The 62088-nt window shown below is 46.2% G+C and overlaps 2 protein-coding genes across 8 annotated transcripts; one reads left to right on the top strand and one right to left on the bottom strand.

Annotated features, from left to right (window-relative positions):
• Positions 1-7893: 7893 nt before the first annotated feature.
• Plaat5 (phospholipase A and acyltransferase 5) lies at positions 7894-34872 on the bottom strand. Of its 3 annotated transcripts, XR_007590785.1 has the most exons (7): positions 34387-34868; positions 33790-33874; positions 32684-32792; positions 16181-16289; positions 12572-12834; positions 11348-11548; positions 7894-8949 (listed from the first exon to the last, which is right to left on the bottom strand). XR_007590785.1 is itself a non-coding variant. In XM_050136521.1 (6 exons), the coding sequence occupies exons 1-6, from the start codon at positions 34772-34774 to the stop codon at positions 11456-11458; spliced, it is 1047 nt and encodes a 348-aa protein (XP_049992478.1). In that variant the 5' UTR covers positions 34775-34868; the 3' UTR covers positions 10993-11455. The 3 variants fall into 3 exon arrangements, 2 of the variants coding, with proteins under 2 accessions (XP_049992478.1, XP_049992476.1); XM_050136521.1 differs by lacking the exon at positions 7894-8949 and having other exon boundaries at positions 10993-11548; XM_050136519.1 differs by lacking the exon at positions 7894-8949 and having other exon boundaries at positions 10993-12834; positions 34387-34872.
• A 7637-nt stretch (positions 34873-42509) lies between these two features.
• Positions 42510-55007, top strand: Lgals12 (galectin 12). 5 transcript variants are annotated; one of them, XM_050137848.1, is made up of 10 exons: positions 42511-42680; positions 42891-43064; positions 45674-45762; positions 45894-46107; positions 48324-48443; positions 49004-49042; positions 49774-49800; positions 50313-50401; positions 51923-52073; positions 52650-55007. In XM_050137848.1, exons 2-10 carry the CDS (start codon positions 42996-42998, stop codon positions 52794-52796), a joined length of 945 nt encoding a protein of 314 aa, XP_049993805.1. In that variant the 5' UTR covers positions 42511-42680; positions 42891-42995; the 3' UTR covers positions 52797-55007. The 5 variants fall into 5 exon arrangements, with proteins under 5 accessions (XP_049993808.1, XP_049993809.1, XP_049993805.1 ...); XM_050137850.1 differs by having other exon boundaries at positions 42544-42609; XM_050137853.1 differs by having other exon boundaries at positions 42512-43064; positions 43310-45762.
• Positions 55008-62088: the final 7081 nt, after the last annotated feature.

Below are 62088 nucleotides of genomic sequence, written 5' to 3'. Positions count from 1 at the left end.
CTCTTTCTCCCCCTCCCCTTCTGCCCTCTCCCATGGTCCCCCAAGCGTCCAATTTACTCAGGAGATCTTGTCTTTTTATATTTTCCATGTCGATTAGATCCATGCATGTCTCTCTTAGAGTCCATTTTGTTGTCTGGGTTCTCTGGGAATGTGAATTGTAGACTGGTTTTTCTTTACTTTATGTCTAAAAGTCACTTATGAATAAGCATATATTGTATTTGTCTTTCTGGGTCCGACACAATATGATGTTTTCTAGATCCATCCATTTTCCCGCAAATTTCAAAATGTTCATTTTTTTCCCACTGTGTAGGACTTCATTGTGTAAATGTAACACATCTTCCTTATCCATTCTTCAGTCAAGGGGCATTTAGGTTGTTTCAGGTTCTGGCTATAACAAATCATGCTGCTATAAACATAGTTGAGCACATGTGGTATGATTGAGCATCCTTTGGGTATATTCCCAAAAGTAGTGTTGCTGGGTCTTGAGGAAGGTTGTTGCCTAATTTTCTGAGAAATCGCCATACTGATTTCCAAAGCAGCTGTACCAGTCTGTACTCCCACCAGCAATGGAGGAGTGTTCCCTTTACCCCACAACCTCTCCAGCATAAATTGTTATCAGTGTTTTTTTTACTTGGCCATTTTTACAGGTGATAAGATGGAATCTCAGAGTTGTTTTGATTTGCATTTCTCTGATGACTAAGGATGTTGAACATTTCCTTAAGTGTCTTTCAGCCATTTTAGCTTCCTCTGTTGAGAGTTCTCTGTTTAGGCCTATGCTCCATTATTTTTATTGGATTATTTGTTCTTTTGATAATCAATTTTTTGAGTTCTTTGTATATTTTGGAGATCAACCTTCTGCTTGATGTGGGGCTGTGGGGTTAATGAAGATCTTTTCCTATCCTGTAGGCTGTCATTTTGTCTTGTTGACCTGTCCTTTGCTTTACAGAAGCTTCTCAATTTCAGGAGGTCCCATTTATCAATTGATTCTCTCAGTGTCTGTGCTACTGGGGTTATATTTAGGAAGTGGTCTCCTGTGTCAATGCATTCAAGTGTACTCCCTACTTTCTTTTCTATGAAGTTCAGTGTGGTTAGTTTTATGTTGAAGTCTTTGATCCATTTGGACTTGAGTTTTGTGCATTGTGATTAATATGGATCTATTTTCATTCTTCTGCATGTTGATATCCAGTTATGCCAGCACCATTTATTGAATATGTTCTTTTTTCCATTTTATATTTTTTGCTTCTTTGTCAAAAATCAGGTGTTTATAGGTGTGTGGATTGAAGTCCAGGTCCTCAATTCAGTTCCATTGGTCCTCCTGTCTGTTTTTATGCCAATACCAGGCTGTTCTCACTACTATAGCTCTGTAGTAAAGTTTGAAGTCAGAAATTGTGATTCCTTCGCAAGTTCCTTTATTGTACAGAATTGTTTTGGCTAACCTGGGTTTTTTGATTTTCCATGTGAAGTTGAGTATTGTTCTTTCGAGGTCTGTGAAGAATTTTGGGAGATTTTGATGGGCATTGCATTGAATCTGTGGATTGCTTTTGGTAAAATAGCCATTTTTACTATGTTAATTCTACCTACCCAAGAGCATGAGAGATCTTTCCATTTTCTGGTGTCTTCTTCACTGTATTTTTTCAAAGACTTAAAGTTCTTGTCATACAGGTCTTCCACTTGTTTGGTTAGAATTGCCCTGAGATATTTTATGTTATGTATGGCTATTGTGAAGGATGATGCTTCTTTGATTTCTTTCTCAGTCCATTTATCATCTGTGTAAAGGAGGGCAACTGATTTTTTTGAGTTAATCTTGTATCCCTGCTACATCACTAAAGATAATTACATTACTAAAGGTAGAACTTCCTTGGCAGAATTTTTGAGGTCACTTATGTAAACAATCATATGATCAGCAAATAGTGAGAGTTTGACTTCTTTTCTGATTTGTATTCTCTTGAACGCCTTTTGTTGTCTTATTATTCTAGCTAGAACTTCAAGCCCTATATTGAGTAGATATGGAGAGAGTGGAGAACCTTGTCTTGTTCCTGGTTGCAGTGGGATCACTTTGACTTTTTCTCCAGTTAGTTTGATGTTGGCTGTTGACTTGCTGTATGCTGCCTTTATTATGTTTAGGTATATTCCTTGTATCCCTACTCTTTCTAAGACCTTTATCATGAAAGAGTGTTGTATTTTGTCAAAGACTTTCTCAGCAGGTCATGTGTTTTTTTTCAGTTTGTTTATATGGTAGATTACAATGACAGATTTTAGTATGTTTAATTATCCCTGCATCTCTGGGATGAAGCCTACTTGATCAGAGTGGATAATTTTTCTGATGTGTTCTTGGATTCAGTTTGCCAGTATTTTATTTAGTATTTTTGCATCAATGTTCATGAGATTTGTCTGTAACTCTTTCTTAGTCATGTCTTTATGTGGTTTGAGTATCAGGGTAATGGTAGCCTCATAAAAAGAGTTTGGCAATGTTCCTTCTGTTTCTATTGTGTGGGACAATTTGAGGAGTATTAGTATTAGCTCTTTGAAAATCTTGTAGAACCTGCATTGAAACGATCTGGTCCTTGGCTTTTATGAGATGGGAGATTTTTGATGACTGTTTCTATTTCTTTAGCAATTATAGGTCAATTATAGGTTATCTGGTCTTGATTTAATTTTGGTAAGTGATATTAGTCCAGAAAATTGTTGATTTCCTTTAAGTTTTCCAATTTTGTGGGGTACAGGTTTTTGACACATGGCCTAACGATCCTCTGGATTTCCTCCATGTCTGTTGTTATATCTACCTTTTCATTTCTGATTTTGTTAATTTGGATTTTCCCTCTCTGCATTTTGATTAGTTTGAATAAAGGTTTGTCTATTTTGTTGATTTTCTCAAAGAACCAACTCTTGGTCTCATTGATTATTTGTATTATTTTCTTTATTTCTATTTTGTTGATTTCAGCTCTCAATTTGATTATTTCGTGTCTTCTACTCCTCCTGGGTGAGTTTGCTTCTTTTTCTTCTAGTTTTCAGGTGCTCTGTTAACTCATTAGGGTGGGATTTTTCCAGCTTCTTTATGTAGGCATTTAGTGCTATGAACTTTTCTCTTAACACTACTTTAATTGTGTCCCATAAATCTGGGTATGTTGTGTAGTCATTTTTGTTGAATTTTAGGAAGTCTTTAGTTTTTTTTCTTTAATTCTTTCTTGACACATTGGTGATTCAGGAGAACACTGTTTAATTTCCATGTGTTTGTGGGCTTTCTGAAAATAGTGTTGAATTCTAATTTTAAGCCATGGTGATCTGATAAGATACATGGAGTTATTCCAATTTTTTTGTATCTGTGGAGGTTTGCTTTGTTACCTAGTATGTGGTCACTTTTTGAGAAGATTCCATGGGGTGCCGAGAAGAACGTATATTCTTTTATGTTTGGATAGAATATTCTATAGCTGTCTGTTAAGTCCATTTGAGTCATAACATCTCTTAGTTCTCTTATTTTGATGTTAAGTTTCTGTCTGGCAGACCTGTCCAGTGCTGAGAGTGGAGTTTTAAAGTCTCCCGCTATTATTGTGTGGGATTTAATGTGTAATTTAAGCTTTAGTAGTGTTTCTTTTACATATGCGGGTGCCCTTGTATTTGGGGCACAGATGCTCAGTATTGAGATTTCCTCTTGATCAATTTTTTCCTGTGATTAATATGAAATGTCCTTCTTTGTCTCTTTTGATTTATCTTAGTTTGAAGTCTATTTTGTGAGATACTAGGATAGCTACACCAGCTTGTTTCGTAGGTCCATTTGATTGGAAAATTTTTCCCAACTCTTTACTCTGAGGCAATGTCTGTCTTTGAGGTTGAGGTGTGTTTCTTGTATGCAGCAGAAGAATGGATTCTGTTTTCATACTCAGTTTGTAAGCCTCTGTCTTTTTATAGGTGAGTTGAGTTTATTTATATTAAGGGATATTAATGGACAGTGATTGCTAGTTCCTGTTATTTTAGTTTTCATTGTTGGTGGTATTATTTTATGAGTTTTTCCTTTCTTTGGGATTTGCTGCTGTGAGATCATCTATTGTCTGTGTTTTTGTGAATGTAGCTAACTTCTGTGGGTTGGAGTTTTCCTTCTAATTAAAAATCAAATAATTTGCCGGGCGGTGGTGGCGCACGCCTTTAATCCCAGCACTCGGGAGGCAGAGGCAGACGGATCTCTGTGAGTTCAAGACCAGCCTGGTCTACAGAGCTAGTTCCAGGACAGGCTCCAAAGCCACAGAGAAACCCTGTCTCGAAAAATCAAAAAAAAAAATCAAATAATTTTTAAAAAGAGACACCTTATTTAAAAAATGATAATTCCTTTTTAAAGTGACAAGTATAACTATTGATTTGTCTCAGTCTTTGAGCACTTTTTAGGATAAATATATTTGTTATGTAAAATTAGGTATTTAGGTCAGTAGTGGAGTGCTTGTTCAGTACATCTGAGACTCTGGACTTTATTCTAGCACTATAAATAAATTAATTACATAAATGAGATATTTTAAATGTGACATCTTGAAATTTGTGGGTAAATGGATGTATCTAGAAAACATCATATTGAGTGAGGAAACCCGACCCAGAAAGACAAATATCATATGTACTCACTCATAAGTGTGTGGCAAGGAAAGAGGACCTGCTCATTTTGTCCTGGCCACCCGGCTAGCTTACACCCGAAATACCACACAGAAACTGTATTAATTAAAACACTGTTTGGCTATTAGCTCTAACTTCTTTTTTATTATTTTTTAAAGATTTATTCAATTATGTATACAGTGTTCTGTGTACATACAGTCAAAAGAGGGCACCAGATCTTATTACAGATGGTTGTGAGCTACCATGTGTTGCTGGGAATTGAACTTAGGTCCTCTGGAAGAACAGGCAGTGTTCTTAACCTCTAAACCATCTCTCCAGCCCCTGGCTCTAACTTCTTATTAGCTAACTCTTACATATTAGTTTAACCCATTTCCATCAATCTGTGTATCGCCACATGACTGTGTCTTGCTGGCATTTTAACCAGCGTTCGTCTGAGGCAGAAGATTCATGGGGTCTCTCTGACTCTGCCCTTCTTCCTCCCAGCATTCAGTTCTTTCTTCTCCACCTACCTAAGTTCTGCCCTATCAGGCCCAAAGCAGTTTCTTTATTCATTAACCAATGAAAGCAACACATGAACAGAAGAGCCTCCTACACCATAAATGGCTTTTAGAAATAAAGGGGAAAAAAGACTACAATTGATAATCCCAGAGAACCTAGACAATAATGAGGACCCTAAGAGAAAGATACATGGATCTAAACTACATGGAACGTAGAGAAAGACAAGATCTCTTTAGTAAATTGGGAGCATGGGGACCATGGGAGAGGGTAGAAGGGGAAGGGAGAGAAAGGGAGGGGAGTGGAGAAAAATATATAGCTCAATAAAAAACAATAAAAAAAATTAAAAATAGTGTAAAAATCAATAAATAATTAAAATTTAAGATAATTAAAGCTAATTAGAAGTTTTCTGAAAGAGAAAGCATAATTTAAAGTGAACCCAGGATGGAGGGATGGTTTAGTGGTTGAGAGTGCTGGCTGCTCTTCCAGAGGACCCAGGTTCAATTCCCAGCACCTACATAACAGCTCACAGCTATCTGTAACTCCAGTTCCAGGAGGTCCAATACCCTCACAGTGACATATATGCAGGCAAAACACCAATGCATAGAAAATAAAAATAAGTCATAATGTGATACCCAGAATGTTAAAACAGTATTTTTAAAACTACATTAAAACCCATGTCATTGACAAATAAAAGATCTGGGAAATTATGTAGTGTTGCTATATCTTAATTATATGGAGTAAGATGATTTTTTTAATATTAACTGATACATGTTATCTCTTTTCCATCCCCAAATTCTCTGTGTGTGTCTCTCTGTCTATCTCTGTCTCTCTCGTGTGCATGCACGTTCTCTCCCCTAATTCCTTTCACTTCTGCACTGCTATCGTTCATCCTGCTTTGCCCCAGTGGATCTGATGTGTTCCTGTGACCTGGGCTCAACTGTGCCAATTTCCTCTCTCACTTCTGAGCGTGCTTCCCTTCAGATTGTAACGATTATCCTGCCAAATTGTTCAGGCATTAACTTACTAAAATGTCTCATTTATAGTCATCCTTGCTAAGGAAGAAAGGATGGCGTAATAACGGACCTCGATCATGGAAGTACCCGGTCATCCAGAACAGACCCACTCACCCCACCAAAGACATGAAGATGTGCATTTACACACTGAACTTAGAACCAGCGTGTGAGTGTGGGTGTGGGAGAGAGAGAGAGAGAGAAAGAGAGAGAGAGAGAGAGAGAGAGAGAGAGAGAGAGAGAGAGAGAGAGAGAATGATCACATCATCACTAACATGGTGTGTTATTTTAAAGCTGATGCCATGATTCCCTAATCCAAGACATACTGTCTTCCAGGATTTGACAGTCACTTAAGCCAGTAAATTCCTCATGTTGATTAATTCCTCATGTTGAGTTTTCTGAGCAACTCCGAGAGTCCTAAGACTGATCCACTCTGACTTCTTCCTATATTTAAAGATTGACAGGTCAACAATGTCATGTATTTTTAGCCACACATTTTTCATGTTTAGTACATGAGTATACATGTGTGGAAGGGTTGTGCACACATATGTGTGCATGTGTGTATGAGGACCAGAGGACAGCCTCGGATGTCATCTTCAGGAGCCATCCACTTCCCTTGAAGCAGGGTCTCTCGTTGACTGGACGCTTACTAGCTAGCCTTGACTAGCTGGCAAGTGAGCTTCTGGGATTCCTGTTTCCACCGCCACAGCCCTGATTTAATTAATACAGTTTCTGTGTGAATATTTTGAGTCTGGGCAGCCATGAAACAAAGGAGCGGTCTCTGTCAACACCTTGAGTCTTTTCTCCATGACTACAACTTCCTTGGTGTCTATGAACTATGGATCTTGACTCTTTCCTTTATTCCCCAAGTCAGGCTGATAATAAAGCTTTACGATGCCAAAGAGTTGTTATGAGAGAAATAACTGAGTTGAGAACAGGAGACAGCTTGCCTCTATTCCTAGTTCATGAAAGGGTCCTCTCTGGCCCCTTCCCCTGAAGTCTCTGACATGTGCCCATAGCTATATCCATGGTGATAGATAGGGTCTGAGACTAAGGAGAGGGCTCATTGTGGAAGAGTGTTTGCCATCCTAGCATGAGGATCTGAGATCAAATCTCCAGCACCCATATAAAAAGTAGGGTGTGGGCTCAAGCACCTACAATCCCATCACTGGATGCTAACAGTGGAGACAGGAGACTTTCTGAGGCCAGCTGGCTGCCAGCCCAGCTCCAAGTTCAGCAAGACTCTTAAGACAAAGCGATAAAGTAGGACACTCAAAGTCCTCCTCTGGCCTCCATACACACACACACACACACACACACACACACACACGCATGCATGGCTGACATGTTCTTCACTACCATTCTCCCACATCTCCCCATGACTATATAGCTCTGTGACATCCTGAAGTCAGGCTATCAACAGGCAAAACATTCAGATTGCAGCATCTGCTGACTCATGCGTCACTGATACTGCTCCTCCCTAACCACGAGTGTGTATCCCACGTCTGTGACTTGTCAGGGGACATGCCAGGTGAACCAGCCCCTCCACTGGGCCCACCTCACCTTCCAATGTTGGATCTTAGAAACATTCCCATTCAGGTCACTTTCCCTCAGGCCTCCCCTTCTCTCTCCCCCTTCCCTTGCCCTCCTACCACCAACAGGGGACACATTCCCACTCAGAGCAGCGACGTAACAGGTCTCCTCAAAGCAGGGATTTCAATTTCTAGTCTACAATGCAAAAACTGCTACAAGTTTCTTTGTTTCTTACAAAAAGCTTTAATAAAGTCTCACCTCCTCGTCTTGAAGGTGTGAGGTGTGAATCCCAGAGCTCATGGCCTTACAGACAGCTTGGAAGTAGAAGGGACTGCTGTCCAGAAAGCGGTCTATGGCCCCTTGTGTCTTCATCCTCCCGACTCAGAATGTCAGTGGTCTGGCACCCCGGTGCCCTGAACCACTGCTTATAGGTTGACAAATACAAAAGTAGCTAGCACGTGGAATTTGGCACACTCTCAAAATGTGTTCATTTTAATAGATGAGGGAACATAATTGATGATGCGCTTTGCCTGTGGAGTTCACACAAGAGAGCCAGATCAGTGAGCAAGAGGTGGACGAGTTCACTTATTAGAGTCACTAAACACTTTATGGTAGGAGAGCTGTTTTTAAATTGACGAAATCCCTGTTTGCTTATCAGACATCAATGTGTTCCAAGAGTTCAGCATCGTTAAGGAGTCCACTAAAACGTGACCGTGTTTAAAGCTAAAGGCGGTGTGCTTGCAGAGGCCTGGTGCTTAGCTTCTGTTTCGAAGGAAGTCCCGACACAGACACAACCATGAGTAAGAGACTAACAGGAGAACTACTGGGAGCCCAGCTGGTCTTCCGGGTGTTAGGGAAGCGTGGGGACTGGCTTCTTGTTGGTCATGATGCGCAGAAGTGAGGGCTTGCCTCACCAGTGTCCACGGTGGCCATGTACAGTACACAGGCTGATGGGAAAGAAACAAGCCCGGGCTCCTGAGGTATCAAGTTTGGGTTGCTGAGAAAGGGATGGAGGACAAACACCAAAGTGTTCCATTGTGTCTGTTCCCTTCCGACAGGAGAAAGGCCCCTGAGCAAGCAGCCCAAAAGCTCTCTGGAACACACTGAGGGCTCTGTCTTGCGGATGCATGCTGTCCAAGTCCTCCATGTTTTCCAGGCACTTCCAGAGCCATGGGAGAAACCATCTCCAGCTTTTCTGGGCGACTTCAGCTCTCCACAGAGTAAAATCCACAGGAACAATTTCAGATCTTCCATCAAAATCACTATTTCATTCGCACAGTGGAGATCAGTGGACTTACATGTTTCGAATATTCATCTGAAATCAGTCAGAATGGAAATTTCAATTTTTCTGACAATTATTAATTATAAGCTTTTAATAGTATCATTGGTTATGCTTTAAACTGAAGATTTTTAAATTGTGAGGAACAAAGTTGACACATGTGATGGTCGGGGTCAACTGACAACTTGACAAAATTAGAATCACCTGGAGATGGGTCTCTGAGCATGGCTGGAAGGGATGCTGTTCACTGAGTTCAGGACGATCCACCCTGAATGAGGCCAGCACCATTCTACAGGCCAGCTCTGGACTGGACAAATGAAGGGGGACTGAGCGGCAGCCGTGCACCCATTCACTGTTCTTCTATTCTGACTGTAGACATAACGTGCCCGGCTCCCTCGAGTTCCTCACACGTGCTTCCTTGCCCTGGAGGATCGTGACCTGGGACTGTCAAATAATTAAGTTCACAATCGCTTTTGTTGAGTTGTTCTTGTCTGAGTATTTTAGCAAAGCAACAAGAACAGGCTCTAAGACAGAAATCGGTACCAAGAGTGGGCTCCCTGCTGTGATAAACCTCGCCATGTGGCTCTTCCCATCTTTTGAAGTGTTTTACAGCAAGAATGTGGGAGTTGGAATTTGGGGTTAGAAAATCCTTAGAGGCTGGAAGCAGAGCTTAGTGATCAGTTCTGATGGGATCATAGAAGACGAGAATGCTGAGAAAAAAATGCCCGGCTCCAGCAAAAGTTGGGAGCATGGGGGTGGGGTGGGAGGAGGGGGAGAGAGAAGGGAGAAGGGGAGGATTGGGGAGAGCTTGGGGGAGTGGGATGGTTGAGATGGAGGAAGGCGGATATGGGAGCCGGGAAGAAGATATCTTAATTAAGGGAGCCATTTTAGGATTGGCAAGAGACTTGGCTCTAGAGGGGTTCCCAAGTGTCCATGGGGATGTCCCCAGCTAGGTCCTTGGGCAGTAGAGGAGAGGGTTCCTGAACTGACCTTGTCCCATGGCCACACTGATGAATATCTTGAATATCACCATTGAAACTTCGTCTGGCGGTGGATGGAGATAGAGACAGAGACCCACATCAGAGCACTGGACTGAGTTCCAAGGTCCAGTTGAAGAGCAGAAGGAGGGAGAAGATGAGCAAGGAAGTCAGGACTGCAAGGGGTTCGTCCACCCACTAAGACAGTGTGACTGATCTAATGGGAGCTCACCAAGGCTGGCTGGACTGGGACTAAAAAAGCATGGGATCAAACCGGTCTCTCTGAACGTGACTAACAATGGGGGCTGACTGAGAAGCCAATGATAATGGCACTGGGATTTGATTCTACTGCATGTACTGGCTTTTTGGGATCCTAGTCTATTTGGATGCTCACCTTCCTAGGCCTGGATGGAGGCGGGAGGACCTTGGACTTCCCACAGGGCAGGGTACTCTGTCCTCTCTTAGGACTGGAGGGGGAGAAGGGAGGGTGAGTGGGGGAGCAGAAGAGAAATGGGAGGAGGGGAGGAAGTGGAAATTTTTAATGGTATTATTTATAATAAATAAATAAATAAATAAATAAATAAATAAATAAATAAATAAATAAATAAATTGCCGGCTCCAAGGACTCTGTCAGGAACTGAGCTGGGGACCATTTGTGTCATATTTGGGACAAGGATCTGGCTTCATCCTGCCCACATCCTGAGAACCTTAGTGAAGATGAACTGAAACATTACGGACTAGTTTGTTTGACAGAGGGCATGTTTGGACAGGAGAGTGTCTAGGATGGTGCTGAGAAGGTAGCTGAGGTTGTTAAAGAGATGATATATAATATGTAATTAATTCTTTTAATTTTTAAGCATGTGAATGAATTTGTGTCTGTGTGTGGGCATGTGCTGGTGCACACAGAGGCAGGAGGAAGAGTTAGAAGGTGTTGTGAGCCACCACCATGGTGCTGGGAACCAAACTGAGGACCTCTACAGGAGCAGCAAGTGCACTTAACCACTGAGCCACCTCCCCAGTCAGATTAAGGCACAATTGTCTCTAAATAGTGGGCAACAGCTTTCCTTGGTGTTCCCTTCCCTCCCCCAAACGGCACAATGGCTCTAACACTTATTCCAGGACTGGGATAAGCAGAAGACGGTAGAGACATCTGAGGACACTAGAAAGAACCCCTGGGGAGAGGTCTTTATTTCTGAAAATGTTCGAAAGGAGTTTCCAGAATGTTTCTGATGATTTCCCACTGCCACAGAATGAACTTGGCCTTAGAAACAAGGGCATAAGATTAAACAAATGCATGAAATTAGCCCCAACAGTGCCTGGCACATAGCAAGATTCACAACCCGTTACCAGTTCCTCCCCCGCTGAGCGTGTGCGGGTCTACACCACTGCTGCGTGTGCTGGAGTGGACAGATGTCGGAGGGGGTTACTGAGCCAACTCCAGTCTCCCAGACACTCACAGTCTTCTTAAACAGGGCCACTGAGCGAGGAAGGCGAACGGGAAGAAAGGCGCACGTTTGCTCTGCCACTGTCAGTGGCCCTTCCTGCGCTCGGAATCCGCAGCAGCTTCAAGCAGTTATAGACTTGGGTCTTATGCTATCCACCACTGCAGAGATGACAGCACCTGCAGCCTTCGCTCCCTCCACCAGGGCATGCTCCACCTGAAAAGCACAGTGGTTCATGGGACAGTGGGTACCAATCTCAGGCTGGCCCCCACCTCTGCTCCTACCCCTCCCATCTCCTTCAGGACCCAGCCGTCCTAGAGTCTTTTCCTCTAGGAGGGGACCACTTATGCTATCCTGCATCCTCAACATCCCTAAAGTTTCCAGAGACTCAGCAAAGGAGACATCCGAAGACAGGCACCCAAGGCAAGGCAGGCTCCCTTTCCCCTGGTCATGGACCCTCTGGCCTTTTTCTTCCCCAGGAGCCATTCGACATAGGATCGGCCTCCAGAGTAGTGCATGATGCAAGGGTCTCTCCATAGGAGAGGCTGAAGCCACTGAGGCCCTCATTCAAAAAGGGACTCTGAAAGCCAGGGAGGGAAACTCACCTGGGCACAACTGCACGTGAATCGGTATTCACACTTAGCTCAACCCCATGGCTCCTGGGCACACAGGACTTCAGAGGACCTCTTGGTGTGCCCTGTATTTGCAGGCAACTGCTCATGGGATGGGAGATCCTTCATACTACAGTCCGCCAAGCTCCTAGCACAAAGTCTCACAAGAACAGAGCCCAGGCAAGTCGAGGATACAGAGTGGAGAGGAGGATGCAGGAAAACAAAGTAGACAGAGGGAAGGGAGCATGCTCTAAGAGGCAAATAACAGGAAGATTTGACCCACTCTGTGCAGGGAAGATAAAAATCACAGGCGAAGCAAAAACCAGAAAATGATGTCCCCCCTTTAACCCTTGGGTTTTTTTTTAAATTATTTTACATATCTAAAAGGAGCTGCACATTCCCTCTGCTCATATCGTAAAGGTCAACTGTTAGTGAGAGCAGCTTAAATTGTTACAGATATTTGGGCTTCCGGGCTCTTTCACATGTGTTGTACGTCGTCTGTTACCACTGGCCTGTCTGAGCTAGGCAGGTGATGAGACAAGAGCTGGAAGACGGCACACCTATGCCTAGCTCCAAAGGTAGTCCAACAAAGCACAGTGAGGAGCCACTGGGGGCACTCGGAACGCACCTGTTGGCTCCTGGGCACACCGTATCTAAGGTTGTTGACAAAGTGCTCACAGTTCCCCTCAATCAGGCTATACTGCACTATCTTGTTGATCATGTTTTTTGTGCGCTGGATGATCTTGTCCACGGGGAGGGGCAGGTATGTCCCATCCAGCTTGTTGTTGATCTTCCAAGAGCAGCCATGCAGCACGTCCTCCAGTCGGCTGTACTTCACCACAGCACGGTTGCTGAAGATAGAAGTGATGCTGCCCACCGCAAACTCCTCACCTGGGGAGCAAGGACAAAAGGAAAGCCCCGAGGAGTAAGGGGTCAGGATACGCAAGACCTTTCGTAAGCCGCTTCCCATGAAGTTCTTAATCAAACCACCAATTTAAAGCATGGCAGAGGAGAAGAAATTGGATTAAATGTACCATAGAGGACCAAATTTCCTGAAAGATGCTTTTCTTGGGGATGACTGGAGGGGGTGCACATGTGGGTGGGAGGGTGTGCACACGTATGCTGGTGTGGATGCCTGTGTGGAGGCCAGAAGGCAGGGTCAATTATCTTCCTTAATCACTCTCCAGCTCTCCTAGAGCTCACTTGTTGGCTAGACAGGCTGGCCAATGGGCTCTGGGAATCACCTGTCTCTGCCATAAACAGATTTTTCATGAGCGCTGGGGATCTGTACTCAGAATCTCTTGCTTGTGCAGGAAGCACAATACCAACTGAGGCAGGCCCCACCCAAGAAATCTCACCTGAGTTACATGCTCTGTTCACCTACAGAAGAATCTCTCGTTAGTAACTCTGAAAATGCTTTATCACACAGCCCTGGACTAGACTGCACTGGCTTGACCCTGTCTTAGAAGCTGAGTCTTGTTTCCCAAGCAGATGTCAGTAATCTCCACCCTCTGTGTCACCCCTGGGTAAGGCTCTGTCGTGTGCATGATAACAGTGGTTCCATAACATGCCTTCCTCTGCAAGGGAATAGCGAAGTCACGTATGTGGGTCTCTGGTGCCTGCTCTACCACCATCCACTCAGAGCCATTGGTGTTTGTTACCACCAAGGAGGGACTTAGAAGCTTCGGGAAAAAAAACATTTAAAGGTGCTACATTCTCTCACACTCAGTGTTTAGAAGACATAGAAACTCCAAGAGCATCAGGAACCTGTCTGAGGCCACATGGGTAGACATTAAATACCACCTACAAGAGATGATTTTCAGTATTCTCATCAAAAAGAAATGATAGGGCTGGGAGCTGCTTAGTGGATAAAGCATTTGCCCACAAGCATGAAGAAAAAAGTTCATATCCTCAGAACACATGGGAAAGCCTGGCAAGAATGGAGGCCATCTGTAACCCCAATCCTTGGGAGGGAGAAATGAAGACCCCAAAATTGGTAAGCTGTAAGGTCCAGCTAGAGAGTGATCAAGAAAGACCCTGATATCAAAGTCTGTTGGCATGGTGTGCTGTAGGGTAATCCTTCTTATGCTGTGAATATGTATTACTCTCATTGGTTAATAATAAAGATGTTTGGCCTATAGCAAGGCAGGATAAAGTTATGTGGACAAACTGAGGACTGGGATGAGGAGGGCAGAGTTGAGAGAGATGCCAGTGAGCTGCCCAAGAAGCAAGATGTTAGAGTAATGTGGGTTCCCCTCTGTATGCTGTGATTATGTTTTATTGTCATTGATTAGTAAAGGAGTAGCTTTTGGCCAATGGCTTAACGGAGTAAAGCCAGGCAGAAAATCCAAACAGAGATGTAGAGAGAGAGTAGGTGGAGTCAACAAGATGCCATGTAGCCACCTCAGGAGACAGACGGAACATTACCGTTAGGCCACAACCACATGGCGATACACTAATTAATAGAAATGGGTTAATTTAAGATATAAGAGTTAGCTAGAAATATGCATAAGCTATTGGCCAAGCAGTGTTGCAATTAATACAGTTTCTGTGTAATTATTTTAGGCCTGGACAGCCAGGAAACAAACAAGCAACCTCTGCCTACACTAGAGGACAGGTAAAGCCATGAGCCACATGGAAATATATAGATTAATAGAAATGGGTTAATTTAAATATAAGAGCTAGTTTTTAATAAGACTGAGCTATTGGTCAAGCATTTTGTAATTAATATAAGCTTCTATGTGTTTATTTGGGATCAGACAATCAGGACAAAAGAAAAACTCTGCCTACATTTACAATGATGACATTTCAGGCCTCCACATGTGAGTGCAAGAAAACATGCATACACACAGAAACCATTATATGCACTTACACATACAAAGAAAAAAAACATTAGATGAAATGGATATGCTAACCACCTGTGTGAGGTCATTGCACATCGCAAAGCACTCTGAATCATACTGTATCTCACAAACATCTACGATTATTGTATCAATTAAGGACAGGACATTTTAAAAGGCTATTTCTCCACAGGAGCCACCTGGACAGTACATGTGTCTCTAAGATTTCCAAGAGCAAAAACAATAAAATAATTTAAAAAATTAAAAAGTCCCTTAGTCTATTCCTATGTGTCCCAAGAAAATCTACTAATTTTACAAAAATTATTTTACCTCCATTAACATCCCTACTTTGCCCCTGCAGTGACCACAGAGGAAAGAGCATTATGGGACCACTGTCAGCATGAACAGGCACAGAGATGACAGAATTGACCTTAGAGAAGGAGCTAGTCGGGGAGGGAGCCACTGCTAACCATCTCTTTAGCTATACAAGCAGGGTGTCTGGACACAGGCTGCAGGAAAAGGTGGAGATGGCTTTTTTTATACCATGCTTTAGTGTTTTTACTTATCCTTTGAAGATTTCATACAATGTATTTTGACCACCTTCTTTCTCCTCCCTCAGCTCCTCCCAGATCCTTCCCCTTGCCTCTTTGATCCGGCTCCTAGACAGAGAATGGAGACAGGAAGTGGATGGGGTTGAAAAGAGAAGAGGAAAAGGACCCTGCTCTGCAGGAAGGTCCTGCCAAGGTCAGGGTTGGAGCCCAAGGGAAAGCTCACAGGAATCAAAGCTGAAAATCAAAGACCTTGGCAGTGCCCTTCTGTGATTCCATTTTGAGCCAGCAAGAGCAAGGCGGCCACTGTGAACAATGGTTCCAGACCACGTTCAATTGTAAGTTATTTCATATTCCTCTGTAATTTCCCCCTGTTTTCACCATCTGGTCCCTCACCAAATCTCCACTTCGCTTTAATGAGCCCCACGCCCAGTCAAAATCGTAGGACATGAAATAAGGACCAGGTAAACATTTAGGTAAGGCAGCCTAGAGCACACTGGAACAGCAGGAAGACAAAGGCAGGAAGGCGACAAAAGATGGCAAGGAAGCAGGAAGCGGCAGTTAGGAAAAGTAGGAAACAAGCGACGTGAGCTTCTGCCCTCCGCGGTGTCTTTAGAAACATGAGGAAGGATGCTAAATGATTGTCATCAGAAACAGAGGTCGAAGGGACTTTAGTGACACTCTACACCCCTGTCATTCTTAATGCTGGACACGTGTGCTTACTAATAAATAAATGTCCAGGAATGTTTGGTGCTAAAAGGCAACGACTGAGTACCACAGTGATTGACTAGCCTTCTGTTGGTTTTGCTAACGTCCATAGCAGTATCTCAATAGCATGTCCACTCTTACTTGGGGGAGCCAGGTGAACCACACAGTCATCTTCTACGTAGATGGCCCAATGTTCATAGCCAATTCGAAAAATCTCAATGAGGTCTCCGGGTCTGGGTCTTGGTTTGTCCTATGATAGGAAGAAAGAGAGAGATAAACTGAATGTGTCCAGAGAACTCCAGAGCCACAGCTCAGCCTGTATGTAGGTCACCTCACTGTGGCCCATCGCTTGACAGAAATCCAACTTGAACCCTCTTCACCAGAAGACCAAGATGTCCCCTTCCCTGACATGATACCAGGTTGTCTGAGTCGGTGATCAGTGTGTGGACTCTCAGCTCTGAATGCACCAACGCATTCCCTGCAGTCCCTGTGGCACGTGCTGTAACTCCTAACACTTCTCCTTGGGAGCGAGCATATTAGGCTTTCAAAGTAGTGGGTGCTGGAGAATCACTGCAAGAGGAAGGAGCCTTGTGCCGCGTTAGGGGTGGACAGGCAGGATGCTGGTCACTACTGGGGTGCATAAAGTTCTGCCTTGGCTCAGAGTCCTCAGCACCATCCACCTTGCAGTCCTGGCCTGGGCCAGAGCTCTCTGCAGCATGCCTGATGTCATGACCAGTGACTAAAGGCCTGCCACCCTTACTGACAAGTCTGATTCCCTCTGCAAGTCACCCTAGGTGGCTCACTAGCAGAATCACCAGGGAACCTGTTATCAGATGACTTCAATCACATGGTGTGGGATTCCCCTCTGTATACTGTGAATACCGTTGGTTAATAAAGAAACTGGCTTGGCCTGATAGGGTAGAACAGAGCTAGGTGGGGAAAACTAAACTGAATGCTGAGAGAAGGAAGGCAGAGTCAGAGGAGAAGTCATGGAGCTGTTGCCAGAGACAGACATGCTGAAACCTTGCCAGTAGGCCACGAGCCTCGTGGTAAAGTATAAAATAATGAAGATGGGTAAATTAATAGGTAAGACTTAGCCAATAAGAAGCTAGAGCTAATGGGCCAAGCAGTGATTTAATTAGTACAGTTTCTGTGTGGTTATTTCGGGGCTGAGCGGCCAGGAACAAACAAGCAGCCTTACTACAGCAATCACAACTCTCCAACAAAGTCTGAACCTCCCCCAAAAGTGTGTCCTTCCCTGAGGACGTTCCCTCAGTCCTGAGAGGCCCTACAGTCCTCACAATTCACAGACAAAACTTTCATCAGTTTCATAATACTTAAAACTCCTCCAGTTCAACCTACAGTGTGGCTCCTGCCTGCTGATGCACTGTCTCTCAAAGAGGCCCAGAGGAGAAAGAATGCTCACCTGACAAGGTCTGTGTGTGTTTCTGTGTGTGTTTGTGTGCGGATGGGTATATGTGTGAGTGTGTCTGGGTGTCTATATGTGTGTGAGTAGGTGTGAGGGTAAATACGTGTGACCTGTGAGTGTGCAACTATAGGGGGTGGAGTGGTGTGTGTGTGAGTGTGTGTGTGTGAATTGTGAGTGTATATATGAGCATGTGAAAGCATTGGAGGCCAACAGGGATTGTGTGTGTGTATAAATATGGGTGCATGTGTGCGTGCGCGCTTCAGGAAGAGAATGAACATATCCATGAAGCGTAAGAACAACATTACAAATATAAGGGGCAGTGGTGGCACACGCCTTTCATCCCAGCATTCAGAAAGCAGAGGCAGGCGGATCTCTGTGAGTCTGGAGCCAGCCTGGTCTAGGTCTAGAGCTAGTTCTAGGACATCCAAGGCAATGCAAAGAAACCCTGTATCAAAAATAAAAAAAACATGAGGAGCATCCAGGTCATTAAAAATTATTTATTAGAGGCCAGTGAGGTGGCTCATCGAGTTAAGGCACTTGTCCCCAAGTCACATGACCTGCGCTCAATCCCCAGAACACATACAGTGAAAGGAGAGAACAAACTCCCACACGTTTGTCCTCTGATCTTCACATAAGCACTGTGGCATACAGACACACACACACACACACACACGCACACGCACATGCACATGAACATATACATACACATACACATGAACACCACCAAATAAACTTGTATTAAAAATAATACAAGTTGGGTGTGGTGATACATGTCTTTAATCCCAGCATTCAGGAGGCAAAGGCAGGTGGAACCCTGTGAGTTCAAGGCCAGCCTGGTGTACAGAGTTCAGTTGTTCTCAACCTGTGGATCGTGACCCTTTGGGGGTCAAATGATCCTTTCACAGGGGTTGCCTAAGACCCTCTGCATATCAGATATTTACACTGCAATTCATAACCATAGCAAAATTAAAGTTATGAGATACCAACAGAAATAATTTTATGGTTGGGGGTCACTCCAACATGAGGATCTACATTAAGGTTTGAAGCATGAGGAAAGTTGAGAAGTACTGGCATAGTGAATTCCAGGATAGCTGGGGTTACATAGAGAGACCATCTCAGAATATCAAAAAAATTAATAATAGAAGTAAAAATATGCATTGGTCACTTAATCCATGCCAACTATCGCTGTTCTGGGCATTAAGAATGCAGATCAGTCTGGAACAGTTCATAACAGTGGAGGCAGAGAAATTATTAAGAATGTTCACTGGTGTGTCTGGGGAAATGTGCAAAGGAAGGTGAAGGGCAATTGGGCAGATGAGCGAATACAAGTGTGTGTGCACGCGTGTGTGTATTGCATGTGTGCGTGCGTATATGCACACATGCGTGCAGCATATGTGTGCCTGCTGACATTACACAAATACCTGCGGTTCCATGTACACATAACACACATGTACCCCAGTGTGTGCCCAGTAATTGATTTCCTGCTGCAATCACCAAAATTCCTTTATCCTTTCTAGTCCAGTAACAAGCTCTTAAACATAAGATTTCTTTTAAAGAAACAATCTTTTTTATTTTACATATCAATCCCAGTTTCCTCTCTCTCCCCTCCTCCCGCTCCCTCCACCTTCTTCCTAGCCTGCTCCCATCCATTCCTCAGAGAGGGTAAGGCCTCCCACGGCAACAAAGTCACTTGAGGAAGGACCAAGGCCCTCCTCTCTGTATCTAGGCTGAGCAAGGTATCCCTCCATAGGGAATGGGCTCTAAAAAGCCAGTTTGAACACTAGGGATAAATGTTGGTTCCACGACCAGAGGCCCCACAAACTTCCCAAGTCACACAACTGTCACAAAACATTCAGAGGGCCTAATTCAATCCCAGACAGGCTCCCCAGCTGTCAGTCCAGAGTCAGTGAGCTCCCACTAGCTCGGGCCATCTGTTTCTGTGGGTTTCCCCATCATGATCTTGACACCTTTGCTCATAATATCGCTCCTCGCTCTCTGTGACTGAACTCTAGGAGCCTGGCCTGGTGCTTAGCTGTGGATCTCTGCATCTGCTTCCATGAGTTACTGGATGAAGGTTCTATGATGACAGGTAACCAGCCTACAGTCCACAACCCCAGAGAAGCCAGGAAACAGGGACCCTAAGAGATACATATATGGATCCCCCTAGAAAGGAGAAATAGACAAGATCCCCTGAGTAAACTGGGAACATGGGGGGAGAGGAAACAGAAGAAAGAAGGGGAGGGAGGAGAGGAGAAAACATGAGGGATCAGGAAGGTAGAGTTGGGGGAAAGACAGAGAGGGGGAGCAAGGAAAGAGATATCTTGATAAGGGAGCCATTATGGGGTTAGCAAGAAATTTGGCACCCGGGAAATCCCCAGGAATCCATCAGGATGAGCGCAGCTAAGAATCTAAGCAATAGTGGAGAGGGTGCCTGAACTGCCCTTCCTGTAAGCAGATTGATGGCTACTTCAACATAAGATTTCTAACCTAAGCTCTTTTTCCTGGACGGCCTCCCTATCCCCTAAGTGTATCAGGGAGTGGTCCTGGGAGAGAGGCTTGCTCGCTGCTGCCCAGATAGGAAGTCAGAGTCAAGAGAGGTGTGAGCTACCAGATGTTCCTGTCCACACAGCTCCTGTTGTAGGAGTCTGCCTGTTTGTTCCCAGCTGCTCAGCCCCGAAATATTTCTGAGAGAATGTTGAGCACTGAAGACACTCCACTTGGAATCTGTTTTCCTCTTGGCACAATTGGCCTTTGGGCAGGGAACTGCCCATGCATCAATCACTGACAAAGTACATGGTGTCCGGACTGGACAAGCAGGACAAAGGAAAAGGACTGCCAAACCTTGCCAAGACAGGGTAAGACGGTTCTGGAAATTTTTCTGCCTCTGAAAATGGTCTGTCAGTTATACTAGGCCCTAGCCAAAATTGGTTGCTTCAACATTGCAAACGAGACTTTGGGTGATTGCTCAGGTAGCCAGTTGTCTCTGTCATCTATTGCTTACTTTGGAAGCTGCTTGATTGTACTTCCTGCCTACTCAAGTAATATTATCTCCCTTCTCAGGCCTTCAATGGGGCTGAAGATTAAATAGTCCTAGTTACCTTCCTCTTATGATTTAGCCAATCCATTTCCAATACAAGACTTAGACTCTTTAGAATAGAATGTTTATTAAACATTTAGCATATGTTCCTTGCTTAATATTGTTTATGTTGGCTGTAACCCTAATTTTATACTTGATATCTGTTCCTAATATATATAGCTTTGTATTGGGTTTGGAACTCTCTTATTTAGACAAAAGGGAAAGGTGATGAGAAATCTCTGTCAGCCAATGAACTTTAAGGGATGAGACCAAGTTAGGGTGTGGCTTTCTGGGACCTGAAGAAAAGCACCTGGCGACCCAGGGTTCTCTCTCTGTCTCTCTCTCTCTCTGTGGTTCCCACGCTACACAGCTGAGCTTGGACTTCTCATTCCTGTTTCGTGAGTTCACCCCATATAATAAAGGAAAATATAATTGGTCTATCTTGCAGCTAGCCTGGTATTTATCAACCCACGATAATTCAACATGCTCCTTATCACAAATATGTAAGTTTCTCAACCACTGCTTTACCAGAACAAGAATTCAGACAGAGGAGCTGGAAAGATGCTCAGCCATCTTCTAGCAGAGGACCTGGATTTGGTTCCCAACACCCACATCAGGTGACTCCCAACTGCAGCCCCAATTCCAGGGCATCTGACACTTTTCTGGATTCTGATTCTCCTCCTCACCTAGGGCTATAGGCGGTTACTGATTGTCTAGTAACCCACACAGACCATTTCTGTATCTACTTAAGACTTCTTCTCCCCAGCATTTTGTTTCTGTTAGGCCTGACTTCTGAGCTCAGCATCACCCAATGGTCCACCCATGACTGTGGCCACACCTTAAGCCAGAAAAGCTTTGTCTTCTGGATGTGTCTCTGCATGACTTGGAGAATTCACTCAGTTACAAAGGTGCTTAGGTCTGTGTCAGCTTCTGCCCTACTGTTGACTCACCAGGGTCCTGGGTCCCCCGAATGCGTGGCCAGCCTTGCACACACCTTCCAGCGCAGCCGAGATGTGGCCTTCTCAAGGTCCTCTTCAGCTATCCCTCACAGTACAGTTCTGGTTGGTTAGTTTGGCTATTACTTACCCCAGTCAGTACTGTAACCCTGGGCCGTGCTTCTGTGCCACTGATATAACCATTACCTTCGGCAGCACCACTGGCAGCAGAATTGCCCACATTGTGCTCCCTCTGCTGCCACAGTCAACAGACCCTCTAGTGACCCCAGCCAGCCAGGGCACTCTGAAGCACAACAGACTTCACTGTCCTTTCAGAGGGTCCGAGATCCAGAGTCCATCCTGAATTTTCATATTCCTCAGTGTGAGAGCTAGAGAGATGGCTCAGCAATTAAGAGCACTCAGTGCTCTTTCAAAGATCCAGGTTCAGTTCCCAGCATCCACATGGTGGCCCACAACTGTCTATAACTCCAGTTCCCTCTTCTGGCATCCCTGGGCATGAAGCACTTACGAGGGCATAGACACACATGCAGACAATCATATACATAAAAATAACATCTTTTATTAATCATACTTTGTTCACATGCTGGAGAGATGGCTCAGTAGTAAGAACACTTGTACTTGCAGAGAACCCAGCTTCAACTCCCAGCACTCACACAGATACTCATGACCATCCATAACTCCAGTTTCAGGGGATCCAGTGCCCTTTTCTGACCTCAATACCAGGTACACAGACTTACAAGCAGGCAAAACAACCATACACATAAAATAAAATCGATGACTTTTTTAATGAAAAAGAAATGCCCACCGTGTGTCGCAAGCTTTCAGTCAGATTTTCAGGGCCTTTAACACACCATCTGGGCAGTTCCTCCGAGCTTTGGCTTTGTGGGAAGAGGATGAGCCGAGACCTGGGCATCTGTTCCACAAACCCCACTCACTGGAAGAATCCCTTTTTCTAGCACAAGGCACACAGGCTATACCACAATACTTCACCAAAGGAACTGAAGCCGAAGAATACAAAGAGCTAGCAAGTCCCAGACAGTCTATGCCAGTCAGTTCCTTAAAAGGATATTTCATTTGTATTTTAGTAACTAAAGCTGGCCTACAGACCAGGCAGTGGTAACACACACCTTTAATCCCAGTGGCCACACTAGTTTGCCAGAGAAACGGTGGGAGGTGGGAGGTAGTGGTCCATGCCTTTAATCCCAGCCCTAGAGAGGAACATAAGACGAAAGGAAAAAGCTCTAGGACACAGTCTCATTCTGAGGTAGAGGAAAGAGCCAGTGGCTGGATGACTTGCTTTTCTGACCTTCAGGCTGAACCCCAATATCTGTCTCTGGGTTTTTATTAATCATGCTACAGTTCCTAACAGAGCCAGCTCTCCTTTTCTGACTGAAGGGGGGAACGCTATGACAAGTGACTGGCCACTAGAGGGCAGCCCAAACCAGGCTTCAAATCCAGAAAGCCGACTCCGTAGTAAACTTAAAAATGGATTTCAAGGTCTCCATCAAATTCCTCCCCTCCGAGCTCAGGGAACCTCATGAAAGAGGAAGAAAGCAGGTAAGAGCCAGAGGGTATGGAAGACAACAGGAAAACGAGCCCCCCTAAATCAGCTGAGCAAAGATCAAATGAACTCACAGAGACTGAAGCAGCCAGCACAGGGCCAACAACAAACAGGCCTGCACCAAGTGTGTGTGTGTGTGTGTGTGTGTGTGTGTGTGTGTGTGTGTGTGTGTGTGTGTGTTCAGAAAGGCAGTCCTCCCATGGGTATCTACAAAGCATGGCACACCAAGCTGAGGCAGGACCAAGCTCCTCCCCTGCATCAAGGCTGGGACGTCCACATTCCAGCATGCTGAACAGGTTCTTCCTCTGCGTGTGTATTATTACTTTCGGTTTAGTGTTTTTATTGGCCTCCTGAGTGTGGGAAAGAATGGGTCTCTGCTTCCGTGCCTTCTCTTGGAGTTGTTTTCCTTTTGTTGGTTTGCCTTGTCCAACTTTCCATGTGATAGGTTTGGGGGATTTGTTTTATCTTACTATATTTTATTCTGTTATATTTTGTTATTTTGATATTCTATATCCCTTAGAAGACTGTTCTTTTCTAATGAGAGATCAAAAGGGAGTGGATCCAGACGGGAGGGAAGGTGGGGAGGAACTGGGAAGAGCAGAGGGAAGGAAAATTGTAATCAGGATAGAGTATATGAGAAAAGAACCTATTTTTAATAAAAGGGGAAATTTTTTTAAAAAGATCCAATAAAAATGGATTTCAAGATCCATGACCTCCCCTTAAGTCCAATTACAGAGTTTGATGTGGGATTCCCCTCTGTATACTGTGAATACCATTAGTTAATAAAGAAGTTATTTTGGACCTGTGATAGGGTAGAGCAGAGCTAGGCAGGGAAAACTAAACTGAATGCTGGGAGAAAGGAGGCAGAGCCAGAGAGAAGTTGTGTAGCCCCACTGGAGCCGAATGGAACTTTACCCAGTTAGCCATAGCCACGTGGCAATACACAGATTACTAGAAATGGGTTAAATTAAGATGTAAGAGTTAGCCAATAAGAAGCTAGAGCTAATGGGCCAAGCAGTGATTTAATTAATACAGTTTCTGTGTAGTTATTTTGGAGCTGAGCAGCCGGGAACAAACAAGCTACCTCTTCCTACAACAAGAGTTGTTGGTTACCTCCAAGGTATGTGTGCCAGCCACTATTAGACCCCTAGGATTATCATATGATGCACATTTCCATGGCTCATAGGCATCACAGCTGATTAGGACTGCTGGTGGCTTCCCTCATTTAAAAGCTTGTGTGGTGCCTTCTGGTACCATAAAAAAAATCCTTTTCAGGGAGGAGGCTTTCAAGTCAAATCTTCAATGCAACCCTACAACTGCCAATTTGCTAAACCAGTATAATCACTAACCACATTCTAAATATAATTATACCCACAGATAAGTGTTCTCATCCGTCACTGAGGAAAGTTATCTTTTCAACAGAAGGAAACCACACTGATTAAAATGTAGAGTTGTAGAGCCCTGTCCCAACAGACAAATCTACAACACAGGTCCTGCACCTGATGCTCAGAATCATAAAGTCTCACCAACATGGCTGCTTAAATAGGACCTGAACAAAGAGGGCAGCAATAGACAAACTAACGCGGAAGGGGGAAACCCCAGAAACCTCAGCCCAGACAAAGAACTACAGCAACTGAGGAATGTTGCGATAGAGAGAACACATCTTCCCCAGGGAAGAGCACCCAAGAGAATTCGCTATGCAGTACCAAATGGTCAGCCCTGAAAACGTACATACAAGTAACATTATACAGACTAAGCAGATTGTGTTTATATATTTATGAATGAATATCTATACATCTCTATAACAAGAATTAAAGAAAAAGAGGCCATGAGTTTGAAAGAGCAGGAGCAGTACATGGAAGGGTTTAAGGGAGGAAAGAGAAGGAGGAAATGATGCGATGATATTATAATCTCGAAAATAAAAAATATAATAAACCGCACACATAAATGGATTTCATTTTCCTTGGTTCTAGGACAGAAAGAGAGATGTGCAGATGTAAGCCCTTCCTAAAGCTCAGGAGGGTGTGGTATACGAAGGGAGCAAGGGGGTATGAAGTGAGGAGCGTGAGAAGTGAATAAGAGTGACTGGCTGTGAGAACAGTGAGTACGAGATGATCCGGAGGTGTGGAGAGGCCAGAAGAGGACCTGGGTCTCCTGCAATTAGAGTGTTACAGGCAGTTGTGAGTCACCCAGTATGGGCTCTGGAAAATGAACCTGGGTCCTCTATAAGAGCAAGTGCTCTCAGCCCCTGAGCCATCTTTCTAGCCCAGACTACAGTGTTTTTAAATGTCAGTAAGGAAGTATAGATTTCTAATATTTTTATATTCATCTTTTAAAAGAATCAACACGAGTTCAAAACTTTCACATGCATATGCAGGTGAAGAGTTGAATTGCTTTTAATCCTATACAAGTTGTTAACTCATGGATTTTTCTATTTTTCGCTTTGCACATAAGTAAGAGGAGAACTTATTGGATGCAATGTACTTGAGTGGACATATATATACTAAGGCCATGCCCGTGTGTGTGTGTGTGTGTGTGTGTGTGTGTGTGTGTGTGTGTGTGTAATACAGAAGACACTTTGGGCCCATTTTCATTGATAACACATTAATGGCCTAAAGGCCATTAAATCTAAGTCTTGGCACTGTACAGGAAAGAGGAAGAAGAGGGGGAAGAAGTGGAAGACAGAGAGGGGGTAAGAAGTCAGTGGAAGAAGGGGAGGGGAGAGGAGGGAACAATAAAAGGAGAACGGAGGGAAGAGGCCACCATGTCACCAACAGATGAAGAATGAGCACATATATAGACAGGCATGGGAGGCCAACACAATCAACCTCTGCTGTCTCTGGCCCTGATCAGGTAGGAGGCTGATGACGGTGGTGTGGGGCACCACCCCCACCACCTCCCCAGGTAAGCTATGGTATCACCTCTGAACCACCCACCGGCTCAATAACACTGTACCCAAGCAGACCTGAGGATCTGAGAGTCCCGCCCAATGACACTTCCCCTCCCCTCTATCCAGACGATTGAGCCAGTGGGTGCCACAGATGCTCTCTCTAGGAACCCACTTCCCTGCCGACAAAAACACCACAACTTTCCAGGCAACCAGACTGTTGCATTCGCATTGGTGACATACTACCATGGCAGCAAGCAGTAAGGACCCCAAAAGACCTTTCCTGGAACAGATGCCCAGATGCCAACAGCACAGCTTGGTGGTTCAGCGCACTCCCTATCCTTCCGGAAGACCCAGGCTTGATTCCCAGCATTCCCGTGGCAGCTGACAACTACCTGCAGCTCCAGTTCAGGGTGTCTAACATACTCCTCTGGCCTAGACAGGCGCTGCGTGCGTGTGGCGCACATAGATACAGGCAAGGAAGCCCTCATGCTCATCAACCAATAAGAAGTTTGCTTGAGCTTGGGGGAGATGCTCTCATTTGCAAATTTGTCGCTGGACAGTCTAGCAAAGTAGAAAACTAAACGGCATTCACACAGACTTGAGAGTCATCTGGAGTTATTCACGCTGAATGCAAGGTCCCATCATCCCCTCTCCGTATTCTCTCATTCCCCAGTTTTTTGTGAAAAGCAGGCACTCACATCTACCTTCCAGTGGCCTCCAACACCAACCAACACTCCAGTGTTCAGTTTCTTACCCTGACTTTGCCTCCACCCCACTCAGGAATCCACTGTACTTTCAAGCCCCTTCAGCCATCTGCTGTTTATTTCCTTTATAGGATGCAGCCCAGATCTGGCCCTTCTCCCAGAAACAGGCACCCAAAGAGAAAAATCAGTCATCTGTAAGGTGCCCAGACCCTGAAAGCACCATAAATCAAGTAGGCATAGAGCAAGGACGTGGGTGGAAAGTTTGTTCCTGCCTGGGGCAGGTGGTGAGAGCCAGACCAGAGTAGGGGTGTCACTTTCGACTGTAGAGGAGCCGAATGGAAGGCACGCCGACTCTTCAGTGGTCTGTGACCAGACACCAGAACAGCCATGGGCGCCTGAGAGAAAAAAAACCATCACTCAGGACTGTGAGAGGAAGCTTCCAAAAGAGACAGACAGAGAGATGGAGGATGTGGGCGGGAGTGTGGGAGAGAGGGGGGAGCTGCATCTGTGTTAAGGATTCTATAAGGCCAAATGAGGAAACTTCATGGTTATGGAGCCTTAGAATGTAAATTAGAATCAAGTTACCTTGGGATATTTTCAGTCCCTTTGAAAGCTATCCACTGCCCAGCGCTGTGTCTGACCTAACATCCTTTTGTCAAAATCTCACCATGTCCTCTTAACAGAACACTAGCCTTCCCCGATCCAAAGGCAAGACTGTCACCAGATGGCATCTGAAACCTGCTGGAGAGTGTTCCCAGCTTTGCTGTAACTGCTTGCCCAAGGGCCCTACCACTATCTGGGAAATGCATTCTTTTCTTTGTTTGGCAACTAATAAAACCTCATGTAAGCTCTTCCTCCCTCAGTAGAACACAGTGTGTGAGGAGCCTGAGTCTGTGTTTCCATACCAGGATCTCACATACTGGACTCCAGAAAAACCTCTTATTCCCTCTGAGGCCAAACCTGTGCGTGTGTATTTATGGGAATGATGGGACCATGCTCCACACCCTCCCCCTAACCAAGGTGACACCTCAGTAATAAAACCTGGAGGCTGAAGCATTTGACGGGACACAAAGGAATTTGCATATGAGAAGTCCTCTCTTGTCCTCACGTTACCTTCTGCGGTTTCAACTATCTACAGCCATCCACTGTGGTCCCAAAATATTAAATGGGGAAAAATGCTAGAAACAAACAACTTCTAAACCTTGCATTTCTTGTATTCTGAGGTCTACGATGAAATCTTGTACCTCCTTGTTCTACGCCAGCTGGGACACAAGTCACCCTTGCCCACATACCTGTGTGTATAGGCTGCCCTCCTGTTAGAAACCTGGTAGGAAAGAGCATAGACAGGAACTTCTGTATAGTGCCGGCAGTGACACCGTCCCTGGAACAAGACAGTGTTCCTGTGTATACAAGCATGCACGAACAGCACACACATATAAGCCAAAGAGTGCAGAGCTGCCCGGCTCCTATGATGAATCCTCCTTGATGTTTACGTAATAGCAATCATAAAAAGCTTTTGCCATCCCACTGACAGAGTGATACAGCAGACAGTGACCAGCTATTCTGGGTCACATGTTCAGTCGGGAGCAATCTCACACAAGATGCGGATTGAGCTCTCAAAGGCAAGAAGAAGGAAGTTGTGGGACAATCTGGAGATCACTTCAGCAGGTGGGTGAAGGTGAAGACCTTTCTTATACAGGAGATGGAAGGTAAGGAACCAGAGACAGGGTGGTGGGCAGACAAGGCGAGGCACTCAAGCGGGCCTTTCCCAGAAGGAAAGACAGCAGCAGGCCTGAAAGGCCTGGCTGTGAGGCTCTGGCAGAGAGATGGAGACAACAGAGGACGTCAGTCACCAGCCAAGGGGTCCTGGACGTGCTAGCAGGAGGGTTTGGAATCAAAGGCACAGTGGGAGGGGGTAGGGCCTTCAGCTTTTCCATCAAATCTTCATTTCAGCTTGAGTTCTCTTTGGTATGTTTCTCTCTTTATGAATTCAGTTTTTAGATCCTGAGTTGTCTTTGTTTCATTCAGTCATGAGTTTGTGTATTTTTTTTTTCCTGGGCATCACTCGGGAGTTTATTCCTATGATCTTCAAGTTCACAGAGGTGTTAGTGTCTTCTTTAAACTCGTTGAATTCTTTGATCACGCTCCTGACTGCTCTTTTGAATTCTGTGCCCTGGGGTTCATCTCAGTAATTCTCATGGGGGGGGGGCATTTCTACAGGACCAGAGGATGTGGGCAGGAGAGGGCACATTGTCTTGGCCTTTCATACTGTTTCTCATGTGACCTGGACTTGTGGGCTTCTTTTGTTAGTTACGTGTCTGATAAGAGTCAAGCCTGCCTCTCTTGGGTGGGAGTTCGGTTGATTTCAGATCAAGTATGAGATGTTGGTAGTTCAGTCCTTCAGACACTCAGCGCTGAGTTTTGATTGGAGGGACAGGAGTGATCCCAACTCAGTCGTAACCAAGAAAGCTTTGGCTAGGGCAGCCTGGGCTGCTGTGCAAGGTACACTAGTCAAGCTAGGCCCAGGAGTGTGGGGACAATGTGGAAGGGTGACGTTCTGGGGAGCTCACTAGGCTAGGCCAGTGCCCTGACTCCAGACGGAGCGACGAGGATCTATCTCAAGGAAAGAGCTGTGTGTGCGCTTTGCATTTGTCTGCTCAAGCTGACATGACCCAACTCCACTGACAGGGTGCCTTGGCACATGTTAACGTCTTCAGAGTTCTCCAGACCATGAGTCCACACTCAAGGTGCAGCAAGCAGGTGTCATTCTGAGATCCCTTCTTTCAGCTTACAGTAGCTACCACTTCACCTGTGCCCACATGACTTTCCCTATGTGCGCTCTCACAGAGGATGAGGGTAAAGAGAAAGAAGGCTCCCTGGGATTTCTTCCAAAAAAAAAAAAAAAAACACCCTAATTATGGCTGCTCAGAACCTCACCTCATGACCTCATTTAACCTTAACCCTCTTTAACAACCACACTGGGGGTTAGGACTTCAACGTGTGAATGTTGGGGGGGACGCACACATCTATACTATAGGAGCACAGGTACGCTATGTTTACAAGAGCAGAGAGGGACAGTCCTGGAAATCTATGACAAAAGCCCTAAGGAAAAAAAAAAAACTTAGGTTCGCTGGAGGCAGACAATCATGAGGACTCTACAGAGACCAGCAGAGTGAGCAGGGGATAAACAGGGAGCAGATACACGGAAACAGGGAATGAAAAGATCGGGGTAGAGGCGGGACTACGTCTACATCCAGCAAATCTCAAGACTTCATTTCAGGAAAAGAGCTGGTTAGCCTTCCCCCCAGCAAGCATCTGTCAGGAATGTGGCCCCCAGCAAGTTGCCCACGCTTCCACGGTTGGATCTACACATGTGCACAGACCAGCAGTACTAACTGGATTCAGTGCTTTTAAAAAAAAAAATGTGGGTATTACCAAAAGACATTGTATACATGTATTAAATTCTTGAGAGAGCAATTAAAATTAAAATTCTTTGAAGAGCAGAGATAAATTTTTAAAAGGAAAAAGCAAAGAAGCTGGTGTACCTCACATGCTAGGACACCATTTGCATTTGTTTCCTCTTCTCTCTGGGCATTAATTCACCCCTGCTGTATAAGCAATAGGTAAGCCAGCACAGCAAAAGCCACAGAACTCAGATTTAAATGATGGGTGACCTGGGGAAGAATGGAGACACAAAGACCTGGAAGGGTTAAGTGACACTGGGAACAGGTGACAAGCATCCCATCAAAGACACCTTGGGGACACAGACTCATGGTCAGATGAAAACGGGGTTTGAAGTGATAGGTCACAGCAGTCTCTGGCACAACTCTCTGAACATAGGATCCTGAGTGAAACTGTGTGTGAACGTCATACAAGGCCTGCATGGGGAGCTGGTGGCCATACAGCTTATGGAGTGGTTGCAGGCCTTTGTTTTCCTTCCTGTTCTGCTAAGGGGCATGGAAGACTCTGAGGACTTTTGGACTCTTGGGCAAAGCACTGCAGAGAAGCCAGGCTGTGGGGTCCTGGCCACGCTGCCCAGTGCCGCCTAGCTTTGCTCTACTCTGATCCCAGTTTGCTCGTCATATGGAATTACAAGGTCCTGACATTTGTTCCTGTCGTCACCTCAAATACTGGAACTTGCCTTCAAAGCACACGTCTTGGTAACTTTTTCAGTTAAATGTTAAAAGCAATGACCACCCTGCAACTACGGAGGCGGCACCAACTTTCTGCCCCATAAAACTTACTGAAAAACAAAGCTGATGGTAAGCGCTCAGCTGAGAACGTTTGTCTTGTGCAATACGAAGGCATGAAGAAGATTCATAACGATTACCAACTCATCCCGTTCTCTATACATCAGTCCTTGGAAGCACCTGACAGAACTGTTTTCAGTGCCCTCTGAGAAGAACCTTTAAGGAGAGCCTGGAATTCTCTTTGGTTGTAACACTAAAGACACAGGCATTAGTCCTGTGAAAATGAAAGATTGGCTGACATTTCTATAGCCCTAAATAACTGATCTACACACTCAACAGACACTTTCTGTTATGTAATGAGAAAGCAAAACCTGTGGTTATTAGGATTATTCTTCTGCTAAAGGGATCATTTAAGTGAACAAGATTACAAGGTCATTGTGAAAGCCAGTAGTAACTGTTACAGCTGGAGTCTCCAGCAGACCCTGAACACCTCACTAACCACTGCTAGAGAACTAGAAAAATCACTCGGTGGGTAAAGGACAGCGCCACCAAGCCCGACAAGCTGAGTTTGATCTGGAATCCACGTGGCAGAAGGAGAGAACCAGCTTCTTCAAGTTGTTTTCTCTCCCCCACAGGAGTCCGTATCCCCACACACAGTAAATTCATGCATACATACATACATACATGTAATAAAATGTTTAAAATTAAGTATATGCACTATGACCGTATTGCCAAGTCTCTAGAAAATGCAGACTAATCTATAGCTGGCAGAAGGCAGACTGGCTGCTGCTCGGAGATAGAGGCATGCTGGTGATGGGAAGGGATTACAAACGGGCGTTTTTTAAATCATGTTTGATGGACATGCTGTCTCAACTGTGGCAAGAGCTTCACACTGTATACATGTATTTGTGAGATCACAGACTCCCTTGCTGGTGCATGTGAGTTCTCTCTCTCTCTCTCTCTCTCTCTCTCTCTCTCTCTCTCTCTCTTTCTCTCTCTCTCTCTCTCTCCCTCCCTCTCATTTTCTCCCTCTCTGCTTCTCTTTTTACTCTTTCCCCCTCTCTCTCCCTCCTCTCTCTCCTCTTTTTCTTGCTCTCTCCTTCTCTCTCTCTCTCTCTCTCTCTCTCTCTCTCTCTCTCTCCTTCCTTTCTCTCTCTCTGCCAGACCATGACCCCCCAACTCTCCCTTTCTGATACAGAGTTGATAAGAAAGCATGCCGCTCTGTGGCCTTGAAGCCCTCCACCATCCCTATCCTCTGGAGCTGCAGAATAAAGCCATGTTTTTACCTGATGCCTGCCACCACGCCCTTGGGTACAGTGACAAGGCCAGGACAGATCAAACGATATGAAGCCTGTCCCCTACAAGCACACAAGCATACTTCTAAAACCTATCAGAGTCAGAAAGCCCTCATTGGTCTCAGAATTTGAAGAGCTAAGAGCTAACACTCCCTCTGCCTCCAAGGCCCCACCATGCTGCTAAGATACTCAGTCTCCCCTGAGGCTCTCTCACTACAAGGCCTGATGCTGCCCCGTCCCGTGTTGTGAGGCTCCCTCTCCTAATAAGGGTCTTCTGAGGAATAATCTCATATCAGCTCCTTCCCCGGAACTGTCATTTTTCTCTTCTCTTTTCAGCTCTAACAATATCAAAAAGTGTCTAGCTGCATATTTTAAACATCTGGAAATTAAATATGGCTAAATATACCTCAGGAAAGCTACATGAACATGCATAACAGCATCTCAAGTCAGTGTAGATATTTATTAGACACGGCTAGAGTAAATTACAATACGCAGTCACCCAGAGAGTAAAACACTCGTTCCATCAGTTCTTGGGATACGCACCTCGGCCGCTGGATGTTTCAGCTTGCCTTCCATCTCCAACTTGGGCGTTGGAACCAACTCTGTTCTCTTCTTGCTGGGTGTGATCTCCACGTTAATTACCGACTTCTCTCTAGAAACGATTTTGCAATCACATCGTCAACAAACGTTATTCCACGGCTGTTGGAAAGTCTGTGTGACCAATCACTTCAGATCTGTGCTTTCAAGACACCTTCCAGCTTTGTCACTGAAAGAGACATCCCTCACACACCTGCAAACTTGACTCCCTGAAGACATTTGCTTTCGTGCAGTACAGCCCCTGCTTTTCTGACAATTGTTAGAGACTGGATGTGTAGGTGAGAGGTGTCACCTTCAGAGTCCCTGGTCTCAAATTCAGACAAAATGTAGCAGGAGGGAGAGCTGCCATGAACTGCTGGCATGAGCTATCCTGAGAAATTCCACAGAGAGCTTCTCGGGGACACCAGCCCAGCAACAGTTCAGTCTGGACTGGCCCTACCCACCCTTCCTGCTGGTCCTTAAACACCGCTGTTATTTATTAAATCTGAGGGCAAAGACGATCAATTCTCAGCAATTTCCATTCTCCTCTTTTCAGCTCTACATACTGCTAGCCCGTGCCCTTGGAACACACTCTCGGTTTCCACCTTGTGCACTGTACTTTGCACTTATTCCCAGATAAATTCTTCATTCTCCCTCCCCTCCGATCAGCTTTCCTAACTTGTTCATTATTCTTTTCAAACGTTTATCAGCAAGTGATACTTGCACGCCGATTTTCATAGAAGGGAAGATAGTAAGAGATTAGGATACAGTGCAAAAATTCTCACACCTCCTCTTCTCACCCCAACCTAATGCCCAAGCACAAGTCTCCTGAATTTTTCATTCGTTTGTGCACCTACAAACCCACTCAAGTTCCAAGAGTCTGCAGAGTGGCCTTGTGGGTAAAACTTCAACACGGTATGACAACAGCCATCATCAGGTCTGCAACCTAGTTCAGTTTTACCCGGCGCTACTCGTTGGCTTTTGGCTGATTCAAGCAGAAACCACCTGGGGGAGTATTTGTTCTACAGAACTAACATCTAAAACCAACGTCTCAAAAAAAAAAAAAATCTTACCCGCTTCTGGCCTGTTCTAACTTGAAGCTTTGCCTGAGCCGCTTCGGCAGGAGCTGGACCAGTAGTGCTTGAGATCTCACTGACTCTAATTCAGGAGGGAAGGGGTGTGATTTAATACACAACTGCCTTCTGTGCGGGAAGAAGTGAACCCCATGAAAGACCAACTCAAGCCAAAAGTGGACTGGGTGTTTTGCTTTAGAATGGTGCCTAAAGCCAGGTGTGGTGGTGAATGCCTCTAATCCCAACACTCTGCAGGCCCAGGTAGGCAAATCACTGTGAGTTCCAGGCCAGCCTGAATTCCAGGCCATCCAGGGCTGCATAGCAAGAAAGACCTTGTCTCCAAAAATACAGTAAAAAAAAAATAATAATAATAAAAATAAAATGAAAAAAAAGAAACAAAAAAATATAAATAAAAAAAAAAAGAATTAGAACTGTGCCCGGCTCCTGCTTTGCCCTCCATAAAACTTGGAGGGGACAAAGGGTGCAGGCTGTCTAGAGGCAAAATAACTGCCAAACCATTTCTGACAGGGGGCGACTCGCTGGGGCAAGAACCACCCAGAAAGGCTTCGAGGGAAAGACCCCATTTTCGGGGCAGACCTGAGTGGGGTACGGCTAACTGTCCAGTTGCAGATTGGGTGTCACTTGAGCCGGTACTGGAGGTTCTCGAGATGGACTTGGGGCGCGGCCATGGGACCCTGGAGAGGCGGATCCCGTACTCCCCGCTGGCGGTCGGACTCAGGCCCATCCCGCTGTGGCCAGCGGGGACCAAGCGCCTGGAGAGCTCGCAGATGACGCGGCCCGGGGTCCGCGGAGCTCCGGGATCATGGGCGCCTGGTCCGGCGGGGCTAGAACCGGGGGTGACGAGGTGGAGCGGCGCCGCCAGGGGGAGCCCGGCAAACGGCGGTGAGGGCTCGCGGGGCGGGACGCGCGGAACGGGACGCGCGCGAGGGTGGGTGCAGACGCTGCGCCTGTGCAGTAAACTCATCCGTGGTCACTGGCTGGAAGGAAGGAGCCACACCCTGAGGAAAGGCAGGCGCTGCACACTGGAGCTGGGTCATTCGTGGGTCACGCAGAGCCGTGAGGTCGCAGAGTCAGAGGTAGCACCTGAGACCGCTGGAGAAGTCCACAGTTACTAACCAGCCACACCGAAGGCTTTGAGACCAGATTATGAAGCCTGGGAAGCCTGCTTCAGTTTCACTACTCGATGAGATGCAGGCAAGCCTGCGCTAGAGTGAGACACAAACGCTAAATATGGGAGCTGGGCTGATGGCTTGGGTTAAGAGAACCTATTGCTCCTGCAGAGGATCCGAGTTCAGTTCCCAGCACTCACGAGGTGACTCACAACAGTCTATAACTCCAGTTTCTGGGGTTCTGACACCTTCTTCTGGCCTTTGCCAGCACCAGGCATGCAGGCACATGGTACACAAATGTGCAGCCACAAACAGGTATACACATCAAATAAACCTTTTAAAAATTAAAGCTAAATAGTACTGGGTGGCGCACACCTTTAATCCCAGGAGACGGAGGCAGACGGATCTCAGTGAGTTCAAGGCCAGCCTGGTCTACAAAGTGAGTTCCAGGAAGTCAGAGTTATATACAGAGAAATCCTGTCTCGAAAATAAATAAATAAATAAATAAACAAACAAACCTCAGAACTAACACACTCAGTATACAAGCTCCCCTTACATCCCCTGCTTTCCACTTCTCGGCCCCTCCATTCTGAGTTTTGTATCTAAGGTGCCCTTGCTTTCTGTTTTTGCTTAGTTTTTTTTTTTTCCATGAGACCTTGCTCTTTTAAGCAGTCAGGGCTCCTGGGCTCAAACGATCCTTTTTTTCAGCCTTGGTGACTCTACACACCAGGCCTTTCCCTCTATTAAACCATGTGTTAGCTGAGTGGTGGTGGCACACGCCTTTAATCCCAGCACTCGGGAGGCGGAGGCAGGAGGATCTCTGTGAGTTCTAGTCCAGCCTGGTCTACAAGAGCTAGTTCCAGGACAGGCTCCAAAGCGACAGAAAAACCCTGTCTCGTAAAGAAAAGAAAAAAAAAAAACATGTGTGCACATGTGTGTTTAATGTGCTTTGGTCAACTCAGCTTTAAACTATCCTTCCCTCACTGTCCCCTCACCTTAATTTCCACAAACTTCATAGCCCCCCTTATCATTCATGTCCTTATTATTCCCAAAGTCCACACATAGAGCATGCATGATACTTGTCTTTCTGAGTCTGGCTTATTCAGCTTAAAAGGATCAGCAGTTTCTTCCTGTTAGTATCCAGACACACCTTGGCCCTGCCCCTTGGGCACAGTCACCTCTCATCTTTTGGCAAGCAGTTCCACTGTGTGCAGTGGAGAGGTCCCTTTAAGAGACAAGCTCCTCTTTGTTCAGATTCTCATTCCTCCCACTCTTCAACTGGACCTTGGGAGCTCAGTCCAGTGCTCCGATGTGGTCTCTTTCCATCTGTTGTTGGACAAAGGTTCTATGGTGATATTTAAGATAATCATCAGTCTGACTACAGGGCAAGGCCAGTTCGGGCACCCTCTCCTCTATTGCTTAGGGTCTTAAATGAGGTCATCCTTGTAGATTCCTGGGAAAATCTCTAGAGCCAGGTTTCTTGCTAACCCCATAATGGCTCCCTCAATCAAGATATCTCTTTCCTTGCTCTCATATCTGTCCTTCCTCTATCTCGACTATCCCATTCCCTCAAGTTCTCCTCAACCCTCCCCTTCTCTCCTCCTCTTCCCCTTCTACCCTTCCTTCTACTCCCCCCCCATGCTCCCAATTTTGTCAGGCGATCTTGTCTGTTTCCAGTTTCCGGGTGAGTCTATATATGACCATGAAGAGTCCATCCACTGAAACAGTTTACATGAGCTAATGGGAGCTCACCAACTCCAGATGAACTGGGAAGAAACAAGCATAGGACCAAACTAGTCCCTCTGAAATGGTTGACAGTTGTATGGCTGGGGCAGACTGAGGGGCCACTGGCAGTGGCACTGGGATTTATCTCTATTGCGTGTACTGGCTTTTTGGGAATCCTATTCTCTTTGGATGTACACCTTTCTCAGCCTAGATGTAGTAGAGAGGGCCTTGGACCTTCCCCAAAGCAAAACGCCTTACCCTCTCTTAGGATTAGATGGGGGTGGGGTGGGAGGGTATGTGGAGGGAATGGGAGGAGGGGAAGGAGTGGAAATTTGGATTGGTATTTTTTTAAAAAAATCTAATAAATTAGAGAGAGAGAGAGAGAGAGAGAGAGAGAGAGAGAGAGAGAGAGAGAGAGACAAGCTCCTGATCTCCCCCACCCCACCCCCACCCGAAGCCAGTCTCAGCCTCTCCTCTCCCCTCTCCTCTCTAGTTCTCCTTTCTAGTTCTCCTCTCTCTGTCTCTCTCCCCTTTCTCATTTTCTCTTCCCTCCCTTTTAATGAAACTTCATACTCAAGCTCTCTCTGCATGGCGTTCTTTGTCACCCACCACGGTTTGGGCCCCTCTCACGCTGTATCTTTTTTTTAAATATTTATTTATTTATTTATTTATTTATTTATTTATTTATTTATTTATTATGTATACAATGTTCTGTCTGTGTGTATGCCTGAAGGCTAGAAGAGGGCACCAGACCTCATTACAGATGGTTGTGAGCCACCATGTGGTTGCTGGGAATTGAACTCAGGACCTTTGGAAGAGCAGGCAATGCTCTTAACCACTGAGCCATCTCTCCAGCCCCATCACGCTGTATCTTACACTTCCATTTTCCTGCAAACAGTGAAAAGTCGTTCTTTGTAGTTTAATAAACTATGTTTTCTTTATCCACTCATCCACTGATTTCTCCTTATCTTTTAACTAGTTTTTTCCCACATCCTTTTGCATCCCTAATACCTTGTTTTGTTTTCATGCTTGAAGCTTTATTTTTAGAATGATGACTGACCTGGATATCTGTGTTCTCTAAAAAATCCATATACTGAAATCCTAACCCCTAAGTAAATGGACTAGGTGAAAGATTTTGAGAAGAACATAGACCCTGTCAGCAAACTCCTCATGAGTGGGGCCTGTGTCTTTAATAGAGGCCCCTGGAGAGCTAGAAGCCCCTCCCCATTTGCCATCTATGACTCTGAAAACAGGGTCTCACCAGACACTGAACCTGCCATAATGACTTGAGTGAATAGCCCATAGGGTCAGATCTTTGACCACTTAGTTCCCAGTTCATGGTCTTGCTTGGGGTGTGTGATAGCTAATTTTGATTGTCAACTTGACTGCATCTGGAATCAGCTAAAAACCCAAGCAGCGGAGCATGCCTGTGAGGTTATTTGAGATGGAAGACCCTCCCTAACTCTGAGCCATACCTTCTGCTAGCAGCTCACATGAAAGAACCCAGAAGAAACTCCTGCTTTTTGAGACTTGCCCTCACTGTCTGCAAGTTTATCTAGCCTGCTGCCAGGCATCCCCTCAGCAGTGTTAGAGCCTGCTTCTTTGGTCCAGCATAGACTAAGAACCAGCAGCCCTCTAGGATGCCTTCCAGACTCCAGCACCAGATCAGGACCCAGAAACATAGTCTGGAGGACTGAGTGCCTGCCTTTCCCTCATGATACAGCCATTGTTGGACTATCCATGATATATAATTTTATAATATATATTAATAATATATATTCATTCTATCAGTTCTGTTCCCATAGAGAACCCTGATAATACAGAAGGGTTTAGGAGGTGTGGCTTTGCTGGAGGTGGTGGGCTTTTAGAGAAAAAAGCCTTGTACCACTTCCGTTCTGCTCTGTGCTCATGGTTGAGGGATGAGCTTGCAGCTTGCAGATCCTGACACCACACCTGCCGCTTGCTGCCATGCTCTTGGGGTAGTTTAATATGATTGGCCCCCATAAGTTTGTAGGAAGTATGACTTTTTGGAGTAGGTGTAGTCTTGTTGGAGGAAATGTGTCACTGTGGGGTGGGGCTTAGAGATCTTTGGCTTCCCTCAGTGTGACGCTCAGTCCACTCCTGTTGCCTTCTGATCAAGATGTAGCCAGTACCATGTCTGCCACCATGCTCCTGACCATGATGATAAAGGACTGAACCTCTGAGACTGTAAGTGAGCCACCACTGTTAAATAGTTTCCTTATAAGAGTCTCCATGGCCACGTGTCTCTTCACAAAAACAGAAACCCTAAGACACATCCTCATCCTCATGAACTTATATCTCTCTGGAACATAAGCCTGAATAAACTCTCCTTTCTATAAATTGCCATGGTCATGGTTTTTATCACAGCACGGAAAAAAAAAAAAAAGCAACTGGTATATTTAGCAAAAGGAGGAGACAAACGCTGCTATCACGCTGTGTGTTCTCTTTGGTGACTTCCTTCTCCCAGGGCTGTTTCTATGACTTACTCACACTTCAGAGGCAAGGAGGTCCTTGTGCTGACAGATAGGTACTAGGGAACCATTAATATGACACACACAGGGTTGTTCCTTCAAAGGAGGAGATTGAGATAACCTGTTATCCGCCATGGTTAATAGCCTGTGGCTTTTGTGCTGTGACTGAGGCCGTACTGGATCCTCCCCCAAACCCTTATTGTGAACTTGTTCTTCCAGTCAATCTATAGCACCCACCGGGGATCACATGTACCTTACAAGGAGTTTCATTGTAGCCATGCCCAATCTTTGTTTAGCTTACTCTGTGCTTTATTGTGCACACGGGATTGAGTTATTATCACCAGGGAAGTTTTACCAAATTGTACTGTGCTTAAATATGCCAAAAATAAATGATTTGGAGTCAGACTTACATAGTTGAAGCAACACTAGCTATTTAGTCATGCTGCCTTGAACTCCCTTCTTGCCTCCCAAGGACTGTTACTCTGCTGGCCATTGTGGTCACAGAGACACATACACACATTCATATTACTGTAGAGACTGTGTCTTCATACCTTGATTTATTGATCCGGTGATAAAGTTACTGGGTGGATAGCTGTGATTGTTCGCCTTTCTCCTTAACTGAAGCAATTGGAAAGGAACCTGAATTGTGTCTTGGTATATACATGCAAGAGAGTTATTGAGACTTGATACCCAAGGATACATATAAAATGTCAGCTTTAAATAAAAAACTCTTTTTCTAACTGACAATACCAATTCACTTCTACTAGGAATATGTTAGAGGTCTTATTGGTTTACATTTTCATCAGTGATTAATGTCAGGAGCCGTGTGATTTCTTCAGGGGACAAGACCTGAGAATAGCACACACAAGTTGTCCTTGTGACAAGGCCCTGGAAAATCTGACCCATTTTTAGCAAGGCCGATGGATAGTTCACGGCATAACTTTGGGCATGACCCCAGGAACAAACATGCTATCTGCTCTTCTCGCTCTCTTTATACAAACCATATTGCTGGCTGCTTCTAGCTTTACTTTCTCAGAGCTGTGGATATAAAGTTATTACTTCAGGAAAACTTCCCCCTGGTTTTCCTCTGGGTGAGCCAGAGAGGATGTTGTTAAAAATTGGGCTGGACCCGATTCAGCCCCTAAAGCCTTTGATGTTTCAAGTTTGACCATGAATTCAGGCTTCTCAAGAACGGGATGTTGCCTTTCTAGCACACCTTGTGACTAGCCTGAAAGAGTCACAGACATTCATAACAATATTACAAATTATTTGTGTTCTGAAGAGAATGATTTTAACCACAAGGGTCTAGGAGAAATTCTAATAAATAGATCGTAACAGGAGTTAATGGGAACAGTCTAGGAACGGGGAATGAAGCAGAATGATAGAAACCCACACTGCCCTCATTGGGCAGCTCACAACTGCCAGTACACCAGCTACAGGGGATCTGATGCCTTTGTGGGCATTTGCGCTCAAATGGCATATGCAGGCATACACTAAACATAAATAAAAATGATAAATAAATGAAAACCACAAGAGCAATGCGATGAAATGTGGTTGGTAATGCTTCTGCTCATTCATGAAAACCCAACACAAGACACAGGGGACTTGTTCATCACTGGGAAAGGAAAGAATGTTCATATGTGAGAAAAATGAAGCTGGACCCCCAATTCCCAAATACACAGAAATAATTCCAGCTAGGTTAAATGGGGGTGGGGCCAGCTGCCAAGATCTGTCCACTCTTCCTGACTAGTTTTTCTCCTATTGCTCACACCCTCTGATTATCCCATCTGGTTCCCAGGTGTTGTGAACTGGCTCCTAGGTGACTAAGGACCCCTTTCTTGTTCTGGAGAATGGAGTCTTGGGGTGTTTTGAGCTTGTCCAGGTCCCTCCCAGATGTTCAAATCCTAGGTGACCTAGAGAGAGAGACTTCATGCTACCCTTCTTCCTTTCCTGCCCCAGAAGGCCCTCATTGGCCACACCCCTCACCACTGGACCTTGGAGTTTGTGGAGGAGAGCACAGACCACTGCTCTAATTCAGGCCCAGTTGTGACCCCCTAAAAACTGTATGCTGAATCCTGACCCCCAGAACCTCAGAAATGTGACTGTGTTTATAGACACAGCCTTTGCAGGAATAATTAAGATAAAAATGAGGTCTTATTGGTGTACCCTAGTCCAATATGATTGCAGCCTCGCATAAAAGGGAAAGTAGAACCCAGCTCCAGAGACAACCAACTGTTTGAGAACAAGAAGAAACCGGGTGCCACCCCAGGATAGAGACCCCAGGAGAAACCCAACCTGTCAACACCTGATCTTCAACTCCAGCCTCCAGAAGAGACAAAACAGAATTCTGTCGTCTACAACCCCACCCCAGTCTGTTGTTTTTTGTTGTGGCAACCCAAGTGAATGAGTACAGCCTCCCTCATTTCCTAGCCGAACCGAGTGTGGAGTGGGGGAAGGGCGCCAGTGGCCCTGAGGACCCAGATCTGACTACAGTGCAGGGCGTTGTATCCTGGCTCAACTGGTCTCTCCACCTGCAGTACATAGCATTTATTTATCGTGAACGCGGCGGGGACTGGATTTCCCACAGAAATGCCTTTGGCTCCGCTGTTCCACCTACCCAGCAGGAGCTGGACAAACTCCCTAGCTTGTGCTCTCAGTTACAAGCTAAGTCGGGGTTTCTCAGACACTCATGCACAACAGAACTGCCTGCAGGGCCAGTTCTTGAACTTCACCCCTAAAATGCCCTCTTCAGTAGGGCTGGGGTGGAGGCCCCACAATTCACCTCTCTGGCAAACGTCTAGATGAGGAGATGAGGTGAAGTAGCCCAGCCAGATCCCTCAGCCCAGGCCCCTCACTGGCTCTCCCCTGTCCCAGGAACGATCTTCCTCTACTGCGCCCGGCGCACTTGGCATTCTGTCTCCCCTGGTCCTGCCAGGAACTCCCTGCTGTCAAGTCTGACCCCGCGGTTAGACTAACTAGACTAAAGACAAGTTAGGCTAAAGTTGAGAAGTTATGCTATTTTTAAAGGAGAAGCTTTTCTGGAATCTGTACCAGGCCTGGAGGCCTCTTCTAAAACACAGCTCTCTAGGCCCAGGCTCAAACTCAACACCCAGCCATGGACACCCTCTTGACCCACAGGTGAACTGACTGTTCGGAGAGAAGAAATGGGAGGACACAACACGCAAGAGCAGAAGCTGTGTTCCCACCAGCCCAGGCTGCTCTGTCTGAGCCCAAGGGAACCCTCCTTTCCCTTTACTCGCCCGCCCCACTTTCTTGTGACCCCAGCTGGTCCCTGGCATTTGCAGCTAACGCTGAAATGGTCTCAAGGGACTGTACAACTGGGAGAAAAGGGAGTAGGGAAAGAGGCAAGGGAATGAGGGCAGGAGGAGCCAGGAAGCTGGGGGCGGGGCCTCTCGAGGAACCTGCACACGTGTACCACCACCATCCCTTCCTCTGACCCGCTGAAGGCCCAGGTGAGCCCTCGCTGAAAGGAGCCAACCCCAGGCTTCCCTTTGAGATGGCGCAGTGCTTCAAACACAGATGGGTTAGTTAACCGGCCCGGGACTGAGAGCCAGCTACCAGCCCCAGGACACGGCGTTTCTGCTAGCAGCATTCAAAGCTGCCGCTGTGTACCACGGCTGGGGGCGGAGCGGGGGCTGGTATGGGTCCTAGAGTGGACCACTGACCTTCCCAGGTCTGCTCCAAAAAGCATTAGGACTCCATAGGGAACAGGTGAGACTAACAGCTTGAACAGCTGTTGCAGAAGCTGAAGAAGACCCTGCCTGGAAAAGATTCGGTGGGGGACGGCGCTGCTGGAATCAGGATTGGCCATTGAGTTGGAGTTGCCCCGCCTGCTCCCATGTCCGCGGCTGAACACCTGGACCCGATTCCTGACAGCTTCATTCTGCAGCCGCCGGTCTTCCACCCGGTGAGTAGTCTTAACTCAGTTGAGGAATCAGCTGAATTCCAGCTTGCATGGGAGTGACTGGGCTCCCAGGGTCCTTGCCTCTTCAGTTTGTCTCTTCTGAGCGGGGTGGCCAGAAGAACGGAGGTGGGATTGTTGAGAGAGACGCTAACGACTAAGGGTAGCTGCTTCTCCGAGCTGGAAGGAAGGGCCTGGGACCGCTCCCAATCAGGAGTAGTGGAAATCCCTCTCTCCTTCCTCCCGTTCAGTGCCCAGGAGACTGCAGCCCAGCAATGCTCTACAGAAGGCCCAGCTCCCAGCAGGCACCGCCACTAATGAGCACGGGTTATTACCTTGCCCGGCTTGGTCGTCTCGTCCCTAGAGGACTTCATCACTCAGTTAATTAACGCGTTCTGCCAAGAGCCTGGGAACTGGAAGCCACTGTGCTGCTGGGTCCTGCAAAGCTGTGGGCACCATGCCATGTGGAGAGGCTGGCCTCTGGCATCTCCCCAGGCGCCTGAGTAATGGGCTGAAGTACCGGAAATCTCCTGGGCGCCCATCGCCCCTTCACAGGCTAGGAACCACCAACTGGAGGGCTCCCTGGGGTGGTCTGGGTTCTCTGATTGCCACTGGGTGTTGACAAGCAATACATGAAGGCTGATGCTGTGACCCCGCCACCGGGTTCACCTGCTGGCCTGTTGGCAAGCCTTTTGCAGAGCTCCCACAGTGTTCAGATAGTTGCTGAGTCTGTCAAAGGGAAAGGCAATGAGGCTCCAGTTATAAGGAGCTATGGTCATAATGGGAAAACATTTAGCCAGTGCCTCTATACTAGGGAGCTGAGGGCCAAGCTAGCATCGTGAGCTAAGTGCTCCGAGAACTCGGGAGAGGGAAAGCAAAACTGTGTCCAGATGGAGAGAGAGAAAAAAGGGTGAGAGGGAACAGGCCCAGAAAAAGAGGTGAAAAGTGTATGCGTACTTTAGGAAGGCCAGGTGTAGCACGATTAATAGAAACTCAGAGACAGAAATTGGGGTTCAACCTGAAGACCAGAAAAACAAAACAGCCAGCCACTGGTTCTTACCTCGACCTCAGTCTGAAATGGTGATCTTGCCTCCAGGAAGCCTCAGAATGAGACTGAGCCTGAGAGCTGTCTCCTCCCATTGTATAATCCTCTCTAGTTCTGGGATTAAGGACGTGCACCACTACCGCCTGGTTTCTGTGTCAAGCTAGTGTGGCTACTGGGATTAAAGGTGTGTGTCATTGCTGCCTGGACTGTATGTCTGGCCAGTGTGGCTGTTTTACTTTTCTGATCCTCAGGCAAGCTTTATTTATTAAAATACAAATGAAATGCCACTGCAGCCAGGCACCCTCTGTGTGAGAAAAGATGGGCCCGGGGGTGACTGACCACTGCTGGGTATCTCCGAGAGTTCACAGCAGGGTCAGCTTGCTCCCAACTTCTCCATTCTTTCCTCCTCTCAGCTCCTAAACTCTGGACACTCACCAGTCCTCAGACGTTTCCTTCCCGGGTGGCATCCAGTGGGTGAACTCCTCAGTGGGGTCACAGTAGCCTGTTGGTGCTCTAACAGGGCGGTGAAGCTATATTAGGCTGCCCCCCCCCCGGGGGGGCATTGTGGTTTTAACATCTCTGCCCAAGACAGGAGAGCTTTGAGAAGACCTGTGATGGTTCATTGGACTAACCACTTGATGGGATTTAGAATTGCCAAGGAAACAAATCTCTAGACAAGCCTGTGAGATATTATCTAGACGTCATTAATCAAGGTAATGAGAGTCACCCCTCAGTGTGGGGTGGCACCATTCTGGGGGCTGAATCCTGGTCTAAATAAAAAGCGTGCATCAGGACAAGCACCAGCTTTCATGGCGGCCTGAATCCTGACTGGATTCTGCGGTGCCTCAAGCTAGGCACTAGCTTTCTTTGAATCCTGACTGGATACAATGTGACCAGCTGCTTCACGCTCCTATTGCCGTGACTTCCTGCCATGATGGACTGTCCCCTGGAACTGTGAGGCAGAAGAAACCCTCCCTTCCTTCAGCTGCTCTTGTCGGGGATCTTGTTAGAGCCATGAGGGAAGTAACTTACCCTGGAATATCAGAGAGAAAACTGGTCTTCCCCACAAGGACACTTTCTCTTGAGGGCTTATTAGTTACTTTGTCTTATTGCTGTGGAAAAAAAAAAAAAAACTTAGCAGAAGCAACTTAAGGCCGGAAAGGTTTGTTCTGGCCCCAGCCACAGGAGATGTGTCCACGTGCAGGGAAGGTGGTAGGAGGTGCCACTCTTACAACTCAAGTGTCAAGAACCGAAGGCCATGGAGGCTTGAACACCACTGGCCTTTGCCTTTTTATTTGGTCTAGCAGCAGCCTATGAAAAGGTACTGTCCCCATTTAGGGTGGGTCTTCCCACTTCAATTATCCTTACCTAGAAAATCCCACACAGATGTTCCCAAGAATGTGTTTCTGCAGTATCTGTAAATTTATTTCATCAAGCTAAGAGTCGAGATTAACTTCACAGTGGGGAAGCTGAGTTTCCTTGTCTTTCCTCCTCACCACACCCACCCCTACACACAGGAGTCCCTGGTTCCGCCACAGGTCGGCTCACCCCGTTTCTCTTCCCTGTTCAGGTGGTTCCCTATACCACAACAATTTTCGGTGGCCTGTATGCAGGCAAGATGATCATGCTGCAAGGTGTGGTCCCTCTACATGCACGAAGGTAAGAGGGACTGTCTAGGACTTGGTAGAGCCCAGATAGGGGCATCAACCTGGGGTTCCTCTCTATCTTCAGAATGTCTGTGGGTCTCTGATCAGAAGGGTGTCTCAAAAGTCACACAACGCCGCCACCAGGTTTCAGGTGGACTTCCAATGTGGGTGCAGCCTGCACCCTCGGCCAGATATTGCCTTCCACTTCAACCCTCGCTTCTACACTGTCAAACCCCATGTCATCTGCAACACCCTCCAAGGTGGAGTCTGGCAGAAAGAGGTCCGGTGGCCTGGTGTCACCCTGCAGAGAGGTGCTAGCTTCCTCGTCCTCTTTCTCTTTGAGAACGAAGAGGTGAAGGTGAGTATAAAGGAGACGTATCAAGCAGCCCAGGCCTGGCACCCTATACCATTCCTTCTCTTTCCAACTTTCCGTGGCCCTGCGATAAACGGCTGCTCTGGACCCACACAGCAGTAAGAAAGCACTAAGGCCCCTGGGTCTAGCGGGCAGAGGAATCCACTTCACGGTCAGGGCAAGCACTTGGAGGGCTTCTGCTTGGTGCCGGGCACTGTGCTAAAGCCTTTACGAGAATGTGCCCATTAAGTCCTCCCCACAGGGTCTGAGGTGGATACTACCACAATCCCCTTACAGCTGAGGCAGCAGGAGACAGGGGGAGTACTTAATGCCCAGACTTTGACCTCCAATATGAGCCTAGGAGACAGATAATGAGACCTTCAGAAGGCTCCACAGGACAAGGCTGCTGTAGAGGGAAGTCCTACTGCATACAAATTATCCCCAACTTCCTGAGCCTTGGTGTCCTTCCTGTAGATAGGAGGAGAAGGAAGAGGAGGAGAAGGACAATGGCAGTGATAATGGTGGTGGTGGTGGTTGCCCTGAACTGCATGGCGACCATTGCTGTTGGACAAAGTTCCAGCATTTCAACATTGTAGACAATTCTCCAGCACCTTTTAACTTTCATTCTCACTACGTGTTACGGGAATTCCCTTATGTCTTTTCCTTTGGGAAATTCCATGTGGGCTTTGAAGGATGAAAATGTGTAAAACAGCAGCCTCTTTAAACAAAATAATTCCTAGGAAAAACTTCCCTCCACCGTGGAACCATATAGCCGGATGATTCTGCGCACAGGAATCCTGTTGTGCCCTCATGATTACACCAAGAACAGGAAGGTTGGAGATTTACTACGGACACACTTGACGCCAAGGATGAAATGCCTACAGTTCAGATCCAGGGCCTGAGGCCATTAAGGGCAAGAGTTCATTTAATAAGTACAGAGAAATCAAAGTGGAATAAGGGGAAAGAGAAAGACATCTTGATCTTGTCTGCCAGGAGCGTATGAGGGGAACAGGCCCATGTAGTAAGACCGAGAGACAAGGCAGGCATTAGGGGACAGCTCAGCACAAATGCTGCATCCTGCCCCTGGTGATATTACCGTGCATGAGAACGGACCGCAAGATATACGATGAAACCCACTTTTAGAGTTTTATTAACAAAGAGAAGGGAGAGGGAAAAAGTGGGTGGTGGGAGAGCGTGGAGTGGGCGTGTCTGTTTGTTAAAGGCTGTTTAGTGCAAGTGCATAGGGGTTCACATAGCCACATCACACAAAGATTACGGTGACTACTCTGCCCGTATATTACCTAGGGCATAAGGCCCTAGGGTAACTAGGTAGTTTGCATGAATGTTGATGGTGCATGCGCAGTCATGGGACCCAGAAATGCTAACGCCTGGGGTGACTAAGCATTCTGCCTGAATGATGATGGCCGTGGGACCCCGGATGTAATAGAAATAACACCACCTAGAGGAGTGAAAATTGCTCTTAAATTGTAGTGGAGTGTCTGGGCCCCAGAAAAAGTCCTTTTCCCAAAGTCATGCATTTGATTAAAGGCCTCCATTCCTTCAGGGACTTGAGGAAAGTTCCTACTTGCCAAAAGCGGTCATTCTTATCTCTGGCAGGAGCAACGTGCAGGCCCCATTGGGATAAGAGGGCTACTGGTGGAGTTACTGACCCTTTGAGCACAATAGGCATTCAGATACTTGCCGAACTCAATACTTTTGTCTCAGGAAAATGCAGTAACGAAATTAATGGCCGCTTTTGCCCCTGAATCAGTGAGCCCGAGTTCAGTCTTGCCTGTAACTAAATTAAGTACAAAAGATGTTGTACCGTTTTCAATAAACTTGGTGGCAGCCATCCTGATTCACCCTCAGATTTTGTCCGTCTCCCCATCCCCGACCCCGAACCCCAACCCCAGGGCTCCTTATTTCCTCTTTGCGACTGAACCCTGCCAAAGCAGGTCTCACATTTGCTAGGAAGGGAGAGCTCCGTCAGAGCGTGTGGATAGTGCCCTGGCTAGGAAGGGAGAGCTCCGTCAGAGTGCGTGGACAGTGCTCCGGATCGGCTCTGCCACCTACAGCTCTACAACCTTGGGCAGATTACAAAAGTTCATCTGTACAATGCACCTGCCTTGCAGAGTTTGGAAAAAAGTCAGTAGAATCTAGGGAGGCTTGCTAGGGCCTGGCAGGGATTACGCTCTTCAGCTGGGCTCTGTCTGCTTCTCCAGGTGAGTGTTAATGGACAGCATTTTCTTCACTACCGCTACCGGCTCCCACTGTCACGTGTGGACACCCTGGGCATATATGGTGACATTTTGGTGAAGGCTGTTGGATTCTTGAACATCAATGTAAGTTTTCTTGGAGCCAAGACTGGGTCAGTGGTGGCTTCTGGCTTCCCCTGATCTGGAAAGGTCTGGGGCTCACTCACTCACCCCAGACTGAGAGACAGAGGGAGACCTTACATGCCCCCAGATAACCGAGAGAGACAAGTGCATAAGGTGTCAGAAATGAATGGGGTGGGAAGAAGAGAAGGTGACTTCAGTAAGGAAGTCCTGGAGCCATAGACAAGAATCTTTCCTATTGGTGGAATCTGCTTGTCACTGAGGAGTCAAAGGATTTGGCACATCAGGGTCCATGCAAGCTGCAGTTTGAAAGATAGACCCTGTCTACCCAATTAACTTATTCAAAATACAGCTAAATGTGTGGCTCAGTGGTAGAGCACTGCCCTGGCAAACACAAGGCCCTAGGTTCAAACCTCAGTGCTGCCAAAAACAGCCCTGGGTTGATTCAGTAAACCTGTAGGGCCAGGAACAGAAATGTTCAACACAGCAGCTTTAAAAGGCGTGAGCTGCAGACAGGGGCTTACAGTGGTCCCAAAGGCTTGTGGCTCTTCTTTCTTTCTTAACAGCCATTTGTGGAAGGCAGCAGAGAGTATCCAGTTGGATATGTGAGTTTCTTCTGTTTTTTTTATTACATTTATTTATTTTGTGTATGTAAATACATGATGTGTCCATGTGTGTATGATGAGGAAACCATGCGTGTGTGGAGGTCAGAGGACAATTTGTAGGAGTTTCCTTTCCCCACATGTGTCCAGGGAAGGAAGTCAGTCGTCAGGCTTGATGGCTCCCCAGCACAGATATCTGAGTCTGGGGAGCAAGGCTGGACAGTCATGCTTAGACGCCAGCTGGCCTCTGTCCTCCCTGCACGTGGTCGCACAAGGCCCAACCGACCCCTCCCTCACTGCTGTGGACGCCGGCAATGTGCCTGGCTCCCTTAAGTCCCTGCAAAGCCCGGATTTGCTTCTCCTCTCCCATCTCCAAGGTATCTAGCTACCTGCAGAGGCCCATGATGCCCATTGGAAGATACTTTCTGTGGAATTTTAGCTCCTCAGACCAACCCTGCAAGATGACTGAGGTTGGCTTCACAGGACAAAGGAGGGAGATGAGAGCTATGACCTTGCTAGAGAGGTGGGATGGCAGCTCCACCCTCCTTCCACCTCTTCCACCACTCTGAGAGGGTATCTTAAGATTCAGAGGATCCCCCACCGGGAGCCCAGTCACTCACCTGCTGCTAGGAGAGGCACAAACTCTGTGTCCCCCAGTGCAAGCAAACTAGGAAGACCTCTTTGCCCAGACAAATGCTAACAGCCTCCCCTGCCTCTTTCTCTCTCTCCTTCAGCCCTTCCTGCTGTATAGCCCCAGACTGGTAAGTGGCCTGTTCTAGGTCTCTCCTGGAGTGTAGTCCCATTTCAGCTCCCTCACTTCCCGGACTCCCTTTCTCCGTGGAACACCACATCAGTGGGAGGGTGAGGCAGCTCTAGGCTGAACTCCAGGTTCATCTTACCCTCTTCACTTACTCTGCAAACGGGTATTTAATACTTCCCTGTGACTGGCTCAGTGCCAAGCACTAGGCTATGGGGTCCATCCAGTCCCAGACCTCCAGCTGCTCATAGGTGACAGAGTGACAAACTACCGCAGGCCTGCTGTAGACGGTTCAGAGCACATCTGTAGAAGGCACCAGGACACTGAGCACAACCTGGAGGGGCCCAAGGAAGCTCTCAGCAGGTCTACAGCAAATGCTTACTATATGGGCAGGACTGAGCCTCCTAGCTGCAAGCTTCTGGAGAAACTCACCTACCCTGGTGCCCCTGGGTCCCTGAGGGTAGCCTGCTGGTGAGGGACCCTGACACCATCTCAGTCATTTTCCATCTCTGTCAGGAGGTGCCCTGCTCACGCACTCTTCCTCGGGGTCTCTGGCCTGGGCAGGTCATCGTAGTTCGAGGACTGGTCTTGCAAGAGCCAAAAGAGTAAGTATTTAATTTCTAAAAAAAGGAAGGGAGGGAGGGAGGGAGGGAGGGAGGGAGGGAGGGAGGGAGGGAGGGAAGGAAGGAAGGAAGGTAAGAAGGAAGGGCCCTATGGTTAAGTTTCCAGCATCACCATTTAGCCCCTTATTACAGCAGAGCAAAGAGAAGTAGGTTAGCCCAGGTTGCAGAGATCGTGACCAGGGCTGGGGCTGGGAACGGTAGCCCCAGTCATGGGTGCTGTGTCCCTGTGGAGTGAACTAGCTTCACATCACAAGCCCCAGAAAGGAACCTTTGCAGTTGAGACCCAGATAGGGGATATGGTCTCCTACTTTTTCACAATGCTTGGTTTAGGAAACAGCCAAGCTACCCTAGAAAAGAAGTGTTTGGGAGCCAGAACCTAGAGGCAGTTAGAAAATGGATGCTTCCTGGCTTCTCCTCCAGTGGATACTCAAACCCCGACCTGTAGCTTAGATCCATTTAGACCAGAGGCCTCAGTGTCCCCCCAGTGTCCCCCTGACCACGTTCAACAGAGCCCTAGACTTGATAAGAGATTCCCTCTAGATGCCCATTAAAACTCTGGCGCAGGAGAGATGGCTCAGTATCTAGGAACTCTCCCAATACAACACAAGGGCTGGAGTTCAGACGTCAGCACCCATGGAACAAGCCAGGTACCCTCATAACCCCCAGCACCCATGGAGACAGAGACAGGAAGAACACCGGGGCCTGCTGGCCTCTAGCCTCACTGAGAAGCTCGGGGAGGGAGCCTGTTTCAAAGGAATAGCAGAAAAAAACAGAGGACACCTGACACCCTCCTCTAGTCCTGGCATGTACACACACGCACGCACGCACGCACACACACACACACACACACGCACACACACACACACGCACGCACGCACGCGCACACACACACACACGCACGCACGCACGCACACACAAATAATTAAAAAGATCCAGGTGCTGTATTCTGTAATAACTCTCTAAGCAAAGTACCATTTTCATACTCCTCTGCTGTTCTGCACAAGCAACTTACATGTTTTTTTCACTTAATTCCAACAGCCCAAGACAAGAACAGCACTCTTGTCCTCCCTAATTTACAGACGAGGAAACACACGGAGATTAAGAGACTTGTCCAGGGCTGCAGCTCTGAAGCTACAAAGCAGAAACCCTGCAGCCTGGTCCTTACTGCTAATCTCTTTGCCAATGTGTTAGGCCCCACTCTGACACAACAATGAATGTCAGCTGCTGCTGTGATCACAGCTTTCCCCACTTGCAGAGCAATGAATGGAGGCTCCAGCTCTGCCCCCATAGGCTTCCAGTCAGGGATTCAAGTGCGATATCCATGCGCTATCTATGCCTCTGTGCTGTTGTGTATCCAAGTGTCCCTCCCAGAGCCTGACACAGAAACCTAATTCTCGGAAGGTGCCAATCTTCCAGTGGCTGTCTGCCTCCAGCCTCTGCTTCGGAGATACAACAGCCTGAAGGCAACAGAGACTGATCCACTTCTCCTCCTGCTTCCTGTAGTTTCACCCTGAGCCTGAGGGATGGGGCCACCCGTGTTCCTGTGACACTCAGAGCTTCCTTCACAGACAGAACACTGGCCTGGGTCTCCTCCTGGGGACGAAAGAAGCTGATCTCAGCCCCCTTCCTCTTTTACCCCCAGCGATTCTTTGAGGTAGGTCTGAGCCATCACATCTCTTCTGGAGCCCATTCCCATAGTGATCTGGACGACTATGGGCTACATCCGGGTGTGGATGAGCAGACCAATACCCTGGAGCTAGTCCCACAGAGAGACTGTCCAGACATTGGCCTTCAGTACTCTATACTGATGCCAGAGATGCTGGGCCCAGAAAGACAGGCATAATGAATGCAGGTGGGGCCAAGCATCTGCTGTCTTGAAAAGCTGCCCTAAGCCTCTACTGGCCAGGTGTGATAGAGCACACCTGTAATGCCAGGCCTTGGAAAGTAGAGGCAGAAGGAGCAGGAGCTCAAGGCTAGTCACAGCTACATAGGAAGCTTGAGGCCAGCCTGAGCTGCATGAGACCTGACCTCGAGCTCCCTTTATGGCTCCAGTGTGTAACCAGGATTGAGAACATTTCCCAGTGGAAAGCAGCATTGCAGACGGTGAACTTTAACCCCTGGGCCTGACTGTCTCTGATCATTGTGTCCCCTCATAGAGGCGATTTCTCTAGTGGTATACCAGGGAGGGTTTGTCTGGAAGCCCACCACCCAATCAGGTTCTTCTTACCAGGTACTGCTTCTGTGCCAGGAGGGAGGGCTGAAGCTGGCACTCAATGGGCAAGGGCTGGGGGCCACCAGCCTGGACCAGAAAGCCCTGGAGCAGCTGCGGGAGCTCAGGATCAGTGGAAGTGTCCATCTCTACTGCGTCCACTACTAAGGAGGACTCCAAGGGCACCCGAATCAGAGAAGAGGAAGGGCAGCTGCAGCCAGGGCTCCACAGTACAGCCTCACTCTGCCATCCTCACTGGACCCTTGACCTGTCATCACCACGTCAGGCCTGTTCACATCAGGTCACAAGATTGCGTCTACAAGGGCGTCAGGGCCCCACGACTAGGGAAGGCTTACAGCTCTGTGCCTCTTCCACCAGGAGCTTGGTGGCTCTGTTTTCCTAGACTGTACTCAAGGGGGACAAACTTTATAACCTCACAGAGACATACATACATTTATTGCATTTTAATCAATTCTGAAAGCAAGGGTCCAGGTCAGCGTGGTGTCCTGCACTCATCTTCAGCGTTCAAACTCTGCCTTGGTCCTCCTTCCACCACTCCATAGGGCCATGGGGCTGAAACTCTATCCAGGCCCAGCCTCTGAGGAGGCGAATAGAGTGTGAAAAGAAAGCTCCAGGCCTACGATCAACACACCCATCCATCCTCCCAGGCCCAGCCTATGATCAACACATCCATCCATCCTCACAGGCCCAGCCTATGATCAACACATCCATCCATCCTCACAGGCCTATGATCAACACATCCATCTATACTCACAGGCCTATGATCAACACATCCATCTACCCTCCCAGGCCCAGGCCTATGATCAATACATCCCATCTATCCTCACATTTCCATTTTCACTCAGATTTTATCTACAATTGCTCAATAGTTTGTGAAGCTTTGCCCAACGTAACAACTACCACAGTTGCTTGCATGGTTTTAGCTAAAGGAAAATAGCCACATCCCAGAAAAACACACTGATAATGGGGTCACGTTTTAGTCACCTAGCCATGTAAACAGGAGTGATAAAATTATAAAAATTGTCTAGGTGGGACAGCGGCTATGCCGTCTATGTTTGTATAATGTACTCTGGGGTGTTCACATAGTGGCAAAATGGTTGAATAATGAGTTTCTCAGAATTTCTCCCTGTCATAAAATGATACATGGCTTAGCAGGATGAAATAAGGAAGACTGTAGATGGTTTGATTTGTTCTATTCCTGGAAATAGAATCTGGGCTCACCTTACAATGGACTTCGGATTATACCACTTGGAAATGTTTCTGTGATATTATCCACATGCCCGTAGCTGTGACAGGTCACTGGCTGGAAGATGCTGATGGAGGATTCGCTATTTTATAACTTTATACTCTAAGCAGGGAGTCATTTTCTTCCCTCATCCATTCACCAAGAATGATCATACATCTATCATGAAAAAAAAACTCAATAAATATGGGGGGGGGTGACTTTTACTACCAATATGCCTTTATTATAATCCAGGAAAAGTAGAAGTCAGAGAAAAAGATGGCTGAGAGGCAACCCCTAGACACCAAGGCTCCGGATTCTGGGAAGAATATGGGCCAAAAAGAGAGACATGCCACTTAGCCAGGAGCAAAGCCTGTCCCTGCTCTTACATACTTTGGTGGTCTTCTTATACCTTTAAAGCCAACCCGAAAACTCTGTAGCGAAATTCTTTATTCTCCTTAAAACTTTTTCTCAACTTTTCTCAGATACCACAATATTTTTAGATTTAGGTATTATTAGATACCACAATAATCTTTTTAAATAAACTTGTTGAGGACTTGAAAGATGGCTCAGCAATTAAGAGCACTTGCTGCTCCTCCAGAGGACACGGGTACAATTCCCAGCCTCCACATGGCCACCCATACCCATCAGTACCTCCAGTTACAGAAGATCTGATGCCCTCTTCTGGCCTTCACAGGCACTGCATGAATGTGACACAGACATACACAGGCAAAACACCCACGTAAACAAATAAAAATTAGCCAGGTGGTGGCAGTAATGCACACCTTTAATCCTAGCACTCAGGAGGCAGAGGCAGGCAGATCTCTGAGTTCGAGGCTAGCCTGCTTTACAGAATGAGTTCCAGGTAGCCAGGGATACACAGAGAAGCCTGTCTCAAAAATCCACCAAAGAAAAGAAAAATTTTTTAAATAAACATGTCAGTTCCCACATATATATTTCATAATTTGCACTAGTACCTCAGCAGCAATTATTGATATAATCGTATTTACTTATTTAATCTACTAAAGAAATAAACTATATTGAGAAAAATCTAATATACTACCTTAAAATTTTTGGAGTAAGATTTATTTGGTGCAGATGAATACATCTTAATAAATACATCGTGTTTTTATTCACTACTTTGTATTTTTTTGTATTATGTTCATAAATTAAATTGGCCTGTCATTTTACTTATTCATATGTATTGGTGACTTTCTGTTGCAGTGATAAACACTGAGACCAAAGAGATTTCTAAAAGACACGGTTTATTTGGGCTTATGGTTCTCGGAATTTGTCACGGCAGGAAAGAGCAGGCATGATGGCTGAGTAGCAAGATGAGAACTAGCATCTTGACCTATGCTAGCAGGAAGCAGACAGAGCAAATTCAAAATGGCAGGAGTCTTTAAACTCCCAATGCCGTCCCCCCAGTGACATGCTTCCTCCAACACGGCCACACCTCCCAAGTCTCCCCAAACAGCACCACCCTCAAGCATCTGGACTATGGGGGACATTCTCATTCAAACCACCAAATCATGCATGTGTTAGACTTTCATTGCTGAGACAATTTAAGAGACAATTTAAGGAGAGAAGAATTTTTGCTGCCCACGGTTTTAGGGTTTTCCACTCATCATGGTGGAGAGCACTTGGGACAGCTGCTCTCATCATGACCCGGAAGCCAGGGGTGAGATGGGGTGTGGTGGGATACGCCCGCACTGGCTCACTTGCTGTTTTCTTTTTCCTCTATGACTCCCAGCCTATCAGACCATGGTGCCTGCATTCAGGTCAGGTCTTCCACACTTAGTAAACCCTCATAGACACATGGGGAAGCACACTTCACTCATCTTCCAGACATAGCCTAACAGTATGAAGGAAGTTGAAATCAAATACTCAAAAGTCGACACAAAAGGAATAGCAGCACCTGGTAGATACTACCTTGCCTTCAGATGGAGGCATTAAATCCTCTGGAATTTTCCATGATAGCATCTGCAACACACAGACAGTGCCCTTGTATAAATGCCTTAGGCATGCCTAACTCTAGAGTTTGTCCTTAGAAGGCACTCGCTGTGGAAAAGTCCACGTTCTCTGCTGGACTGGTCTTTGAGATCCAGAATGCCTGTGTAGGTCCCAGTCCTGCAGGGTCAGGCTCACCCCTGTGTCTGGTGTAGCAGAGCTACTTGGGGATTTCCATATAGTAGGAAACTATGGGACATTCAAACTCAGCTAAGGGAGGAACCGCCTCCACCCCAGCTCTGTAATCCTGGCTCTCTCCTATTTCCTTCAACACATTTGTGCTCCAGTAAAAGTGTAGAGAAGCCAGTCATAGTGGCAGAGGCAGGTGGATCGCTGTGAGTCCAAAGCCAGCCTGGTCTACAGAGTGTTCCAGAGCAGGCAGGGTTACAGAGAACGACCCTATCTCAAAGAAAAAAGTAATATGAAATGATTAAAAGTGTTGTCTAAGGCTGAAGAGATGATGGTTCAGTGGTCAAAAGAGGTTCCTAATCTTGCAGAGAATTCTTGCTCAGTTCCCAGCATCCATGTTGGGCAGCTCACAGCCACCTGTAACTCTAGTCCCAGGGGATCTAATGCCTCTGGCTTCCATGAATAAAAACACAAATGTACACAGAACCGTGACAGAAGCACACACATATACATTATGTAAAAATCTTTAGGAAATAAAAGTGCAGTGTAGAGTTAGCAATCTGAACTCTGAAACCCCTCCATGGCAAGGACAAACAGGCTGAACTCAGTAGGGGGCAGCTCAGTCCCCCCAACAGCTGGACTCAGAATGGACTTCGGACTCATCTCTTGATAGCGCTTCAGCAATCTCCTTCAGTACTCAGCTGTGCCAGGACACTGGGTGGAAGACACTGATAATGATTCGCTAAGGTTAGCCCAGAGCAGTGCAGGGAACCTGCTGTCTCATGCAGTGAGACACGATCTCAGCTACAGGCAGGACATTTCAGCATGAAAAGCCTGGTAATGTTTTTTGAGAGCCCAGTACTGATTGCTAAACATGTAGGAACCCAAAAACGTGAACCTGTTCCACCTCTTCAGGAGGTCAGAAAGTTTCAGCTTTTTCAAAGTTGTTGACAAGGTGTGGCTACAAAACAAGATATCCTAACCTGGTTACTTGTTGTTTTGGACATTTGGCCGGCCCCGTAGAGGTAGATCTGCTCCACCCTGACCAAAGGTCAGAGAATTCAAGCACACTTCTGCTCCTCCCTTTGAAATAGGAGGTTTGACCTAGGGAGTGGCTGCCTGCAAGATATTTGATCTAGGGTGGGTTCACCACCCAAACATCAAATACTTTTCTCAAGAATTAAAGACCTGAAGTCCTATGTATTGGAGCAAATGACTGTTCTGGTTGTCCTTTGTATCATGTTAAAACAGTCTTCTTCCCCTTTTTGTATTGAGGTATAAAAGTGTATGAAAAATAAACGCGAGTGAACTCAGTGTGCTGGAGGCACTGAGTTGCCTTTCCGGTACCATCCAATGTCTCTGTGTGTCCTTCTTACCTGACATTTCTAACCCTCACACTCCTACCCTGGAATGCACGAACCCACCACAGCTACGATCCCGGCAGAAGTCACCCCCAGAAGGTGGATCCTGACACAATTGGTGAGTTTCTTCCTTAAAAAATGAAAAGGGGCCGGGCACGCCTTTAATCCCAGCACTCGGGAGGCAGAGGCAGGCGGATCTCTGTGAGTTCGAGACCAGCCTGGTCTACAAGAGCTAGTTCCAGGACAGGCTCCAAAACCACAGAGAAACCCTGTCTCGAAAAACCAAAAAAAAAAAAAAAAAAAATGAAAAGGGTGAACTGGAGAGCTGGCTCAGCGGTTAAAAACATGTACTGCTTTTCCAGATGACCTGGGTTTGCTTCCCGGAACCCATATCAGGCAGTTTACAGCTGTCTCTAACTCCTGTTCCAGGGAATCTGGTGTCTTCTAGCCTCAACAGACACCTGCACACGTGTGGTGTATAAAAAATCACAGGCACACACACACATCCACATAAAACATAAGTTAGTAAGCCGGGTGATGGTGGCGCACACCCTTAATCCCAGCACTCGGGAGGCAGAGGCAGGTGGATTTCTGTGAGTTCGAGACCAGCCTGGTCTATAGAGCTAGTTCCAGGACAGGCTCCAAAGCCACAGAGAAACCCTGTCTCGAAAAAAAAAAAAAAAAAAAAAAACATAAATTAGTCCTTTTTCTAATTGCAAGATGAAAGACTTCCGGAACAGGGAGACTCTCACTCAAGTCTCAGGATAACACGACCCCCCAGGAACTCATGAGAGACCATCCTTGCTACAATCACATGAGGTTTATTGACAGGACAGGAGCCAGTGCACTGGGGCCGAAAGTCATTTCCCAGGCAGGAGTAGACCTGAGTAGTTCGACTCTGAGTAGCTAGGAGAAGGGGTATTTAAGGGAAGAAAACACAACCCAGTAATCCAAAGGGGATTGGGGGGGGGCATCATTGGAAAATTCCAAAAATACCAGTGATCATTGAAAAATTCTGCAAATACCAGTGATAATCACAAGGGGGTAACTCCCTGTTTTTTAAGATTATTTTTAAGATTACAATCTAACTTTATCTTCAGCTGGTTCCTGAAACAGTCACTGAACTGGCTAACCTAGATTTTTGGTTCTTCTCTCCCTGCTTAGATTTTTGGCTCTATTTTTTCTACTAGAGGGGTCTGGATTTATCCAGGTCTTTCAAAAGGAGTTTCAGTTAAGAAATACCTAAACAAAGAGTACTGAAACCAAAAACACACGTGTGTGCAAAAGTAAACAAGTGATGTGTTTTACCATTGTTGCTTGTGCTGGTGGAAATTGTTTATATGCCAACAAAAGAGGAAAATATATAGATTTTGATTTATGGAATTTGATTTATGGAATTGAGCCCCTAAATTTTCTAGTTTTGTATGCAGAGAGCAATTTTCACCCTCCCTGTTTGCTTTGTTCTCTGGGCATCCCCAGCTGGCCTCTTTCTCAGAAGAAACACCCGGCTCCTTCACTCTGCATATTCCCCTGCTACCTGACACACAGCTCCTGAGAACTTCCCAGTTGCCTGCAAAGGGAAATACCCCCAGGGGTAGATCGCTGCCTTAGTGCTAACGAGGTGCTTACTAGAAAGATCATCTTTATCTCTAGTCACCAGATATTTTTTCTAATAAGTGCACAGAATTGCTGATGTCCCCATGTCAGAGGAGCAGCAAATGGCAATTGGACGTCAGGAGACCAGCCCACCAGGAAACAAAAGCCTGCTGGGTGAATCTCAGGCAAGGCCCTACCAGCCTTGGCCCCAGAATGTTTCTTGCTAGTGCTGTGTCTTTGCATGTTTGGAGCTGCCATTTTTCTCTGGTGTCTGGCATGGCGTGAATGGACTTGGGGAGATCCCCACTGCCCTTAATGAAGTACAATAATCTTTTGGAACTATCCCATTCTACTGGGCATTTTACTATGAGATGATTTCTTCTTACAGATTTATTTATTTATCTATTTTACATAACAATTCCAGTTCCCTCTTTCTCCCTTCCTCTCCCTACCCCCACCACCTTCCTCCCACCCCACCCCCATCTGCTCCTCTGCTCCTCAGAGAGGGTAAGGCCTCCCTGGGAAGTCAACTAAGTCTGCCCCATCACTTCCTTGAAACAGGACCAAGCCCCACACCACCCAACCTTCATGTCTAGGCTGAGCAAGGTATCTCTCCATAGAGCATGGGCTCTACAAAGTCAGTTCATGCGCTAGGGTTAGATCCTGCTCCCACTGCCAGTGACTCCACATACTGCCCGAGCCACACACACCATTGTCACATGCATTCAGGGGGCCTGGTTCAGTCCTATGCAGGTTCCCCAGTTGTCAGTCCAGAGTCAGTAAGCTCCCACTAGCTCGGGTTAGCTGACTTTGTGGGTTTCCTCATCATGGTCTTGACCCCTGTGTTCATATTGTTGTTCCTCCCTCTCTTCCACTGTACTCCAGGAGCTCGACCCAGTGGTTAGCTGTGGATCTCTGCATCTGCTTCCATATGTTTCTGGATGAGGGTTCTAGCTTCTCTGGGCTTGTGAACTATAAGCTGGTTATTCTTTGCTTTATGTTTGATATCTGCTTATGAGTGAGTGCATACTGTATTTGTCTTTCTGGGTCTGGGTTACTTCACTCCAGATTTTTTTTTTTTCTAGTTCCATCCATTTGCCTGCAAATTTCAAGATGTCATTGTTTTTTACCACTGGCTAGTAAACTATTACTCCATTGTGTAAATGTACATTTTCTTTATCCATTCTTTGGTTGAGGGGCATCTAGGTTGTTTCCAGGTTCTGGCCATTATGAATAATGCTGCCATGAACATAGTTGAGTACATGTTCTTGTGGTACTATTGTGCCTCCTTTGGATATATACCCAAAAGTGGTATTGCTGGATTTTGAGTTAGATTGATCCCTAATATTCTGAATTGCCATACTATTTCCACAAAAGCAGTAAAAGTTTGCACTCCCACCAGCAATGGAGGAGTGTTCCCCTTATTCCACATCCTCTCCAGCATAAGATGTCATCAGTATTTTTGATCTTAGCCATCCTGATCAGTGTGAGATAGTATCTCAGAGTTGTTTTGATTTGCATTTCTCTGATGGCTAAGGATGTTGAGCAGTTCCTTACATGCCTTTCAGGCATTTGAGATTCTTCTGTTGAAAATTCTCTGTTTAGATCTCTACCCCATTTTTAAATTGGATTATTTGGTATTTTGATGTCTAGTTTCTTGAATTCTTTGTATATTTTGGAAATCAGTCCTCTGTCCAATGTGGGATTGGTGAAGATCTTTTCTTAATCTGAAGGCTGCTGTTTGTCTTCTTGACTGTGTCCTTTGCTTTACAGAAGCTTCTCAATTTCAGGAGGCTCCATTTATTAACTGTTGCTCTCTGTGTTACTCGTGTTATATTAGGAAGTGGTTCCCTGTGCCATCGCATTCAAGGGGACTTCCCACTTTCTCTTCTATGAGGTTCAGTGTTGTGGTTGGATATATGTTGAAGTCTTTGATCCATTTGGACATGAGTTTTGTTCATGGAAACAGACATGGATCTACTTGCTTTCTTACACATGTCGAAATCCAGTTATACCAGCACCATTTGTTGAAGATGCTTACCTTTTTCTATTTTCTATTTTTAGCTTCTTTGTCAAATATCAGGTGTTCATAGGTGTGGGGGTTAATATCAGTCTTCGATTCAATTCCATTGATTCACCTGTCTGTTTTTATGCCAATACCAAGCTGTTTTCATTACTGTAGCTATATAATAGAGTTTGAAGTTAGGTATAGTGCCGCCTTCAGATGTTCCTTTATATTACAAGGAGGGTTGTTTTGGCGATTCTTGGTTTTTTATTTTTCCATATGAAGTTGAGTATTGTTCTTTTGAGGTCTGTGAAGAATTGTCCTGAAATTTTGATGGGTGTTGCATTGAATCTGTAGATTGCTTTTGGTAAGATTACCATTTTTAGTATGTTAATCCTACCTTTCCATGAGCATGGGACATCTTTCCATTTTCTGATATCCTCTCCAATTTCATTCTTCAAAGTCTTAAAGTTCTTGTCATACAGGTCTTTCACTTGTTTGGTTAGAGTTACTCCAAGATAGTTTATGTTGTTTATGGCTATTGTGAAGGCTGATATTTCTCCAATTTCTTTCTCAGCCCATTTATCATCTGTATATAGGAGGGCTACTAATTTTTTTTGTTTGCATTAATCTTGTTTCCTGCCACATTACTGAAGGTGTTTATCAGCTGTAGGAGTTCCCTAGTAGAATTTTTGGAATGACTTATGTATACTATCATATCATCAGCAAATAGTCAAAGCTTTACTTTTTACTTTCCAATTTGTATCCCCTTGATCTCCTTTTGTTGTCTTACTGCTCTAGCTAGAATTTCAAGTGCTAAATTGAATAACTACGGAAAGAGTGGACAGTCTTGTCTTGTTCCTGATTTTAGTGGAATCACTTTGTGTTCCTCTCCATTTAGTTTGATGTTGACTATTGGCTTGCTGTATATTGCCTTTATTATGTTTAAAAACGTTCATTGTATCCCTGATATCTCCAAGACCTTTATCATGAAGGGGTGCTGGATTTTGTCAAAAGCTTTTTAGCATCTAATGAGATGATCATGTTGGTGTATTTCTCTCCATTTCTTTATATGACAGATTACATTGATGGATCTTTGTATGTTGAACCATTCCT

The sequence above is a fragment of the Alexandromys fortis genome, unplaced genomic scaffold (genome assembly GCF_014885135.2).
Source record: "Alexandromys fortis isolate MF-2015 unplaced genomic scaffold, M_Fortis_MF-2015_v1.1 scaffold_3, whole genome shotgun sequence".
NCBI lineage: Eukaryota > Metazoa > Chordata > Mammalia > Rodentia > Cricetidae > Alexandromys > Alexandromys fortis.
Note: the sequence above shows the minus strand (reverse complement) of the source record. Positions and strands in the feature narration are given on the sequence as shown.

Bases quoted from the DNA above. Each gene is read 5' to 3' on its own strand.
- Plaat5 (XM_050136519.1), bottom strand. From the start codon at position 34,774: ATGAGTTTACTGCACAGGCGCAGCGTCTGCACCCACCCTCGCGCGCGT. The intron at 32,793-33,789 runs GTAAGATTTTTT...AATCGTTTCTAG, and splicing joins TTAGAACAGGCCAGAAGCGG to AGAGAAGTCGGTAATTAACG. The intron at 12,835-16,180 runs GTAAGAGTGGAC...CTTGCTCCCCAG, and splicing joins GGTTCACCTGGCTCCCCCAA to GTGAGGAGTTTGCGGTGGGC.
- Lgals12 (XM_050137848.1), top strand. From the start codon at position 42,996: ATGTCCGCGGCTGAACACCTGGACCCGATTCCTGACAGCTTCATTCTG. The intron at 48,444-49,003 runs GTAAGTTTTCTT...CTTTCTTAACAG, and splicing joins TTGGATTCTTGAACATCAAT to CCATTTGTGGAAGGCAGCAG. The intron at 49,043-49,773 runs GTGAGTTTCTTC...TCTCTCCTTCAG, and splicing joins GAGAGTATCCAGTTGGATAT to CCCTTCCTGCTGTATAGCCC.